Source organism: Fundulus heteroclitus, unplaced genomic scaffold, assembly GCF_011125445.2.
Source record: "Fundulus heteroclitus isolate FHET01 unplaced genomic scaffold, MU-UCD_Fhet_4.1 scaffold_37, whole genome shotgun sequence".
In the NCBI taxonomy this organism is placed as follows: domain Eukaryota; kingdom Metazoa; phylum Chordata; class Actinopteri; order Cyprinodontiformes; family Fundulidae; genus Fundulus; species Fundulus heteroclitus.
Window position 1 is genome coordinate 1798728 of NW_023396781.1, and position 60948 is coordinate 1859675.

The 60948-nt window shown below is 39.3% G+C and overlaps 1 protein-coding gene and 1 long non-coding RNA gene across 2 annotated transcripts; both read left to right on the forward strand.

Moving 5' to 3' along the window:
- The first annotated feature begins 8884 nt into the window (after positions 1-8884).
- Positions 8885-57036, forward strand: edaradd (EDAR-associated death domain). The gene is made up of 6 exons (XM_012852773.3): positions 8885-9110; positions 44810-44868; positions 45196-45238; positions 51435-51508; positions 55172-55220; positions 56189-57036. The coding sequence occupies exons 1-6, from the start codon at positions 9077-9079 to the stop codon at positions 56575-56577; spliced, it is 648 nt and encodes a 215-aa protein (XP_012708227.1). The 5' UTR covers positions 8885-9076; the 3' UTR covers positions 56578-57036.
- LOC110366916 lies at positions 47546-49251 on the forward strand. The gene is made up of 2 exons (XR_002427081.2): positions 47546-47892; positions 49153-49251. It is a non-coding gene; the product is annotated as an uncharacterized LOC110366916 (long non-coding RNA).
- Positions 57037-60948: the final 3912 nt, after the last annotated feature.

The window sequence follows — 60948 nt, forward strand, 5'->3', positions numbered from 1 at the left end:
AGGTTCAGGAGCTGCAGATCATAAAGCCAGCAAACAGTGGTACAAAGGTAAGCTGTGCTCAGACGGGCTCTGGCACCTGCTAGTTTAGTAACTGCTAACCGTTAGTGCTAACAACCACTCACGCATGTAATGTACTTTTAACTACCTGCTATGTGTTTCAAAGGTGTAGTTAGTAACGTTAACTGCCAACCCTCCCTAAACCCTTCGGGTTTCTCATGTATTTGAGCCTGCCAACCACCATGGCAGGCTGATGTGGTGTTGCGGTTGAAGGAAAGAAACAATGTAGGCTATAAAATAAAACCGTGCATCTTTAACTTACCAGAATGAAAATGCAGGGAACACACTCTCATTGACATCGGGATACTGTGGAAAGTTATGATCGGTAGTCTTACAGCCGCGATCCAAGCGAGCTGACGACTCTTCGTTATCTCTGACACTTGTTCTCCATGGTTGCGCCTCCAGGCAGGAAAGCGGTGGAAAGTTAACCCATTTTCTATGTTTTCCCCATGGCGATCATGTGTTGCGCTGTTACAGCCCACAATACAGCAACGGTTTACCATGGTTGAAATCAAGTTAAGGTGAAATTAATCAAATTAAAACACGGCTGAGAGGGAGTACAGTACGCGGTAGTCATAGGCAGTAGTCTGAGTAGCGGTAAAGGAGGCCATCAACATGGCGGCCACGCGAATAATTACGTCATGACGCCCAAGCCCTATATCCATCCGCACTACCGACACCGATGGTGACCACAGCCAAGTCGCGCCGGCTTCTCTCTGAAAGCTATTTGTATGACCAACCGACCCGCCCCTCTCCAGCTGTAATTGGCTAGCCTGTTGTCTTCAGTCGTTGATTTGATTGGTTGAATTGTTTGATTGACACATCAAAGATAGTACTAATAGAACGATGGCCACTCCGAGGTTAAAAAAGAAAAAAAAAGTACAGCTTCCGCCCAATGCCCGCCGCCCGCTCTAAAAAAAATAATTTTGGTCTCCAAAAGGGGGTGCACGCGCCCCCGCCTGTATCCGCCACTGTATACTTATACAATATATTTGCAGGATTTAAGAATTCAACATTTTTCCTGCATGGTGGTAAATTTAGAACCTCTCCCTTTATATATATATATATATATATATATATATATATATATATATATATATATATATATATATATATATATATATATATATAAAACTATAACTACATTTTACAAGTTTCTGTACCATAGAGATTCTGTTAAATTCTTTCCGTCTTTTACAACGGTTTTTGGCAATGATTTAGAAATTCTTTGTTACAATAAACATTTACGTTACAGTGGGTTTCTTTAATAAGATTGATAATAATACAAAAAAACAAATAGAAATTTAGTAGATTTTTTGAACGGGTTCTGCTTTGTTGAAACGTCTCTTTTCTTTTCTTCTCTGAGAGACTTATTCAGTCCAAAGACTTGCAGGTAAACACAGCCTTATGAGCAGTGGAGAACTAACCTGACTCCGCCAGATGGATTTGCTCTGCATATCCATCTGGAAACCTTCCGTTGAAGTAATTTTGGGAAGGGGAGGAAAATACTGGTTAGCTGATTGGCCTATGTTGGTGATAGACGGGCCAAATAAACCAATCAGATCAACGAAGCATATGACGTACTAACAGCGACGACCAAAACACAACTACAAGCTCTTGCTGAAACCAGTCGGGAGAAGAGCAAAAGCATCTTTTCCTGTGAGAAAAGCCTCCAGAGCATCACACCTCAACCCACCTCAAAGCCAACACTGATTGGACGTTTGTTTGGTGAACTGCTCCAAATTTTCTTTAACGGAAAGTAGCCAGACTGATCTGCGAGTGAAACCTTGAAAGCTTACAAGATCAGGATGGTCTCACAAGGCTATGTCTGTAAGACTTTAATCAATAAGTTTGTTTTATAACATACAACTTTCAATACAAACTGTAAATGCTTGCTATACATTATGAGCATCTTGTAAAAGCTTCTGTTAATAAACAGTGAGAAAGGGGTGTGGTTAAAATCTCTAGAGATTTCCATGAATACCTTGTCATGTTGAGTTTGTAGCCAAGCAACAAGCTGATGATGTCACACGTAGCATTAATATGCAACTTCTGTGCTTTTTTGTCTCTCTTGTTGTGTCTCTATCTTCTGTAACCCCAGTCGGTCGAGGCAGATGACCGTTCATACTGAGCCCGGTTCTGCCGGAGGTTTTCCTTCCCGTTAATGGGGAGTTTTTCTTCCCACTGTCGCTTCATGCTTGCTCAGTATGAGGGATTGCAGCAAAGCCAGTTCAGACGTGACAGAAAACGGCATCAATTCGGGACGTAACGGACTGCGTTACCCATGATGCAATGTGGTCAAAATGGCCACCAACTCATGTGGCCAAAATGGCCACCAACTCCCATCACGCAACACGGCAAAATGGCCGCCGATCAAGATAAGGTTGCTATGGTGATGGCTATAAAAGCCGATCACACACGACAATCTTCCTTCTTCCCTGGCTTTTAGCCAACCCGAGAAGACACACACAGCTGTTTCCGTTGGGGTGATCCCACGCCACGTGTTCGAGTTACTCGCTGGACCGAGATTTTTTCGACGCAACGGTTATTCCCTGCTTTACATAACAGGAGGTCGACTAAAATAAGTACTTTTAAATTCCCTCTGATCAAAAGACTGAGAGACGCCGTATCTCCCAGTGATCGAAGAGGACCCCGCTTTGTCTGGCCAACAAAGCGACTGTGAACCCGGAGGAAGAAACGAAGGAGTTTCTTCCCCGTCCCGCTGCAGCCTGCGGACAACTGCGCTCGTCAAGACGCGTCCAGAAAGCCACACTACTCGGAGCGCTCCGGACCAGCCCTGAGGCACCTCAAAGTAACGGGGTTTCCCCTTTTATTTCTGTCTCACCAACAGGGTGTTTAGAAGTGCCTGGGCAGGCGTTAGAACTTTGTAGGTGTTGGTTAATGCTTTTATTCCACGACGAAGTTGGAATTATTTTGCTGAACATTTTCTTTGTATGTGCATGCATTTTACAATTGATTTTGCTGTGTTGATTTGTGATTCATCAATAACCCCGCCGTGGGTTACTGCTTCATTTCTTTTCATCTTTTTCCCTGCTTTCCCCCCCTCTCTCTTTTCGCTTCTTCTTATCAATTTAATCTCTTTGTCCGAGCTCAAGTCGCGGGCTTTGCTTTAAACTTCCAGTTAGCTGCGCCCTCTCGAAGCGAGGCATTATCCCATCAGCGTAAGCGTGGTTACGTCATTAGGACCTCCCCTCATACGTCATCGTAGCAGCCATCTTGGGAGGGTGACGTGTATCTGAACTGTGAGTTAAGTTAAGATCTGCTAACCGCTCATTTTAATCCATTGTTTATTTTTGTTTTGTTTTTTATTATGTTAGTTTAGTAATGAGTAAGAATTCCAAAGTTGTTGAATCAGAGAATTACTGTAACAGGGAATTGCTTTTGGTTCAATAAAACCAACGACTGTGGAATAGACATTGTTTTGTGTTCAGTCCAATTCACAGTTGCCTGGGTATTCAGAATTCAGAGCTAACCTCCTTTGGAGTTAACATCTGATATTAATACAGAGACAATATCATTGGATGGTGATAAGGAATAAGGATTTAAACTCTAATTGCAGTTACATTGGGGTTCTCACAGCCTGCCGGATAAACCTCGTCGGTTAACAGTCCGACCTGATCATTTATTCCAGCATAAATGAGTTCATAACAGCAAATTAACTAATGCATTAGTGGTATAAATACTTACAAGCTTATAGCTAATATCACCACCATTTGAACTATATTTGTTATAGCGGAAATTTGAGTTGAATGATTTATTATTTAAATTATAATACCAAATTATAATTAATAATAATAATAATAAGCATATTCAACCAGCTTATGGCATAACAACACAGATACATTTGGACTCCAGACCAGTGATTCCCAACCGGGGGTTGATTCCCCAAATAAAAAGATAAAATAAAATATGCCAGGGATGTGTTTTGCTATTTAAGGACCCAAATGCAAAAATAAACCAAGCTTTTCTTAACCAAAAAGATAAAAAAAAAAAAATCACAATCAACATCTACATGAAACACGAGATCAGTGGTGTGCACCTGCATAAGCTCTGCCAGCGAGAGCGGAAGACAGGGGCGCAGACAAAGGTCACAAGAGAAGAATGCGCTGAAGCAGCTGCAATCATGGATAAATGGATAAAACGTCCTGATGCTCAGGATTCAGGAGAGGGTTCAGCAGAATCCAAGAACGGAAAAAAAGAGAGGCCAAATCTAAACCTCTGTGGTGCAGTGAAGACTATATTCTGCAGACCTGCCGCAGCCCCAGTGCTTTTTTTGTGGTGAGTTGCGAAGATAGAGTTTGTCCAGATCCAGGTTTTAACTTGAAGTTATCTTTACTTCAGACATGAACTTTACTAACCTGACTCCGCCAGATGGATTTGCTCTGCATATCCATCTGGAAACCTTCCGTTGAAGTAATTTTGGGAAGGGGAGGAAAATACTGGTTAGCTGATTGGCCTATGTTGGTGATAGACGGGCCAAATAAACCAATCAGATCAACGAAGCATATGACGTACTAACAGCAACGACCAAAACACAACTACAAGCTCTTGCTGAAACCAGTCGGGAGAAGAGCAAAAGCATCTTTTCCTCTGAGAAAAGCCTCCAGAGCAGTGTTTTGCTCTTCTTTCAGTGAAGAAATACTCTGTAATTCCGATAAAACTTGCTCGATAGCCACGCTAACGCTAGTTTCATTGGCTGAAGCCGCCATGTTCTTTAGACTGAACTGTCGCGCTTCTCGTTGCGTCACACCTCAACCCGCCTCAAAGCCAACGCTGATTGGACGTTTGTTTGGTGAACTGCTCCAAATTTTCTTTTAACGGAAAGTAGCCAGACTGATCTGCGAGTGAAACCTTGAAAGCTCGCGAGATCAGGATGGTCTCACGAGGCTAGCAGAGAACCCGCTCAGAGGAGCTTTTCATTTTTTATTTAGATTTTTTAGATTTTTACTGACATGCATCAGGAAAGTATTATTATTATTATTATTATTATTATTATTATTATTATTATTATTATTATTATTATTATTATAACAATAATTCCCTAGATATATATTTTTATAAATGCAATCCGATGTGCTTTTATGCTGCTTTTCTTCATCTGATACATAGAAATTCATGACCAACTGTATGGAGGACCAAGTCTTCCATATTTAAAAATAAATACAGAAATAAATAAATGCTCAATAATAAATAAGCATAAAATTAATTGCCACCAAATCAATAAATGTCATTAGAAATTAAATTATACAGTGAGACATAAATGTATATATTAGTGCTGTCAAACGATTAAAAATTTTAATCACGATTAATCACATAATGTCGATAGTTAACTCGAGATTAATCGCAAATTAATCGCATATTTTATCCTTTTATTTCTGAAAGTGTAATAGCCTGTTTGGGCATTTTAATGTGCAATTTAGCAATGAATGACACTAGTAAAATACATGCTTGTACAAAAAATATTTTTATTTTGTTATTTTTCAAGCACTTTTAAGAATTGGAATGAAAACATCCTGGTGCCAAATGTTAAACTCTGGACTATAATGGCTAAATGACTAATCATGACGCCCTGATGTTTACACAGTGTGTAAACAAATGTGTAAATAAATACCTGTTTTCATGGCGATATATATTTTTTGCCTCTTAAACAAAGATAGATGCATAAACATATAAATTAATAAAAATTGTACATTTCAATAAAGTCATAAGTTTTGTTCATTTCTTCACTCTCTCTCTCTCTCTCTCTCTCTCTCTCTCTCTCTCTCTCTCTCTCTCTCTCTCTCTCTCTCTCTCTCTCTCTCACACACACACACACACACTAGATGATTGTTGTTGGTGTGAAAGCTCAGAATTAGATATTCTGAGCTTTCACACCAACAACAATAACTTCTTTGAATATTTTTGCTTGCTGTTTCTATCCATATTCATAGAGTTTAAACCTGGAAAAAGGTTTTAAACCTCCAGGTCATTCCAGTCTTACACTTTGCTTGCAACTGGGCAGGAGCTTAGTACTCTGAAAGAGACTGTTTAGCAACTGTTTAGTAACTCCAGGTCCTTCGTTTGGCAACGTGATTCAGCCTTAGTTTGTCAAATACAGAGATAACAAATTAATAAGCATTAAATTACGGTTTATGGGTTGGTTTTCTGCAATTTTATCAACGTGTAAAAGCTCATCTTCAGAGCCAATCTCTGCTCAAAATGGTGATCTGTACCAAGTAATCTACTTTCAGCAGTTATCATCGGTTATTGCACCGTAAACTGCAGAAAATACGTGCAGAGTTGCTCTGTCTGCCTTTACTACCGTCGGCTCCTATGGTGAAGGGATATTTCAGCTGGATACACTCAAATGTAGTGCAGGCAGGCCACTTAATAACCCCTATTTCGTCACTTATTTAAGAGCCCAAATAAGCGATTTCACTTTCAGAAACCTGCCCAAAAAAACCGCAACCCGTGACTCATGAAATTTACAAGCGCTTTTGGAAAAAAGAAGCCCAAAGTCGCATGTGTCCGAGGGTAAAAGAAACTTCGCACTCACTGTTGGCAACAGTGAGCGCAGCGTGGGTCTGTCTTGCTACAGTTTTCTAGCACTCTTGAAACTACGGAAAGCGCCGAGGGTAAAAGAAACACAGTCCGGAGAGCGCGGCGGGGGGAAAAACATTAGGGAACGGTGTGTGTGTTGACGCGCGATTAACGGCGACAAAAAAATTGTCGGCGTTAAAATGGGTTTACGTTAACGCCGTTAATAACGCGTTTAACTGACAGCACTAGTATATATCTCTTTTAATTAGCTTCTTTATTTATTCGCCTTTGTAATAATTACCTTATTTATTTATTGTCCGTTATAAACTTTATTTATTAATTACTTGTGTTTTAAAGTATTTATTTATGAGCAAGTTATAATATTTTTGTCTGTTTTATTCTTCCTTTTTATTTTTTTACCCTATATATTTCTGTGATGCTATTTATTTCTGCTTGTCCTTTTTACATTTCTGTCTTCATTTCTGCCTCATTATACAAATGAGGAGGGCTGTGTCTTAAGCGCTCAACTTCTTCCTACATCTACATGGCTTTTCCCCGCACTAAAGCATTGTTTAGTAATGTCAAACTCAGCAGGCAGACGTTCAGTGTCCGACCTCTTGAGGGAAGCTGCTAATAATTAGAACGGCTAAGAATTAGAATGCTGTACGCAGGGTCCAAAATTAACACTCGCCAGATGCCAAATGCGAGTAAATTTCCCGTTTGGCGAGTGAATTTCAGAGGGCTAGCTGCCACATGGCGAGTAAATGTTTGTACCAAATAAATAAAAAATAACAAAAAAATAACGAAGCCCATCTGGGCTGCGGATGATCCGTTCACAGCTCTGTCCATCCAGAGCTCTGTCTAGACCCGCCTTCTGCGGAGCTGGTTCAGCTTCTTTCACATCTTATTTGTGCTGCAGGTAACAGAGCAGCAGAAAGAGCGATCAGAGTCATGATTTTTTTGAGCGGCTCCCAGATAAAGCCACCATTCAGAACCAGTCATGGCTGCATGCTGGATCAGAAAACGGTTCTGCTAACCAGATGCATTCTAAAATGCCAATTAGTCTGTTTATAAGTTTCGTTCTTATTTATCCTGCATTTTTTTTAACTACGTGCGCTGTGTCTGCTCCTCTCTCCTGCCTTCCCTCGGAGCCAGGGGCTTTTATCAGCGGCCAGCCTTCAAAACGTGAAATCACTACGTTTAATGTCCTTCCACTCGAAATCGGAGTCCCTCAATCAGATCAACCATGAGCTAGATCCCGCTGTCTCCGTGGAGCTTGAATGTCCAATATCCAACTTCAAACCAACTTCGCTGCGGTGCTGGATCATGCGTAAAGACGCAGCGTGAACCCCAAGTGTTGCAGCTGAGGGGAAAATGTTGGACCAGCTTGATGAAACTCCGCCTTATTCACAAATTAGACCAACATGGATAGAATAATGATAATCTGTAGTGTTTGTTTATTGCCTGGATGTGAATCTGATAATTCATATTGTGCCTTTTATAATCAACTACAATATTTTCTTATCAAGCGAGCTCTGCATAGGGCGTCTGTTTTGTAGAATAAATCATCCGCCGATGAGTTATTGATCTGGAAAAGCCGAATCTGAAACCACAGAAAAACATTTCAGATCCCAAATGTACAGCATTCTAATTCTTCCAGTCTATTAGCAACTTCCCTTAAGAGGTTGGACACTGAACGTCTGCCTGCTGAGTTTGACATTACTAAACAATGCTTCATGTCGGGGAAAAGCCATGTAGATTTGACCGACGCAGTAAAATGCTAACCAACCAATGGGAAGATATTGAGCCCTTAAGACACAACCCTCCTCATTTGCATAATGAGGCAGAAATGCATACAGAAATGTAAAAAGGACAGGCAGAAATAGCATCACAAAAATATATAGGGTAAAAAAATACAAAGGAAAAATAAAACAGACAAAAATATCATAACATGCACATAAATAAATACTTAAAAAATAAGTAATTAATAAATAAAGTTGAAGATTATAACGGACGATAAATAAATAAGGTAATTATTACAAAGGCGAATAAATAAAGAAGCTAATTAAAAGAGATATATACATTCATGTCTCACTGTATAATTTAATTTCTACCTACATTTATTAATTTGGTGGCAATTCATTTTATGCTTATTTATTTATTGAGCATTTATTTATTTCTGTATTTATTTTTAAATATGGAAGACTTGGTCCTCCATACAAAGGTAGGCTGGGTCCGTACCCCCAAAGTGAAGTGCTAAAATGACGAGGGTACTTGAAGGCAGCATCAATTGCGGTAACCTGTCTCCACAGAGGCGTCTCACCTCATTCTGGTGAGACGCCGCCGCTCGGCTGGCTCGGCTGCTTCCTCTGAGTTTCCAGCGAAGACTATCGGAGTGGTTCTGAGGCTTCATTCTAAGAAAGGAGTTTGATTCCTGTCTCGGTTATTTCTCTGCTTGGGAGACAGCCTTGCTTTAAAGATGAGCAGTTTGATGGCGTGTAAGGAGTCATTTGGTGAGTAGGCTACTCTTCCCTGCTTACACGCATTGTGTTGCTACCGAAGTTTTGTATTCCCGTGGTTAACCATAGTTACCTTTTTTTGGCACGAGTTGTCCTCACATGTATTTTCATTATCGTTTCCGTCTTCTTAAACGGCTGTATTAATTGTCACCCTAATAGCGTCGTCTCATTTATTAGTTATAATTTTGTCAATTTCTACTGTGGTTGGAAGCGAGACAATATGGATGGAAATTAGCAAGCAGTGTTTGACTCACTCCAACCAACAAAGTTTCCCCTCTGAATAAATTCCCTCCTTCAGAAAGTGGGAAAACCCACTGACCTTTGTCCATCTTTTACTAGTCTCAGATTAGATATCTGCTGAAACTGTTCCCTCAGGTTGACCTTCTTGCATCCTGCACAGTGGAAACGGATGTTCGCAGTCAAACCACACACTAGTGATGTAGTGTCCAGCCACATAGGAGGGTGAACAGAGAAACACCGAATGAGCTGTCATCCTGTGGGCGAGCAGACACCACCTGCCACACAATTACTACCTGTTTCATTAGCTTAAGCAAAAGGATTTAGATAGTATTTCTCAGCAGAATTTGAACTTGTGAAAGAGCACTAATAACCTCCTCCTTATTTCAAATCTATAATTTATAAGCGCCCAACTTTTCTGTATGTTCACCATCCACATGCTGTTCTCTTTTGGCTCAGCATGACTTTCTTCTTCACACTTTAGACCGTAGCTGTCACCATATAACCTGACAACAGCCACATGGATGTCGCTCCGCCTAGCTCCACTCACATCCATCTGGAACACCTCCACAGGAATTGCCTTTATTGAAGGCTGGGCCTTATCAAAAATCCTTGCATATGATTGGATAAGCCACTTGGCTGTCATCTTTATCGACGTGCTATTTCAACCACTCACACCGAAGCTAACCCGTGACGCTGATGAGAGCGACGCAGTAAAACAAAACTTTTTTCTTTTTTTTTTTTTTATGTGTTTGCGGCTCTAGTGGCACGTGTTTTATTGACAGTGAGCTGACAGAAAGAGGGGGAAAGACAGGCGGCAAAGCGCCGCAGGTTGGAGTAGATCCCGGGCCGACCTTGTTAAGGACTAAAGGCCTCCTAATATGGTTCCCGCTAACCGCTCCGCGGCGCGTCCGCGTCTGCAGCCAAACGCGCCCCAGGACGTGCCCCGGAAAACAAAACTTGCCAAATCCGGTCGGGAGAAGGGCGAAAACATGGTTTCCACCAACAAAAGCCTCCAGAGCTGTTTTCTGATGTTCTTTTAATGAAACAATATTAGGTAGATTGGACAACACGGAACAAATAGCAGCATCAATGTTAACGCTTGCTTCCTCCATGCGAGCCGCCATTGTTATCTGAATCAAAACAGTCTCACGTCACGGTCGCTTCTCCACTACGTCACATCTATGAAACTCCAGCCCTGCGTCCTGATTGGCTGGACAATAAAATTGGTTGGAGAAATCACTTTCAATGGGCGAGGTCCCAGATGGATGTGAGTGAAGCTAGGCGGAGCGAAATCCATATGGCTAGAGTCAGGTTAGTCACCATAGCCTTTCTCTAGTGACTGTGAGATGAGGCCTCGTGAGGCATTGAACCACTTGAGCCATTTGCTACAGCAAAGGCTTCATTTCTTGCAGCCTTGTTTGCATAACCTGACTCTTGCAAGATCGATGTCGTTCTGCCGAGCTCCAAACGGCTCCACACATCCATCTGGATGTTTCAATACCACATAAAATGGACGAGCCAATCAGTATCGCCAGACGGGAGGCGATGTATCAGAGAAGCGACTGTTTTGGATTTAGACAACAATGGCAGTGAGGAAGCAAGCGGTAACATTGATGCAGCTATTTTATCAATGCTGTCCAATTTACCAAATATTAATTATTTAAAAGAACTTTAAATTTCCTGCTTTTAACAACAGAAGTTGTTGTCTTTGAACCAGAGTCCTCAAAAAATAAACTTCTTAATCACTTAATCTGGATGGCATTAACTTGGCCTCTGGTAATAAAGTAAAAAATCTTGGTGTTATTTTTGACCAAGACATGTCATTTAAATCCCATATTAAACAGGTTTCCAGAGTTTCCTTTTTTCACCTCAGGAATATCGCCAAAATTAGAAACATTCTATCCAGGAGTGATGCTAAAAAACTAGTCCATGCATTTGTTACTTCAAGGCTGGACTATTGTAATTCTTTACTATCAGGAAGTCCACAAAATGCAGTTCAAAGCCTTCAGCTGATCCAAAATGCTGCAGTAAGAGTTCTGATGAAAATCAACCAGAGGGATCATATTTCTCCTGTTTTAGCTTCCCTTCATTGGCTTCCTGTTAAATCAAGAATAGAATTTAAAATTCTCCTTCTAACGTATAAAGCCCTTAATAATCAAGCTCCACCATATATCAGAGCTCTGATTACCCCGTATGTTCCTAACAGAGCACTTCGCTCTCAGACCGCAGGTCTGCTGGTGGTTCCTAGAGTCTCTAAAAGTAGAATGGGAGGCAGATCCTTTAGCTATCAGGCTCCTCTCCTGTGGAACCAACTCCCAGTTTTGGTCCGTCAGGCAGACACCCTATCTATTTTTAAGACTAATCTTAAAACTTTCCTTTTTGACAAAGCTTATAGTCAGAGTGGCTCATGTTACCCTGAGCTACCTCTATAGTTATGCTGCTATAGGTGGCCAACTCCGGTCCTCGAGAGCTGGTGTCCTGAAACTTTTAGAGGTTTCCCTGGCCCCACACACCTGAATCAAATAGCACAATTAGCTCCTAAGTATGCAGTCAGGTTCTTCAGAGTCCTGCTAATTAACTGATTATTTGACTCAGGCGTGTCAGAGCAGGGACACAACTAAAGGTTGCAGGACACCGGCTCTCGAGGTTATGCCCCAAATAAAACTTTTGCTGCATCTGCTTCTTGGTGTCATGACGTTACAGAATGTCTACTGGGAATGATGCTTTAATTGAAATTCACCAGAAGTCAGTTCTTACAAAGTACTTTTATTCATTTTTATTAGCTTTTTAATTCCCTAAATCAGAGCATGTAAAGATTTTCTAGTTTTATCATCCTCTAATTACCTAGTCTTGTCAAAAGAACTGTTAATCTAATGTTCTACAGCACTGTGCAGTTTGTTGAGATCTGTTCTGGATCAGCCACAAAGCAAAGAAACCGACCTTTCCTATATCAGAATCATCTTTTTTTAGCCATGACTGTGTGCACAATCAAGGCATTTGACACAATCAAAGGGTGGAATCTCAGACTAATCATCTTGCTTGACCTATAGTGGCAACCTGCAGGACCAGGGGGCTGATGACTATCTCCAGCACTCAATGGGCGACAGGCAGGGACGCAAGGTACATCCTGAACAGGTCCCCAGTCACAGGGCTAAATTGTAACAGTTTTATTAACTTCCAAAAAGTTAAATAATGCCTTTTTCTTACTCGTGCGTTGTGATAATTAATTGTTGTGCAATACTGGGCAAAGCAGAGACTGATTATTGGAATGTGTGATCCGTGTAAAATCTAAATGTTTGACGTCATCATAGTGTTGGTTATGTGTCCCGCTTTTTCTCTCACAAGCATCCCACGTTTGGTCATTTGAGATCTGGCCAATCTATGTGAAAGAGCTACAGAACTGAGGCACTTGTACCCATGGCCTCTGTGTAACCAGAAAATTACAGTTTTCGTTAGTTTTAAATCACTTCTCTGTTGTCTTCAGTATTTCAGTTGTGTGGTTCCCCTTTTTATTGTTATACAACATTTTATTTAAAAGCCACTTAAGATCACCCTATGGATAAACATGGTACTAAATAAAATAATAAAAATACTAATAGCATAGCAAATACTTTGAACTTGCATTCACTTGGATAGATATGAAGTGACACATTTAAGAAAGGACAAGGTTGTGGTTGGCCTTGTAGGTTCATATAGGCCCGTTTACACTACACTTTTTTTTAACCAAGCCGAGACCGGTCCGAGCTCGGTAACCGAGATAACTCTCGTGTGTAAATGGTAAGCAGACTGAACAGAACCGCGCTAGACATAACCGGACCGCGCTAAATGCAGACCAGTTCCTGGGAATGTCTCGGCCTGTTTTTTTTTTTTTTTTTGTTTGTTTTTTTTTTTTTATCTCGGTTATCTGATAACGAAGAGCGCAGACCGCGTCATCCCAGTCAGCTGTCCGCGGTTTTTCCGGCGTGTCCCGATTCACACTCCATTCAGACAAATTTCAGACATTCATAATAATACTAGCTTCCCTACCGTGCCACACGATTTCCAGTGATGATTCTGCTTAGCAGTGTGATGAAGCTCAGCGTCTGTCGTTGTGACCGGTGTCGGTAAATCCTTATTAGACGTTCGTTTGTCTCATCCACTTCCCAAAAGCAGACTCTTTCAAGTAAATTCACCAATGGTTGCCTTCTTCCCCTGACTCTCCGCAAACACCAAAATATCACAATATCAAGCATAACATTCTGAATGTTACGGACGCCGTCGTTTTGTTTTGCTTGGTTCCGCCTTCAATCCCAGAGAGCAGCAGTACCACAGATCATCACTAGGAGGCGAGGAGCAACCAAGGAACCGGGATAGTGTGGTGTGTAAACGGTCGGCTCGGCTTGGTTAACTGATCCAAGCTCGGACTGGTCTCGGCATGGATCGGCTTAACAAGGGTAGTGTAAATGGGGCTTAGGATTGATTTATATTGAATGCGATAGGGAGCCAGAGGAGTAAATGCACAGGTGTAAAGTAGATGATGTAATGATGCAAGCTGCTGTCCTTTGTACTAGTTGCAGTTTATGGAGGGTTTTCTGGAGGACAGGAAGGGAAGGGAGTTGAAACTGTAAAGTTGAAAGGTTAGTGGAGTGTGAACCAGTTTGGCAAAGAACTTGCTTGATGCTGCAAAGATGAAAGTAAGTTAACTATGTGATGTTATGGATGTGGAAATTGAAGGAGAGGATGGAGAGGGCTGTCCAGGAAGATGCCAAGGCTCTGAAGCTGAAAGGTGGGAGAGATGCAGGAATTGTCAATGGATATTTTAAAACTGCCAGATTTGGTCAAAGTTGACTTTGCACAATAAGTGTGGTACACAACGTGGGATGATTTTCACTACCCCAGGAATATATGGGCTAACTAGAAATAATGTTTAGTCAAACTGATTATTTTTGCTTTAGCCCTTTGTTGGTTAACAGCTGTTTGCAGTCTAATATGATCCTTGCGTGTTTAAAAAAAAAAAAAAAAAAAAAAAAAAAAACTCCCTCAAGAATCACTGAGCTGAAAACTATGAGCTCTAGAGTAAATGCTGTGTTTTGAACATCTATTTTTGCACCAAAGCTGAGTGAAACCACAGCTGCACAGCCAAATCCGATGAAGCTCTGACGCATTCACACCTTTAGAAGCTCAGGCTTGCAGCTCTCTGTGGAATCATGGAGATGATCAACTCTCATCTCTATAGATGTAGACTGAGTATTTTGTTTAATGTATTTTAGTAAACCTTGTTTTGTTTAGCATGTAGGTCACGGTTCATGTTAGGTATTGTTTTACAGTTTTTAGGTCATCCATCAAGTTAGATCTAGCATATGGGATGCTGCTTGTCAAGACTTAATGCAATCTGCTTGGTTTCCTTACATAGGAAACTTTTTGACCAATCTGTCTGGATGAATTGATTGAATTTGACATTGTAAAGTGCCTTGAGATGACGTGTTATGAATTGCCGCTATATAAAGAAAATTGAATTGAAACTTCTGACTTTGCCTGTTGCCAACAACAGCCTGATTACATCATGGTTCCTGTTTCTCTATCTTTGTGTCTTAGCCTGTGCAATATCACCACAGGACTGCTTTTTCTGCTGCAGACACCTTACCTGTTTATAATCTTGTCTCAAACTTGTAATGTCTCATTTGTTGCATTTGAGTTTACAAAGTTTGTGGCAGTTTTGACTTTGCCTTTGGTTATTTATTTGGTTTAGAGGATAAGAGGCTAGAGTAGGGACAGTTGATATTGCCAAAATCTCAGTCTTACCCTGTTTCTTTCTATATTTTTCATTATTTATATAGATTTCTGAAATACAAATTTATGTTAAAAAAGAAAACTGTTTGATATTATCCTTTATTTGGAATACTTCCCAAGTATGAAGAAAACCTTTCTGGAAGTCCCTAAGGAGATGAGAGGCATGGGATTGCCCAGTTTTATCCACTTACTGTGAAGCGAATGGTAGCAAACTGATGCACTGTGTTGTTTATTAGGAGAGAACCACATGGGGCTAGACAGCAGTCCATCAATCTCTCTCATTTCATTGTTCAGCTCAACAGTACCTGTCAGCTAAAAGACCCAAAATGCAAATCCAGTAGTCAAACATTTTCTGGAAATGTGGTTACGGCTAAGAAAACACTTCCATTTCAAAAAAGATATGTTTGCTTTGTACGATCTCGAATGGACACAGAGTTCCAAGTGTTGCAACTTGCTTAAGTTGGTCTAATCTTTCTTAGGGATTTTAGTCAATAACATGTCAATTGTATAATTCAAATGGCTACAAAAATGTAAAATATTCTAAATGATCAGTTTTCAGGTTTTCTAAAAATCTGGAATTATACCAGGATGCACTTCAAGCTTTCACAACTACTTATTTTTCAAGTTTGTATAAAGTTGCACATACAGATTGCATCCTGGCTGGAATTAAGTGAAAGAAATCAAATTGTGATGAAAATTAAAGGGTCAAAAACTTATATAAATAACTAATAAAAATACTCATACAAATTGAAAATTAGGAAATTAGTTGAAAAAATTATGTGCTTATAAAAACATTTCAAATACATAAAACATAAATAGTAAATATGTAAAATACATTTTTATCAAATAAGTTGTAAAAGGTAAATAAAGGGCAAAAAATTACAGCCTTTAAATCTGTGAATGAATCTGAAAATTACTTCAACAGCCTTCCTTTAGTTATGGTAGAACCAGAAGCATCCCTCCATTTACATGACAAATGAACAACAGTCACAACATTTCATTTTCTGAGAAACCATGCTCTTTCTATATGTTCATCCATTAATGAGACACTTGGGCCTGTCTCATCTTTATACATCTGAAAACTGCTTCAAAAACCATCATAAGCGTTGGATATTTGGTTTCTAGGTGACGCCTTAACTTTAAAGGCTTCAGTGCTTCATTCAATAGCAACTGTCCACACTTCACACATTGTGCTCTGGGCTCTTTATCGTTACCTCCATTAACAAAGCCAAACTTAATAAATTCAGGATTGTACTTGCGCAAATGTTTAGTCTTCTTTGAACGGGAAAGGTCATCGTTTTCGTCATCGTTCTTCTCCATTTTCAGGCCTGGCAGTTCTTCTTCTTCTTCCATTTATCAAAGCTTGTGGAAAAAAAAGACTGACGCATTACCGCCACCAAACAGTGGGCTCTGTTATAATCAAGTTTCTCCAGTTACTGTTATATAGACTTGCGATCCCACGGCCCACATGTAAAAAAAAAAAAAAAACTGGGAGCTTCTTGCTGACCTCTAGGTGGCGCTGGCAGCCCAACTGTGGGCCGGGGCCCCATCATTAAGAATGGCTGGTCTAGACCATAGAGTCTCCTTACATGCCGATTACCTTTTGCTTTTTCTTTCAGACCCAGAGACATCCATGCCCCCTGTGTTAGACCTGCTCGAAAAGTTTGGACAAATATCTTGTTATAAACTGAACTTTATTAAAAGTGAATTATTCCCTATTAATAGTGCAGCTACAGCCTGCCTGCTCACTAGTTTACCATTCAGGATTTCACTGCAAGGATTTAAGTACCTTGGGATCCATGTGACTAAGAATTTCTCACAACTTTTTTTAAATCAATTTCACTCCCTTACTTGACCAGCTACTCAGGATTTACAGCGCTGGTTCATGCTGCCAAATTCTTTAGCAGGCAGGATCAGCTGTATCAAGATGAATGTGTCGCCAAAATTCTTGTACCTGTTTCAGTGCATACCAATATTTATCCCAAAACTTTTTTTAGGACACTTGATGCTTCAGTATCTCAGTTTCTATGGAACAAGAAAAATCCTACGATACGCAAAAGTATTCTACAGAAAAGTAAAGAAGTGGGAGGGCTTGCTCCACCAAATTTCTTATCTTATGATTGGCCTGTTAATATTCGCACAATGTTATTTTGGTGCAATGCCAACTGTGAGATTCCCAAATGGTTACCAATAGAGGAGTTCTCATGTAGCTCTGCCTCTTTGAACTCTGGCATAGCATATGTATTACAATGCCTATTATGGCTTGTTTGGCTTCAGGCGGTTTCATCATTACACGCAAACATTTCTGTGCGGATATGTAAATTTGGCTTTGTTCGGCTTCGTGTGAATGTGGCCTTTGTTAGTCTGAAGTGTTACAGCTAATCTCAGCCTTATAAACAGTGCATTTGCATAGTGGATCAACAAGTTTAAGTGTGAGAATCCAAAGCTGCTTAGTCACATGCAAAAAAGGCCCATCGGTCTATCAACTGATCATAAGCACTCTGATGGTAACTTATTGTTGCTCACAATAACAGCATTGTAAGAGGGGGACAATTGGACCCGTAGGTCACCACCCAGCAACCTTTGCCCTAATGTGTCTTGGGGTTTGAAAGCCACTGGGACATCATGTTTAAAAAAAATAATTTGTGTTTCTCGGAAACTCCTGCAACATATGGGATGGCTACTGGGTTGGTCCTTGCATATGATCCTTGCACAAAAGGCGGTTTTCTAAATCATTACATTTAGATTCAGAATGTCAAGCTCCCTTTCTGGGAAAACCTTAATTTGCATGGATACAGAATCCTAACACTAAAATCCCCAGACCCCTTTGATTCCTCAAGTCCACACCAATGCTCAGAAGCTTGACTGATATTTACCTTCATTTTGCTCCTTTTTTAGTGCTTGAATCAGAGAAATGTAATGCTGAGAAGAAGCCATTTCTCAGCGCTTTCAAGGAACTACTGTGATCTGGCAACGCTCCGTATAAATGTGACTTCAACCTACTACTCCTATTGGTGCAGAATCGTTGGCATTGTCACCAGAAGTAAATATTTATATATTTTGGACCTGTCAAAATTTATAAAACAATTATTTATACACTCACCGGCCACTTTATTAGGTACACCTGTCCAACTGCTCGTTAACACTTAATTTCTAAGCAGCCAATCACATGGCGGCAACTCAGTGCATTTAGGCATGTAGACATGGTCAAGAGAATCTCCTGCAGTTCAAACCGAGCATCAGTATTGGACAATAGAAGATTGGAAAAACGTTGCCTGGTCTGATGAGTCTCGATTTCTGCTGCGACAGTCGGATGGTAGGGTCAGAATTTGGCGTCTACAACATGAAAGCATGGATCCATCCTGCCTTGTATCAACGGTTCAGGCTGGTGGTGGTGTTGTCATGGTGTGGGGAATATTTTCTTGGCACTTGGCACAACAAAAGTCACAAGACATTTGTTGTATAACAAGACCCTCCGCAGAGTTAGAGCAGCATATTTTTCATCATTAATTGAAGAGAATAAAAATAATCCTAGATTTCTCTTTAGTACAGTTGCCAAACTTACCCAGAGCCACAGCTCTGTTGATCCATCCATTCCCTTAGCTCTTAGTAGTAATGATTTTATGGGATTCTTCATAAATAAAATTGATGCAATTAAAAATAAAATAATTGGCATCCTCCCAAACATGATTACCTCGTCCTCAGTGAGGCAGCATTGGAGGAATCTTTAGAATCTGTGCAGTGTTTGAACTGTTTAGAAGCAGTAGAGCTTTCTGAGCTATCTAAAATTTTAGCTTCATCTAAACCTTCTACCTGTATGTTAGACCCAATCCCAACCAAGTTGTTTAAGGAGATATTCCCTTTGATCAGTGGCACTATTTTAGACATGATTAATCTATCCTTAGTAAATGGATATGTACCACAGGTTTTGAAAGTAGCTGTTATTAAACCTTTACTTAAGAAACCTTCTCTTGATCAAGATGAGTTAGTAAATTACAGACCTATATCTAATCTTCTTTTCTTATCTAAAATTCTTGAGAAAGTAGTTGCTAATCAACTTTGTGAACATTTACAAAGTAATGACCTACTTGAGGAGTTTCAGTCAGGCTTCAGAGCTCATCATAGCACTGAAACAGCTCTGGTGAAGGTCACCAATGATATTCTCATGGCCTCAGATAATGGACTTGTGTCTATACTTGTCCTGTTAGATCTCAGTGCTGCGTTTGATACAGGTGATCACAATATTCTCCTACAAAGACTTGAACATACTGTAGGGATTAAGGGGAAAGCATTAGGCTGGTTTAAATCTTATCTGTCAGACAGATTCCAATTTGTTCATGTTAATAATAAATCTTCCTCAAACTCTAGGGTCACCTGTGGAGTACCACAGGGTTCAGTCCTTGGACCAATTCTCTTTACTATATATATGCTTCCGATTGGCAAAATTATCAGACAGCATGGGATTAATTTCCACTGTTATGCTGATGATACTCAGCTATATTTATCCATAAATCCTGATGAATCCAATCAATTACTTCGACTGCAGTCATGTCTTGATGACATCAAAAGCTGGATGACTTTAAATTTCCTGCATCTAAATTCTGACAAGACCGAAGTTTTAATCTTTGGGCCAGAGTCCTCAAAAAATAAACTTCTTAACCAATCACTTAATCTGGGTGGCATTAATCTGGCCTCTGGTAATAAAGTAAAAAATCTTGGTGTTATTTTTGACCAAGACATGTCATTTAAATCCCATATTAAACAGGTTTCCAGAGTTTCCTTTTTTCACCTCCGGAATATCGCCAAAATTAGAAACATTCTGTCCAGGAGTGATGCTGAAAAACTGGTCCATGCATTTGTTACTTCAAGACTGGACTATTGTAATTCTTTACTATCAGGAAGTCCACAAAATGCAGTTCAAAGCCTTCAGCTGATCCAAAATGCTGCAGCAAGAGTTCTGATGAAAATCAACAAGAGGGATCATATTTCTCCAATTTTAGCTTCCCTTCATTGGCTTCCTGTTAAATCAAGAATAGAATTTAAAATTCTTCTTCTAACGTATAAAGCCCTTAATAATCAAGCTCCATCATATATCAGAGCTCTGATTACCCCGTATGTTCCTAACAGAGCACTTCGCTCTCAGACCGCAGGTCTGCTGGTGGTTCCTAGAGTCTCTAAAAGTAGAATGGGAGGCAGATCCTTTAGCTATCAGGCTCCTCTCCTGTGGAACCAACTCCCAGTTTTGGTCCGTGAGGCAGACACCCTGTCTACTTTTAAGACTAGGCTTAAAACTTTTCTTTTTGACAAAAATTATAACTAGTGACTCATGTTACTCTCAGCTACCTTTATAGTTTTACTGCTATAGGCTTAGGTTACTGGAGTATATCAGGATCTAATTTTCTCACTATATTGAGTTCTACTGTTCTTCAATTATGCATTATGTGTTGTCATTTCTGCTTTAACTTTCTGTTCTCTCTCTTTTCTCTTCATAGTAGGTACACCTGGTCTGGCGTTCTGTTAACTGTGACATCATCCAGAGAAGACGGCTCACCCGCTACTACCATCTAATGTAGAACAGATTACTAGATCAATGTGTGCTTCTGTGCTTTTTTGTTTCTCTTGTTGTGTCTCTGTTCTGTCTTCTGTAACCCCAGTCGGTCGAGGCAGATGACCGTTCATACTGAGCCCGGTTCTGCCGGAGGTTTTTCCTTCCCGTTAATGGGTGGTTTTTCTTCCCACTGTCGCTTCATGCTTGCTCAGTATGAGGGATTGCAGCAAAGCCATGTACAATGCAGATGACTCTTCCTGTGGCTCTACGGTTCCCCAGGAGTGAATGCTGCTTGTCGGGACTTTGATGCAATCAACTGGTTTCCTTATAATGGACATTTTTGACCAATCTGTATAATCTGACCCAATCTGTATAATATGATTGAACTTGACTTTGTAGTGCCTTGAGATGACATGTTTCATGATTTGGCGCTATATAAATAAAATTGAATTGAATTGAACTCTTTGGGCCCCTTGGTACCAATTGAGCATCGTTGCAATGCCACAGCCTACCTGAGTATTGTTGCTGACCATGTCCATCCCTTTATGACCATAATGTACCCAACTTCTGATGGCTACTTTCAGCAGGATAATGCGCCATGTCATAAAGCTGGAATCATCTCAGACTGGTTTCTTGAACATGACAATGAGTTTGCTGTACTCAAATGGCCTCCACAGTCACCAGATCTCAATCCAATAGAGCATCTTTGGGATGTGGTGGAACGGGAGATTCGCATAATGGATGTGCAGCCGACAAATCTGCGGCAACTGTGTGATGCCATCATGTCAATATGGACCAAACTCCCTGAGGAATGCTTCCAGCACCTTGTTGAATCTATGCCACGAAGAATTGAGGCAGTTCTGAAGGCAAAAGGGGTCCAACCCGTTACTAGCATGGGGTACCTAATAAAGTGGCCGGTGAGTGTATATCATATATTTATTTTTCAGTAAAATCAATACTTTATTCTGCACCACTTAAGACTGTGGATGTATTATTTTTGAAAAATTAATCACTTTTGATGAAAAGGTTGTAGCTATGACCTTTTTAACAGCAATACCTGTTGCTTAACTAATGGCTCAAATTTTCATTCTTTAGTGGTAGTAAAACCGCTTTCTTTTGAAGGTATAGTGGACAATCTTCTTTTGGCTTCAAGTTCCGGGGGGATCATGTTATCTATTGGTTGTACCACATGCCAATCATTGTGACGTGCTCACTTAATGCCAATCTGTATGCTCTTTCCTTGCTAGTTTCCTCTGGCTGCACATGCAGACTTCTAGTGTTTATGTATCCGTAAGTTTCGGTTTCAGCCATTCATTGTAGCTCCACTGCTCTCACCATACACTTCGAAAATGGCTGAGAGTCACAAGAAGCAAACTTCTTACAAGTTTATGAGAAGAAGAGGAAGGCCTCAGAAGAAAGAGGTAAGACAAGAGTTTCTTTGGAAGATTCTTTCAAGCAATTCCCTGAGGCGTGGATAAGCAGGTAAGATGTCTTGCGCATGAGCAGTTATTGAAAAAGGACTTGGACGTTTTATACCTACATTTTTGGAAAATTGTCCACTTTTAAGAATTGGTTTAAAGAAAAACTTGGATTTCCTTTAAATATATTGATCACTCACTCCTGGACAAGGAGTAGGGTTCTACTTCACTTTGTTTATGATATGTAAGAAATAGTGTTCATGGGTTAAGCCAAGAAACCCACACACAAAGCCAGAGTTCTGGAGGGCAACTGGCTGGTAGTCCTGATGAGGGCAAAGAGTTCTGGAGGCAACCGAGAGGCTGTCTTGATGAAGAGCAGATGATTGCCAAGGACGCCAGCGGACCCAGAGGAGCAGCTTTTGACTGCAGTGCCAGGAAAGCTTGGAACTGGTACTTGAGTGGAGGATCTTCTAGGACGGTAATGGGTAACCAGGCTTTCAGCAGATGCTACCTGAGAAAGAAGACAAGGAGAACATGGAACAACTTGGAGCTTGGATCTGGTCAGGTACTACTGAGTGAGGAAATGCTCTGACGCCTTCCTCCTGTCTCCAGCCACTTTAAATGCTCCTCTTGATTGCCGTGGATGGAAAACACCTGTGCCCGGGGTCCACCTACTGCACCCTACTTCTACACACACACACACACACACACACACACACACACACACACACACACACACACACACACACACACACACACACACACACCACATTTCCACAACACAGAACTGCATACCTGACAGCGGTGGGCTCTGCTACACTCTGGAGATGTGTGGATAGTGGTGATGATGAAGATAATGTAGAGAATGACTGATCCAGGGCAATAGAGATCATAAATACACAGTGATAAATTAATTTGTCAACACATTAGTCAAGGCAGTTTATCGTGATATGCATATAGCATACAGTGCTATGGCAATAACAGCAAATTTGTGAACGATCCTTAATGTGAATGAAAACAACATGGGGTGTGCTGTATTTTAATGTAGTTTGCAAACAAAAGTACAGAACTCCTGATGCATAATTTAAAGATAACCTAAATTATGACCAGCAGAGAACTATAAACTGGGAGATTACTAAAATAAAATCCTGGAGATATTCAGTGAGAACCTTTTAGCATCCTCCCTCCATAAAGCTCCATCCTTATGTCATGTTCCATTAAAATGTTCTCTTTCTTTACCTCTGCTGTTTTCTGGGTAGATTTCCATCTGCTTTTGTCTAATGAACACTGCTTCTTGCTCATTTAGTATACTCTGGTGTACTAGATGAGCTAACATTCTCTTCTATATCTTAGTTTTTTTTTTAATCTTTCTTTATATCTGTCATGGTTTTTAGGTGTTTGGCTCACATGCAGAACACAATCGGGAGACAAGAGCAGTTTAAAGATGTTTATTTCAGGCTTGGAGATTCACTGAGTGAGCGGCCGACAGTGATCGAGACGCCGGGATTGAAACACTGTGGGAGAAAAAGAACAGGTTAAGCAAGGCAGATGTGGGAATCTAACCGTAAGGTGGGTGCGCTTACCGCCAGGCACAGATAACCTAGCCGGGGGGAGTGCAGCGGTTGTACGGGTTCAGTGGAACTCTTCTCTAGGAGGAATTAGGTGACCGAGTGACAGGTGAGCCGGCAGGTGGAACGGAGGCGGGGAGCCCGAGCAGCACCCCAGCAGGAAGCGGGGAGCAGAGAACAGCCGAAGGAACCAGGGTGAATCCAGGGAAGGGAACTCTTGTCTGGCTTGGTAATACCAAAGGGGCTCGAGGGGAATGCCAGAGCAAAATCTGAGGGAAGTGGATCCAGGAACTTGACTTGAAGCTTCAGCACTCGGAAGAGCGTCTGGAGAATAATCCAGAACACAAGGCGATCTGTGAGAAAACAGGAGACACGAGTTAGCGCTGGAACAAGAAACCGTCGAGAGACAGTGGCCACGAAAGTGTACCACAACGGTTTAACACTCTGGCGTCCTTCAGCTGACTGCAACCCACTCTTAAGCTCCAGGCGCAGGTGCGCACCATGCCCACCTGTCAACTATGATCACCTGTTAGAGGGAAAGAGAAGAGAGCAGGCAATGCTGACAGGAAACTACAGCACAGCCTGCAGAATCCTGACAATATCATATTTTGTCATACTTCTTGATAATGGGTATTGTAATTTTAAAATGTGAGAAGCTAAAGCTAGATTGCTTATAGTTCAGCTCATATTATAATAATAATAATTGAACTTTATTCATCTCAGAATGGAGAAATTCAATTCAATTTTATTTATATATCGCCAAATCATGAAACATGTCATCTCAAGGCACTTTACAAAATCAAGTTCAATCATATTATATTATACAGATTGGGTCAGATTATACAGATTGGTCAAAAAATGTCCTATATAAGGAAACCAGTTGATTGCATCAAAGTCCCGACAAGCAGCATTCACTCCTGGGGAACCGTAGAGCCACAGGGAGAGTCGTCTGCATTGTACATGGCTTTGCTGCAATCCCTCATACTGAGCAAGCATGAAGCGACAGTGGGAAGAAAAACTCCCCATTAACGGGAAGGAAAACCTCCGGCAGAACCGGGCTCAGTATGAACGGTCATCTGCCTCGACCGACTGGGGTTACGGAAGACAGAGCAGAGACACAACAAGAGAGACAAAAAAAGCACAGAAGCACACATTGATCTAGTAATCTGTTCTACATTAGATGGTAGTAGCGGGTGAGCCGTCTTGTCTGGATGATGTCACAGTTAACAGAACGCCAGACCAGGTGTACCTACTATGAAGAAAGAGAGAGAGAGCAAAAAGTTAAAAGCTGAAATGACGACAGTCATTTCAATGTAATACAATGCAAAACTGGAGAACAGTAGACTGAAGAACAGTAGAAATCAGTAGAGTGAGAAAATTAGACCCTGATGTCCTCCAGCAGCCTAGGCCTATCACAGCACAACTATAGAGATAGCTCAGGGTATGAGCCACTCTAACTATAAGCTTTGTCAAAAAGGAAAGTTTTAACATTAGTCTTAAAAATAGATAGGGTGTCTGCCTCACGGACCAAAACTGGGAGTTGGTTCCACAGGAGAGGAGCCTGATAGCTAAAGGATCTGCCTCCCATTCTACTTTTAGAGACTCTAGGAACCACCAGCAGACCTGCAGTCTGAGAGTGAAGTGCTCTGTTACGAACATACGGGGTAATCAGAGCTCTGATATATGATGGAGCTTGATTATTAAGGGCTTTATACGTTAGAAGGAGAATTTTAAATTCTATTCTTGATTTAACAGGAAGCCAATGAAGGGAAGCTAAAATTGGAGAAATATGATCCCTCTGGTTGATTTTCATCAGAACTCTTGCCGCAGCATTTTGAATCAGCTGAAGACTTCGAACTACATTTTGTGGACTTCCTGATAGTAAAGAATTACAATAGTCCAGCCTTGAAGTAACAAATGCATGGACTAGTTTTTCAGCATCACTCCTGGACAGAATGTTTCTAATTTTGGCGATATTCCGGAGGTGAAAAAAGGAAACTCTGAAAAACTGTTTAATATGGGATTTAAATGACATGTCTTGGTCGAAAACAACACCAAGATTTTTAACTTTATTACCAGAGGCCAAGTTAATGCCATCCAGATTAAGTGATTGATTAAGAACTTTATTTTTTGAAGACTCTGGCCCAAAGATTACAACTTCTGTCTTGTCAGAATTTAAATGCAGGAAATTTAAAGTCATCCAGCTTTTGATGTCATCAAGACATGACTGCAGTCGAAGTAACTGATTGGATTCATCAGGATTTATGGATAAATATAGCTGAGTGTCATCAGCATAACAGTGGAAATGAATCCCATGCTGTCTGATAATTTTGCCAATCGGAAGCATATATATAGTAAATAGAATTGGTCCAAGGACTGAACCCTGTGGTACTCCACAAGTGACCCTAGAGTTTGAGGAAGATTTATTATTAACATGAACAAACTGCAATCTGTCCGACAGATAAGATTTAAACCAGCCTAATGCTTTTCCCTTAATCCCTACAGTATGCTCAAGTCTTTGTAGGAAAATATTGTGATCAACTGTATCAAATGCAGCACTAAGATCTAACAGGACAAGTATTGACACAAGTCCATTATCTGAGGCCATGAGAATATCATTGGTGACCTTCACCAGAGCTGTTTCAGTGCTATGATGAGCTCTGAAGCCTGACTGAAACTCCTCAAGTAGGTCATTACTTTGTAAATGTTCACATAGTTGATTAGCAACTACTTTCTCAAGAATTTTAGATAAGAAAAGAAGATTAGATATAGGTCTGTAATTTACTAACTCGTCTTGATCAAGAGATGGTTTCTTAAGTAAAGGTTTAATAACAGCTACTTTAAAAGCCTGTGGTACATATCCATTTACCAAGGATAGATTAATCATGTCTAAAATAGGACCACTGATCAGAGGGAATACCTCCTTAAACAACTTGGTTGGGATTGGGTCTAACATAAAGGTAGAAGGTTTAGATGAAGCTAAGATTTTAGATAGCTCAGAAAGCTCTACTGCTTTTAAACAGTTCAGACACTGCGCAGGTTCTAAGGATTCCTCCAATGCTGCCTCACTTACTGAGGACGAGCTAATCATGTTTGGGAGGATGCCAATTATTTTATTTTTAATGGAATCAATTTTATTTATGAAGAATCCCATAAAATCATTACTGCTAAGAGCTAAGGGAATGGATGGATCAACAGAGCTGTGGCTCTGGGTAAGTTTGGCAACTGTACTGAAGAGAAATCTAGGATTATTCTTATTCTCCTCAATTAATGATGAAAAATATGCTGCTCTAACTCTGCGAAGGGTCTTGTTATACAACAATAGACTGTTCTTCCAGTCCAGAAATTCACTTCTGCATCCTAACCCATCCCCTTGGGAAGCAGTGGGCTGCCACTGTGCGGCGACTGGGGAGCAATTGGGGGTTAAGGGTCTTGCTCAGGGACCCAGAATGGCAGCTTGTGGCAGTTGAACTTAGAACCTCTGGGACCGAAGCTCTGTGCTCTTACCACTAGGCCACCACTCCCCACTCCCCACCACTATATTTCAGTTGAGTTCAAGTAATAAAAATGAAAACTAGATATAGAAAAACGGATATGGTTGTTCTGCTGCTTCTCCAACCACAGAAGCAGCAGAACAACTCCACCCTGGCCGCGGTTTCTCTTGATACTGTTTCTTGTATATTGCCCCCTGTTCATTCATGTCCTCCTATTAGCTTCTCTCAGATGCCTGGAGTTTTACTATCTCACACGTTCATCCCATTTGTAAACTCTCATCTGCTTCACATGTTGTTTGCAGAATCCTTAGTATTTAATTCTGCCAGTTCACTTACTGTTTGTCAGTTCGTCTCATGTTTCTCTGCTTTTCTGTTTTTCTTGTGTTCTCTGTTGGATTCCTCACCATTAAGTTTTCTGAGTTTTGTTAAAGCTCCCTTTGACTCAGGTCCATCTGCGTGACTGTTGATTTCTGAACTTGGTTCTATATCTCAGTTATGTGTTTACACTATTTTGAATATTGGTTTAGGTTTAACCATACATATTGTGATTTATTCTTATTTGTTAAAGCAAAACCAATAGCCTATTCAATATCACTGTCGGTAGCATAAACAAATTGTTTGTAATGTTAGTAATGTGCTGTTTTTTTTGTCATAAACTCCCGGTATTCTATGCAGTTAGATGTAAAAATGTTTATATTGAAAAACTGACCCAGGTCTATCTTCAGGCTGTACATACCTTCTAGCTCTTAATCACATAGAGGTGTTAGTTTTATACAATGATGCCCCAATGAAACAGGTTAATGTAATCTCTTTATTATCTTTGTTCTGATTTCTCTCAAGGAATTCTTCAGCACATTTCGTTAATGGTCAATGTTTAGTTGTGAAAAAGCATGACTAAAGGAAATGGAAACCCAGCTTGGTTGATTTTGAGTATTTTAAAGGAAAAGGGAAGCTAAAATACCAAGACTGCTAGCTGTAGTCTCAGAAACTGACCAGAGGGTACAGTGTCAGTGAGCTTTTTTTTTTTTTTTTTTTTTTTTTGCAAAGGATGTAATGGGACAGTTGTCTGATAATTATTATTACAAGTTATCTGACTGGATATTTATTACCTAATCTCTCCAACAGAATGTACAGCATCTAAAACAAATCACCACATCACGGCATTTTAGAGACTTATAATAAAATCTTTCTGTCAAACAGGTGACATGTGGCACACTACAGAGGACACGTAAAAGGAAATCCCTGCATTATAAACAAAACGAGTGGTCAAATTCTGAATACCAGCCTACACCCTGCTTCACTAATTTATTAGGGTTCGCCGCAAAGGCGAACGGCTATTGTTAGCAAGCTAGTGCCGTTTATTGGATAATTCTGCATCAAAAAGGGAATTGGCACACCTTTCGTTTCCCAGCTACTTTTCGCGCTACATGGCTGCAAAGGTTGAACCTTTCTTGTTAAACTCCTCCTACATTTTTTGTGCGATCCGTGCAAAACTCCATATATAACCGTGTAATGGACAAATTAAAAAAATGTTGGGGGCGGATTTTTCAATTTTGACTTTTTTGAATAGTAATGCCAAAATAAAGGATTGTTAGCAAGCTAGTGTAATGTAATTGCTGATTATTCTAAAACCATAACAGATTTTAACATGTCCTGCATAACCCATACTCCACCATTTTGCACATGTGTCCCGCGTTTGAGGATCGTCAATCACTAGGGGGCGCTGTGATGTCAAGAAATCTACTAAGCACGAATGGCTGATCGGATTTTTACAAAACCTTCTTCATCCCCTTCCAGTCATAGCCCTAAACTAAAGCATTAAATATGGTAATGATTGAAGCAAGTGGGTGGGGCCTATTTCCAAAAGTGTGAAAAAAAAACCTTGAAAACTTCTAAAAATGACCAAAAATCTATTTTGTGATTTAACGATCTTGGATTTTCAGGATTTATTCCTTGAATAAGGTGTAACAATTCTCTCACTGCATGTATTGAGGTTTTTAAAAGTCCCACACTCTGAATTTTTAAAAGTTTGTAAAATGGAGAAATCAATGTATTTTCCACAAATATTGTTCAATCCCCCCCCCAAAAAATGGTCTCTATTTGTAAAGCACATGCAGACTAAACATAGATTTCAGTTTGGTGAAAATACAGACGATTTTGACTTATTTAGAAGACATTGCAATTCACGTGTGCAAGACTATAAAGTTACATTTTTTTTCTCTGAAACACTTTTTTCAATGGGCATTTAAAAAATCACGTAGTTAGATAAAGCACTCTTTGAGATCCATGAATAGTTTCAGAATTTTAGGGCAAACCGTTCATTTTTAACGAATTTATGAAGTTTATGATCTGTCCACAGCTCTCACCATCCTGAGCTCTGACTCTTCAGAGCTGTGAACAGGGCGGCCATTTTGCCCATATTTGGGCACATCACAGGAAGTGACGTCACATCCCGTGCTGTTTCTAAGCGGAGCAAAAACTTGAAGAGGGAGGAATTGGAATTTGAAATCAGGAAAGCTCAAATTAATAAAGTATTGTAGAAGTGTTTTTTGATATTGAAAAGGCATATGATGTGTTGTAGAAAGAAGGTTTATTAATTAAAATTATAAAGATGGGTATTACAGGTAGGATGTATTGGTGGATCGAAGATTTTCTAACTAAAAGACAAATAAAAGTTCAAATAGGTAATTATCATTCTGAGAAATATATTGTTGAAAATGGTACTCCACAGGGAAGTATAATAAGTAATTTTATTATTTTCGATAATGATAGATTATGTGTTTCAAAATATAGATAATAAAATGGGTTTTTCTCTTTTTGATGATGATGGAGCTATGTGGAAGAGAGGAAGGAATTTGGAATTTATTACTAAAAAGATGCAAGAAGCTATTTTTAAAGTTGAAGAATGGTCTTTTAAATGGGGATTTAAATTCTCAGTGGACAAGACTAAAACAATGTTCTTTTCAAGGAAGAAAATTAATGTTATATTAAAATTATATAATCAAGAAATGGAGTGAAACAATTTATATTTTTAGGGGTTTGGTTTGACGAAAGAATAACATGGAATATATACATTCAAAGAGTCTTAGACAAATGCAAGAAGTAATAAATATTATGACATGTTTAATTGGTAGGGAGTGAGGAGCAGATAGAATAGCACTAAAGAATATATATACAGTATTAATTAGATCAGTGATCATGAAAGTATTGTTTATAATTCAGCAGCAGAGACAAATCTACTTAAATTAGATCGGATTCAGTATCAAGCATTGAGATTATGTACAGGAGCAATTAAAACTACTCCAACAGCAGCATTATTAGTAGAAATTGGAGAAATGCCACTTGCATTTAGAAGAGAGCAATTAACATTAAATTATTGGGCTAACTAAAAAGGTCATAGAAAGGATCATCCAACTCTGCAGGTAATAAAACCCTGGTGGGAAAAAGAAGTAAAAGATATTAGAAGTTTTCGTTGGACTGTGCAGGAAAAAATAACTAACTTGCCAATAATTCAAAATAGATCAGATTAGTATAAGTCAAACAGTTCCATTATCAGTTATACAACCATGGATACTTCCAGATGATAGGGTAGGTTTTACTTTGTTGAAAAGAAGAAAGGATAAGGAATTTATATTAAAACTCTTATATAGTACAGGAATATATTAATAAATATTATACTAATGTAAAAATGTATACAGATGCCTCTAAAAATATAACTAATCAAATAGGAGTAGCCTTTATCGTACTAGAATTTAATGTTAAAATTAGGAAAAGAATAAGTGATGGACTTTCAGTTTATACAGGAGGAATTATTGCAATATTAATAGCTGTTTAATGGGTTGAAGAAGTTAAGCCACTAAGATCAGTCATATGTTCAGATTGTAGTTCATCCTTAGTTAGTTTGCAGTATAATCACTTAGAAAGCAGGCCAGATATTTTAATAGAAATTCAACAGACTATATAGAAAAAATATGATGGGTTTAATTATAAATTTTGTATGGAATTAAAGGAAATGAACAAGTAGATAAGGCAGCAAAAGAAGCTAGAGTCATCTCTAACCAGGCCCACCACCGTTGTGTCGTCTGCAAACTTCACGATGTGATTGGTGGTGAACCTGGGGACACAGTCGTGTGTCATCAGGGTGAACAGCAGGGGGCTCAGGACACAGCCCTGAAGAAAAGCGCTTGCTGAGGGTGATGACATCAGAGGTATTCTGTCCGACCCGAACCAACTGAGGTCTGTTGGTTAGGAAGTCTATCAGGCAGTTGCGAAGAGGTGTGCTGAAGCCCAGATGTTCCAGTTTTTCCACCACATGCTGTAGGATAATGGTGTTGAACGCTGAACTGAAGTCCAGGAACATGCTCAAGGGGGTGGGGCGTGGGTGGGCTCGGAACCCGTTATTAACTGCTTGCAGTTCTAGTTTGAGTTGTCCTTTATGGCCATGGTCATTGTTCAAGTTCCATTAAATCGATTTAACTTCATTTTTGGATGATCATCTTTATATGCAGCTTGTTCACCTTGCTGGTGGTGGCTTATTGAGAGATAGATGTCAATTTATTGGAGTTATTCAATTGTATGAATGGAGTATTCAATTTAAATTTTATTTATATAGCACCAGTTCACAACACATGTCATCTAAAGGCACTTTACAAAGTCAAATTTAATCAAATCATACAGGTTGGTCAAAAAGTTTCCTATCTAGTCTTGACAAGCGGCATTCACTTGTCTGCATTGTTGATGGCTTTGCAGCAATCTCTCATACTGAGCATGCATTAAGCGACAGTGGAGAGGAAAACTCCCCTTTAACAGGGGGGAAAACCTCCAGCAGAACCAGAACCAGGCTCAGTGTGAACGCTCATCTGCCTCGACTGACTGGGGGTTACAGAAGACAGAGTAGAGACACAGAAAGCACAGAAGCTCACATTGATACAGGAATCCTTTCTATGTTATATGGTAATAGCGGACGATCTATCTCCTCTGGTTGATGTCACAGCTAACAGAACGCCAGACTTGGTGTACCTACTATGAAGAAAAAAATGACAGAACAAAAAGTTAAAAGTTGAAATAACCACAAACAATGCAAATCGAAGAACAGTAGGAGAACTCAGCAGAGTGAGGAAAAATAGACCCTGATGTCATTCCGCAGCCTGAGCCTCTAACTCAGTATAAAGTACATTGTTTACAAATTCCAATCATGTGAGTGTGTGTGATAATGGCATGATACTGTTGGAGCATGTCTAAGTGCTACATGAAAACTAACAATAAACTCTTTCAGATCTTAGTTTCAATATGTGATCTACAGGAGTCTTACACGTAGCTGAAATGCTTTAAAACAGAAGGGCTGGAACGGATTTGACCCTCCTCTGTTACCCCTCTGATCCATCTTGGAAGGTAATCACAGAGCCGTAATGGTCATTAGATGCATGGGTAAGACAGGAACACATAACCAGGGCAGTCAAACTTTTTTACAATAGCAGGCCACACACTATCAGGTAGGAGGGTGCACTTATGCCGGTGCCCGAGCCCCGGTGGGGAGAATTTTGAAAAATACAGTCTCCCTGATGTATTTTGGAAGCTTTGAAGACAGGTGGTTATTTAAACAATAGTCAGAGTGCATGTTTCAAATTGAATAAAAGGCAAAAAATGTGAATGATCAATTTTTCAAAAACCTTTGTTTTTTTATTATTATTCCTAAAACATTATTTTTTTCACATGATGTTATCATGTTTTAACAAGGTAAGGTAATCTCCATTTGCATAAAATTAGTTTTAATTTGAATTAGTAGCACCACATAAAACAGATCAAATTAGGTGAGGTCTATTCATCTTATTATTATTATTATTATTATTATTATTATTATTATTATTATTATTATTATTTACAGTTCTGTTCTAAAAACAATCGCAACATTTCTTCACGAACAAAGTTGAATTTTTATGATAAAAATACAGGGTTGGAATTTGAAATTGAATTTACATGTTGAATTTATTTCAGTCAAATCGCTCTTTCGAAATCTCTTATCTCAGTTTAATTTCACTTGCACTCATCACACACACGATATAACTTATCATCGGCGAGGATTCTAGAGACAAACACAAAATGCATCCCCTGAAAAACTTTGATAATTTGCTGCTGTAATATTATATGTAATATAGATTTTTCAGAATAAAAAGCTAACAGATGTGCATAATCAAAAAATATCAGAAATACAATTATAGAGCATTCAGTATTGTAAGAAAGCCCACACTGTTTCTGGATAAATACATTACTGTATGAGTTAAGTTCTATTCCATTTCCCCCCTAAATTTGAAATGTCCCGTGCTCATGAATGCACCATAGCTTTCTGACGGTTGTGAAGGCATCACACTGGTCTATGAACGCGGTGCTGTGTAGATGCACCTTTGATCTTCCGCTTAAGACAAAGCTTTGCAGTTTCAAAACTCACCTAGGCTCTCACGGTTTATTGTTGTGTGTGAATGACAAGAGACCACAACAATAAATCAACCGTACCTCGGATAAAAACTTTGGATTTAATGTTTTTTCATAACACCCATAGCCCTGCGACAGACTGGCGACCTGTCCAGGGTGAACCCCGCCTCTCGCCCGGTGAACGCCGGAGATAGGCACCAGCAACCCCCGCGACCCCATGAGGGATTAAGCGGATCAGAAAATGGATGGATGGATGGATAACACCTGTAATTTTGTAAACAAATCTGCCAAATAACATTTTTTTTTCCCACAAGAGGTTTAATAAAACGTTTTGATATCATTAATTTAAGAACAAGTAACTGCGTTGGTCACATTTTAATCCGTTTTCTTCGTCGATATTCAGTTGTACAGAGCGAGGTGCGCTCCCGCGACAAGGGATGCACTTTTCGGCATAACACCGGTCTGTGTTTTCATCGGAAAAGTACCATCTCGGTTGGAACAAGGAACCCAATCACTCGTTAATGTTGCTCTCAGTGGAGACAAATGCAAAGGTGATTTTTGGGATGTATAATCGGGGAAATGTAGGCGGCGGCAAGAGTTGCTATAGACGGCGATTTGCCGCCGTTGACCAGTTACTTTTGACTGCCCTGCATAACAAGACCTGGGTTGTCGGCAACAAAGTCAGCAGCATTATTCCTTTACACACCCTAAGTTACGAAACACCTGTTCATGTCCATAGAATAAAAGAAGTAAAAAAAAACACATTTAGAAATAAAATACATCTACAGTAAAACGAATAGAATAAGAGCAATTAAAATAATGCAAAATACAAAACAGCTGAACTGGAACAAAAAGCCAAGATAAAAAGATGAGTATTTAAAGAAAAGTTAAAATCTTTCAATGTATTAGCCAACTTTAAATTGGGTGGAACATCGTTCCAAAGTTTGGGAGCTACAACAGAGACAGTGCTGTTTCCTCAGCGCACAAGACAAGCCCGCGAAGCATCAAAACGCAGCAGGTTATCTGACCTCAGAGTTCTGCCGGGAACATTGTGTTGTGTGAGCTCTGATAGGTGAGGAGGTGGCTGACCATTTAAACATTTCAAATCCAAAAGTAAAATATTAAACATCCTAAAGCATACAGGCAGCTATTTCAGGCAGAACAATATGGCAGTAATGGGCTTATGTTGCCTTTTACCAGTCAGCAGTTGCATAGCCAAGTTTGGACCAGCTGCTGATGACGACAAAGATAACTTTCTATCCCATTATCAAGAGATGTGCAGTACTCTAGTCTAGAATTAATAAATTAGTGAATCACCCTTTCTAGGGCAGCTTACGCTTGCTACCACTGCAGTCTTATTTAAGTAAAGTAAATTAAGCTCCATGATTTAATGTCCTTTAAACAGTCTAACCCCATAATTCCACATCCAATACTCCTGTACATGTACAGGAGTACATTCCAGACCATGAAAAGCAAAGCTTACTACGTCTGCAGATACCCTGTCTAGCTCTGGCCCGAAGTTTCTTGGTGCTCGGGGAGAGCATGTGCAATCAACGTCATTACAAGCAGAATGCAATTCTATTAGGAGGATAACCACGTTTCAAATTAAATGTTGAAATGACAAATTTGCTTCATTTGGTGCAAAAAGAGTGCTTTGCGTCCAATGTTTAAATAAAATGGTTCATTTTAATATTTAAATTTTAATTGAATTTGTGGTATACTATTTAACTATTGAATGTAAGCAGGTGTCAGATTGGATAAATAAGCACAAATATTTTTTCATGTCTCTGCAAGTCTTGTGCTACCACACCTTTATAACTCACTGTGATTAAAAGGACCAAGCCACTTCAAAACACTACTTAACATTTTTAATTCTTTCTAAGGAACACATATATATCTATATATATATATACACAAGTTTCCTTTTTTAAACTCACCGGGGGAAAAAAAGAATAGTAAAAGAAAGTCTTTTTAAATGCTTTCAGGAAGTATACATCTAAAGCCACAGTATTATCAGTCCTCTCTCTATGCAGATGTGAGAAACAGACATAGCTCGAGGCTCTTAACAAGTACCTGCTTGTTTTTTACTCTGAGTTTTTATATATGAGATCTATTTTGATCAGGTGACATGTGACTAAAGAGATGGTATGAATATAAATACACCGACTGACGGACACACTTCCTACCCACCACCAAATATGTAGCATGCTGCACATACTGCAGACTTTGTACAAATAAGTGTGTGTGTGTGTGTGTGTGTGTGTGTGTTTGACTTGTATCTGAGCAAGAACATTTTTTTTTTACTAATTTTACTAGTAAAGTTAGGACCTTTTGTTGGTTCTCACTCTTTTTCTGGGCTAGGTTAGGTTTAGCACTAGGGTGTCCGTTAGGTTCGGGTCATGGTTAGGGCATAGAAAAACTTGAAAATGAATGGAAGTCTATGGAAGTTAAGGCACAGTTCTCACTTTGTATTTTAAACAAGGGTGTGTGTGTGTGTGTGTGTGTGTGTGTGTCTGTGTGTGTGTCTGTGTGTAGCTCCTCTCAGTCTAGACACTGCCATGGTATGGGTCAGGTATTGACATGCCATTCACCTCCATTCATGTATGCAAACAAGCTTATGTCAAGCAAGGGCCCACTTGGCTGCTCTTTCATAGCAGACTTGGGTGGCCAAAACAGAGAAAAGCTGGGTTCACCTGCATGGAATTATGGCCCCTGAGTAAAGAATTATGATGTGGTTTGTATTTCATCTCTTGAACTTTATCCAGAGCATGCAGGTACATGCTCTTGCATTCCCAGGAAAGCTGAAACAATGCTCCAGTGATCTTGGTTTCAACATACATTTGATAACCGGGTGTCCTTAACTAAAAGCAAAGGATTGGCATGTAAGCGCAGCCTGAATAAGTTTAAGTTGTTTAGTTTGAACTATTGAAATAATTTTTTTTTTGTAACAAATTAAGACTATGATTAGTAAATGTTACCAGCATGTTTTTGTTCTATGCTGAGCTTTGAAATCCAAATCACCCTGTTGATTAGAAAGGACATTTTTTTGATTTGTGACAACCTCTTTTTCCAGTTTAATGAAAAGCAAGTTCATCAAAGCCAGGCTTTATCTAACCTGGGTTCTGTCATAGCTTGCCTGACATTAGTAAAACATTGTGTTGACGCTTCTGCTCAGAATACAATGACAAAACTAGACGGAGAAGCGGACTATTAACCATTTCACAGCTGGAAAGATCAGGCTACATTCATAAAGATTATGAAGAGGTGTGAGGAGAGTAAAAATTGCTATGATTACAGTGTTTCCCGCAGGAATTTGCTTATATTTGCGGTGAGTTGGGGGGGGGCGACAAGTTTTGCACGCAGGGGGGGTGTATCCATGTGTGTTTTTCCCTGCCATTCACTATATGCACGCAAAAGCAACAACAAAGAACCACGTGTTACCGTCAAATAAACATGCAAGCATATCGAGTTAGGGTTTTTTGTTGTTTTTTTTTGGAATCTTGGCGAGGCAGCCGCCTCGCCAAGATAGCGCTGCGGGAAACCCTGGATTAGGACAACAGAAAGAATTTCAGGAACAATACAAGTTGTGCAGATCAAGCCTCCTGTTTTAGCCAAAAAACAGTTATCTGACAACACAAATACTTAATTCCAGTTCTGTCTGTATATCTTTCAAATCCTTCCACACACAATAATAAATACATTAAAAAAGATTTGTCTAGTCTATAAATACATATTCAGAGTTCTAATCAGGAAATCAGCAAAAGTTAAAATGTCAAACTTTGCTAATTGATTTCCCCCTATGGGGTGATAAAGTTGATCTTATCTACATATTAATACTTTTCTGATTGTCAAAGAGGGCTGCACAGTGGCGCAATGGGTAGCACTGTTGACAAGAAGGTTCTGGGTTCCAATCCAACCCTGGGTCTTTCTCCCTGCATGGAGTTTGCATGTTCTCCCTGTTCTCTCCGAGCACTCCGGCTTCCTCCCACAGTCCAAACACGACTGTTAGGTTACTTGGCCTCTCTAAATTCTCCTTAGGTGTGTGTTTGTCCTGTCTGTCTCTGTGTTGCCCTGTGATAGACTGGCGACCTGTCCCGGGTGTATCCCGCCTCTCGTCCATTGACAGCTGGAGATAGACACCAGCACCCCTTGCGACCCCAATAGGGATAAGCGTGTTGGATGGATGATTATCAAAGAAGTTTATGTGCTTATTTCCTCCACTGTTTAAGTGGATCAGCCAATGGTATGACGTTCTCCAGTCTTTTGTTTGCGAAGCCAGGCCGGCCGCATATGCATGTACATGCAGATGAACAGCTGCCACTCTGGGCATCCCTCGCCATAAAATGCTACCACCGTGTTTACCTGCAGATGATCAGGATCTGTTATTACTACACAAAAAAACAACGGTCTCTGGCAAAGAAGTTGTCAGACAAGGAAAGAGAAAACGAGAATTAACGTTGGCCTCGCATTTCCAAGGTAGAAAGCATTTTGGAGAGCAAAAGCAGCTCTAGTTTGACTTGGAGGTAGCATTGCTCCTCTGGCATGAAGTCAAAAGTTTGGTTTTGCTGGTGTTATAGTCTTGTTAGATTTGTGTTGCTATGTTGATTGGATTTATTATGTTACAATTGTGGCATGTGGGTTAATTGTTTGAGTTTGACCAACAGTGGGCCAGGCATTACTGTTATGTAAGGCGAGTAGCCAGTAGCCCAGTTATCACAGTTAGCATTGTTTAATACAGCCCAGCGGGCTTGTCAGCTGCCCACAAGGATCCTTGTGTACATTCAGGCCATTCTTTTTTGACAAAAAATTTAAAATTTAATCAGATAACTGGTCTGGGGTTTGATTTATAAAACATTGCATGGAATCCATACTAAAAGTGTACATGCCCCCCCCCCCCCCACCCCCTCCAAAAAAAAAAAAAGAAAACAGGATGAGCCAAAAGAAAATCAGATATATAAAGCCATGCACATGCACACCAGCATGCAGGTTTCCTTTACAGATTACAGCTGCACCTGAACATTCACGTACCAGGTTCTGCCTCATGTTCTGCCCTCTACACATCCGGATTCAGCCAAAAAACGTAGAAAAATTTTCACAGTGAGAAGTTTATTAAATTTGTAAATGAGATGTAAACACAGATGGTGTCCATATTGAAAGAACCCACTAAAAATAAGACAGTGCTCAGCAGCACACCTAGGGGTGAAATTTTGCTTATTGCTCCTTTTAAGGCCTAAGGTGGTTTGTGAATAGTCTTTATCTTACAGAGGTAAAATTATTAGAAAAATCTTATTTCTGGAAATTCTCAGATTTTTCCTAAAATGACGTCACCATCAGCTACTTTTAGTCTTAGGATTCTTTAATACGTGCACTGACCTTTTAAACTAAAGAGTTTTTATTTTTACACTGTTACCATGAGTCACCAATATCCCATGAATCTATATCAGTGTGAGACAAGGAGCTTGTGTGCCAGTATTTGGATTCCTCTTCCAACCGCTGCATATGTAGCATTAGGTTAAAAGGATTTTTCAATGAGTAGTCGACTGATGTTCGTTTGATTAAAGCATCGACAGCTACAATATAGTAGTTTAGTTAAAGACCCATTTATAAAACATTGTGTAAAAAAATAAAAACCTGAGACGGACCTTCTTTCATTCACTGGTGTTATATTTTTCAGAAACACATAGTTTGCTAATATAGATTAGGCTTTTCTAAGAGTTTTGGAAGGAATGAGAGTACATGAGGATCAGAAAAACAATGGTGCCATAACTTTGTACACCCATCACACTATTGCAAATCAGATTTTTCTTTTCAATCTTATTGGAAGACAGGAAAAGAATGCACCCACATCACCGTCCCACACATTTAACACGTTAGCATAAACAAGTTGATTACCATGTCAGGCAGGCTATGACAGATTTTTTTGACATGTTGAAAAATTCTGCCATGGGTGCAGCAGCTCATGCATTTTAATACTGAGGCACACATGAGATTATAGGAAACAGTATTTGCCCCGACTTCCTGTCCTGCACTGGAGAATTGGCCACAAAAATGCTTTATGAACTCTTATTGCAGTTAAATAATTGAATTAGGATTTTGCTTTCATGTGATGTATATGTTTAAGGTGCCACGGGTAAACTCTTCAGTCTTTGTCAACAACGTTAGTTGTTTCTCTCTTGAAGTAATGATGATGAAAGTAGTGTGGAAGCGAAAAGCATCATTGTCAACGTTTCCTACATGTGGGTTTGTCTTGAGAGGATGTGACAGTGGGGATTTACCTTTCTTTCCTTGTATAGAAGTACTCTTGCTGTCACTTCCCGACATCTTTACCATGAAATATGTGTAAGATTCCAAATTTAGAAATCAAACACAGGTATAAATTATAAATATTTCCATTTTTATTTACCAGTATTAGGTAAAAGCATTTTGCGTACAAGATGTTTAACCTAGTGTTGCGACACAATAAAAAATCTAATTATATGCTTTGTAATTAAGTGATTTATTACATTTCTATTAAGTAGCTGTATTTTACACAATAAGCAAAGTTTTTAAATTCTAATAAATGATGTTAGTGACTGACTCAATAGATGTCACAGCTAATATAATTCTTATAATACACAGTAAATATAATCTTAATTTTGTGAAATGTAGCCATAAAGATTGAAATGCAAACCATTTTACTGTTATTAAACCAGCAGTTTACACTTCATTCTCCTCTAAATCATGCAACTAGTGGGAGAAACGGTTCAATATTTCCATAATTTACAGAACAGTGTTTGTCATTTTGTGCTATACTTGGAAGACTTTAACCTCTCTGAGTCCATTTCTTTTGGATTAAAAGCATGGTGACAGCTAGGCTTATTTGGAGGGGGCTGCTAAATAGTTTGCACTCGGACGGCTATTTTTTTAAAACTAATTTAACACATGTGAAAAACTATCTTAATTATTTAATTCAGGAGAAATGCCTCGGTGTGTCATAAGCCTGTATGTAAAACTGAGCCCTAACAACCCAAGGCTCCAGAGGGTGGTAATGATATAAAACAAAGAAATTATATAACAGATGAACCAATTTAAAAAGATTTTAATGTTACAGTGCAAGAAATAAACGAATACAAGGCCTAATAACAGGGAACGTAGATGGTAAACCAAGGCAAGGATCTGACTGAGATTAACTGACAAAGGGATGTACATAAAACGAAGCTGTGATGACTAGAACCATACTAGCAACAGAAATCCAGTTAAAAAAAGTGAAATGATCTAGAAGTATCTAACTTGGATATGGACAAAGAGCATCAGTTCCTCCTTAATAGGCCGTGGGCCAGAATCTGTAGGATGACTTTTCGTATGAACTGTCAGGGGGCAACTTTCTTCCACTTGGACAAGTTGCTACACATAGCAGTGATCTCAAAACACCAATGTTCCCACGTTTTAACTTGCACATTAATAAGTTGTAGCCGATTAAAAAATCTAAACTGTGGCGCTCCGGTCCAAGAGGTCACGTGATTCGATTTTTGCTGCTCAGCCAATCAGATCTGTATTGTCAGCTGAGCGCGTTCAACCAGTTCATCATGGCTGCGCCCGTAAAGGGTTGTAAACATTTGTTTCCAGACAAAGAAAGCCCAATAATAGCATTTTCTGGCGCTAGTTGGCAAAGATCTTTATGGCAAATAAAAATAAATAGCCCAGACCATCCATCCTTCATTTTCTAACACGCTTATCCCTGCTGGGTTCATGAGGGGTGCCGGTGTCTATCTCCAGCTGTCAATGGGTGAGAGGCGGGGTACAACCTGGACAGGTCGCCAGTCCATCACAGGGCAGAAATAGTCCAGACTTTTGCCCATTTTACTGTGATATCACCAAGACCTGCTGCGCTAGGATAGCACAGGTGTCAGGTGTCGTTGTGCCAAACAACTTATCCCTGCGAGAATCTGGATCCCCTGCGTCAGGAGAGTGTTTGAAATCAATAAAAGTTTTAACCTCCAGCTTTGTGAAGTCTAAATATTTTTAAACATCACATTCTAATAAAATTAAATTTATTTTTTTAAACTTCTAATACATTGTTCTATTTTTAAAAGCGACAAATCTCGTTTTCTTAATATAGTTAATATCTCTATATGGTTCTTGGTTGAATTAAAATCTTATTAAATCTGATCATTTTAGCTGTACCTTTTATTCAGTGTTCATTTGATCACACGTGATCAAATGAACACTAGCTACCAAAAAAGAAATGTACTAGCTACCAAAAATGAAAAGGAAAAAAGAGCACCAGCAGACAGCTGTGATGGACTCAGGAAGGTGGATTTTTGGTTTCAGCAGACAGACATGCGACAATCTAAAAAAAACATAAAGCTAATATTTTCGTGACACATCTGGAAATGACCACAGAGCCGTTTTCTTTCTCATAACGTGTTATATTGAGTGATCAATCGAGTTTTAACCGACATAGCAATCCCTGATGATCGCACTAACAAGTGTTACATTTTCGTTTTTTCACACTAACTGAATGATAATGTAACGACACCATTGCTATATTTCATTAAGAAAAGTAAAACATCTTCATTTCCACGCCTAATAGGTTGGAAATAAGGCGGAGTTGACTGGATTCACTCTTCCAGCTGCACTCCCGATGCAGGGGATCCAAATTCTCGCAGGCATAAGTTGTTTGGCACAACGACACCTGACACCTGTGCTATCCTAGCGCAGCAGGTCTTGGTGATATCACAGTAAAATGGGCAAAAGTCAGGACTATTTCTGCCCTGTGATGGACTGGCGACCTGTCCAGGTTGTACCCCGCCTCTCACCCATTGACAGCTGGAGATAGACACCGGCACCCCTCATGAACCCAGCAGGGATAAGCGTGTTAGAAAATGAAGGATGGATGGTCTGGGCTATTTATTTTTATTTGCCATAAAGATCTTTGCCAACTAGCGCCAGAAAATGCTATTATTGGGCTTTCTTTGTCTGGAAACAAATGTTTACAACCCTTTACGGGCGCAGCCATGATGAACTGGTTGAACGCGCTCAGCTGACAATACAGCGATCTGATTGGCTGAACAGCAAAAATCGAATCACGTGACCTCTTGGACCGGAGCGCCACAGTTTAGATTTTTTATCAGCAATAACTTATTAATGTGCAAGTTAAAACGTGGGAACATTGGTGTTTTGAGATCACTGCTATGTGTAGCAACTTGTCCAAGTGGAAGAAAGTTGCCCCCTGACGGTTCATATGAAAGTTCTTAAGGAGACGTCCTACAGATTCTGGCCCACGGACTATAATTAACACCTTTAGCACAGGAAGCAAACGATTATGGCCAGAGTTGGGTGGAGGAGCCAAACTTTGTATTTGAGTAAGATTGACATTAAATATTTTTTAAAAACATACATAGTATGAGAATATTAAGTTTTTTTATTTAAAAAGATTAATGCATGAACCTCAGGAGCATTTATCAAAAGTCTGCTCCCTACAATATATTTCTTTTCCTTTTTCCATTGAGATCAACACGTAATGTCTCTAATCAAGCATCCAAAGCATATTTGATTACACTGACTCACTTCATGATCTCCCGTTGCCGTTTCACATCCAGTTTATTACACTGATTTATTCCAGAATAGCATTCCTTGGTACCTATACCTGGTTTGCTTGCTGGTATAACATTTGCAGTTGTTGTCTTCCTCAGTGTATCCTGTAGCCATGCTTACAGTTCACATTTTTGCACCTTCTCTCTCCTCTCGCTGTCTTTTATCCATAAAGCTTCGTCATGATTCTGCCTGCCTCATCTATACTATTACTTTGTAAATTAATTTTTATTCTCAAAGGAGAGTGGTGGCAAAAATGCTCACCTATTAATATGCATCCCTAATTAAAAATCCCTTTTTAAAGCAATAAAATTAGAACATATTAGTGGAAATACTTCAGTCGATGTTTTTTATTACACCACGCACAGGCCAAAAGTAAAACACTGCTTTTACTAAATAGATTTACAGATGCTATTAACAGATGCAATTTAACAACAATGAAACCAAGACTAGACAAATCCGAACACAGAGAAAAACCATATTGCTTGTTGGGTCTGCATGAACTGAGACATAACTTTGTCTTAACCCTTCAAAAAAAATTAATTTAACATTATTAAAATAGCTAGCAGGATTTTCACTTATCACAAAAAATAACAGTCCCAGTGCTGAATGGACTGTATGATTGTGCTACAGATTATCATCAACTCCAAACATTTCTAAACCCTGGTCATAAAATCTTTAGCTAAAAACATTTGCAGGTTCTGTGATTTTATGAATATGTAACGTGTTGTACATTTTAATATTGCTTTCCCTGACTTAACTGATTTTAACTTTAGGGTTTTTGCTATGTCTGCACTTGGAAAACTGTAAAGAGAAAACACTTGATAACTTAATCCTAATTCTAGGTTTCTGAGTACATGAACTTTTTCTGGCTCATTGACTGTAACTCAAGAAAGGCTAAGGCTGGTCTTTATTTTGGAGACCTTTGGATACAATGACTTTACAGTGACGTAGAGTGATGAAGGCCCACGTTTCCCCTTCCAGGTATTTTCTGGTGCTGAAAGGTTCCTTTGTACTGCTCCCCAATACATTCCCAAATGTCGCTGGTAAAATTCCTTTTTGTTGGCATTTTTGTGCTGAACAGTATTTTCATTGTTTTGTAAAATTAATGGAAATTTTGAATTAGCTTTTTTAGCACAAACCCCCCCCCCCCCTTTTGTAGGTTGAATACATGTAGCTTAAAGTGGAAGTGATTTTACAATTTAACAGCGTAACAAGGAACAAAATGATATGTTACTCAAATTGGTGCTGTTCAGTCATCAGGACTGGAAATTAAATGTTTCTGGGTTTTTGAAAATTTCCCAGGGTTTTTGAAAAATGGATTGCAAGAGTATTGTTTGTTTTATTTTTGCTTTGCATCTCTTGCATTTCCATTTAAATCCAAGGCATTGGGTGGGTTAGGCAAATTAGGTCTGCTGACGTGCGTAACCACTCATCTCTACAATAATTACTGTTTGTTTAATTTGACTGCCCTTAGAACTACATCATACACAAAAGCAGGGTATGTTCCTGCAGGTTGTGGTTTTCCTGTGTTTTGAGCAACTAATACTATAGTTGCTCAAAACACATTTGACATTTTGTAGGAAGTTTTTGAAATGACCAGAAGCTTAAATCAACATCTTAGTATTGATGCTTCTCATCTTTTTTGTTCCAGGCAGAACCATTTCTGAACCTGTTGAGGACACGGACACTACCAGCTTTGTGGCACAGTTTGTAAGGAATATTTTCTTCTCCTCTCTTCCAGCCATAAGTTGTAATTTGATCCCTGTCCAGTTTGTTCTGTGATGATAATGCATTGTTCTTAGTTGGAAAGCCTTGCAAAGTCTTGCATTAATCTGCTAAGAAATGTACCAGAATGGAACACACTGTGCTGTGATTGCCAGCGCCAAAGGGCTCATCTCAGAGCAAGTTACGACAGGCAACTTGTATCTTTGCATAAAACAGTGATTTTGTTTGACAGTGGCAGAGGCAGGGCTTTTCTTTCTTAATATGCTTTGTTCACATTTAAAGTTGTCATGTTTGTCCTTGTCTCTCCTACAGTCCTTGGAGGCCAATTATCCTGTCCAAGTCACTGATCCTCATGGTAAATAAAAAGTCTTACAAATTTGGTACACTGTAAATAGCATGTGTGGATTGTGTCAACCAACAATTATACTTTAAATGTAAGCTAAATAAAGTATTTATTAGCTAAGAAATGAGTGTTGGGTAATACATTCTTGGAAATAAAACTAGTTGTACAAAGGGAGCCTACTTTGTAAATTCAGCTTATTTCCAGATCAGAAGTTCCAGTCAGACACGTCGATTTTATTTTTTCAGTTAAATGTTGTATTCACTCAAAAAATTGAAATATATATTTGTTGATGTATTTGCTTTGGTTATACATTTATTTATGGATTTCTATATATGTGAGAGGTAAATATAAAGCAGATGCTGTAAACAACATGGCTGAATGTTAAAACACTAAGCACTACTATTTCCTTTTTCCCCTGCCTCCAAAAGTAACTTGTGTGGCCCCAGAGTTCAGGACCCAGAGTGATCTCTGTTTAGGGAATCAGCTGGAATTTCACAGAGCAGATTGCATCTTACCATCATCTTAGATTTCCCACCTAAAACACCTGAAACTCAAAGCTAGTTTTTAAGTCAAAAGTAAATTGTGATCATTGCAAAAACAGAACAAATGTTATGACTGATAACCAACAGAAAATGAAGGTCCTTGATGCTTGCATGGGATATGGTCCTTGATGCTGCTTTGACTCGATTTTTCTTTCACACTCCTTTTTGTATAAGGGTTATGGAACATAAACATGCAGCAAACACTTTTACAATGGGCAACATTTCTATTGAACAAACCACACTAACAGCATCTGATGAGCTGCTGACGCTCGAAGGCCCACTGAACCTTTTCCAACCTGTTCCATTCAGTAGCATTGCCGCTTGTGATGAATGGATCCAATTCTAAAGGACAGAATCCTGCATTCCGGATGTTTGTTTACTTTAAAGTTGAATAAAGGCTGGTTTAAGCTTGACAGACGTACGTTACGCTTGGAAATGAGACGTGCGGACACAACAGCTGCATCATTTATGCTAGTGATGTTACATGATGTGCCGAGGCTTCGAGGCGTGTGTCGAGTAATGGAGGGGGCGTTTCCGTAAAGCGCGTATCGAGGCTTGCTTCATTTAGGGGAGGAGCCGAAAACGATGACGTCCGAAGCCTCACTGCCCGGCTGTACCACGTGACTGCTTCAGGAAGTGGCTCAGATTTTGCCAGATGACCGGTTCATTCAGAACCGGTCATGGCTGCACGCTGGATCATAAAACAGTTCTGCTAACCAGATGCAGTTTAAAACGCCACTTAGTCTGTTTATATGTTTCGTTTTTATTAATTCTGCATTTTTTAACTACATGCACCGTATTTCTGTGCCTCAGCGCTTGCTTCCCCCCCCCCCCCTTTCCCTCGGAGCAGGTGCTTTTATCACCGTTCACCATTCAAAATGTGAATCACTACGTTTAATGTCCTCACATCAGTAGCAACGTGTGCCAGTTAAAGTCAATAGGAGAGTTAGTAGCTGTGCTTCATTCTCTTTTGTTTTTAACAACATAGAATCAGTGGCGCTTCGGTGGGCTGCTGCCTCGCGCTTTAATTCAGGTGTGCACTTTTAAGGGTCATTTTAAAGAACTTGTAATATCAGGGGCTTCATCTCAGACCTGTCAGTACCCCTGTTCCCTCTACAGGAGCCCTTTACAGTATTTAGTTATGCATTGTCCACGCAGCTCACCAACGGGGGTAAAATCCGCCCACCGCAACGCCCAGAGTGCACTGACGAGAGCAATAGAAATTTGTCTGGTCAGCGCGGCGACTGACTGAGAAACCTGTCGCTGTGAAAGGTGATGGAAATGTTATAAACTGTAACAGTCTAGAAGTGCATTGAGCTGAAAGGAGGGAGACGTCAGCAGCTGGATCGTGCGTAAAGACGCAGCGTGAACCTCTGTGTGCTTCAGTGTTGCTGCTGAGGGGAAATTGTTGACCATAACCCCCGTCTCTTCCTCCCCCCCCCGTCCCCAAAATTAGCATAATCTCACTCTTAACTTTTGATCAAAGTTGAGAGGTCTGATTATTACACACCATGCCATATCACATGACACTACTGTTTTGGAAATAATTACACACAGAGAATACATTCAAACAATATTTTATTATACACATATGTGTATACATAATTTATGTAGACAAATGATTTCGTCCTACACTTTTTGTGAAGTCATTCCCAAGAGCCATAATAGACAAAAAAATTAATGCATCACACGTGTTAAGATACAGCTGGCTGTGATTATACACCTGGCCAGTAGGTGGTGTCGTGTGCACATGAAGCTCCAAGAAATGAACCCTTTCTCGAACCAGTTGGCTCAAGTGGTTCAATGCCTCATGAGGCTTCATCTCACCATCACTAATTTATGCTCCGTGGCCACCCCTGGCGATGTCCTGGCCACCCCACCGGCCAGTGTAAATGGTAGTAGCGTCAGTTTAGCATTTCATCCCATTATGCACAGCCAGCAACACCGCTGCTCTTCTTGACTTTCTTGCGCACCGTAGCTCACCCTGCTGCTCCCCCTCCCCCGCACGCCCGCCCTCCCCCTCCCTTCTAGCCGCTGCTGCGTTCTCGGACAACTACGGCTCAGCGCGTGCCCGCCTTCAACGGTGATAAAAGGAATTCATAGAGAAAGCAAATACGACTAACGGTAAGTAAATACGTCAAATCATTTGTTTGTAAAACAACTGTATCAGCTCCTCTTACAGCGGCTTTTGGTGTCTTTTTGACAAGTTTTCAAAGAGTTACGTAGCTACCGCTGTTAGCTGGTGCTTCTGTATGATTTGTCAATTTCCAGACAACGAAGGGAAAGTCCACAGACATATGTTCTTATTTTAAGAAGAAAATAACAGTAGAAGGAGATAAAAAGATGACAGGAGAGCCACAGAGAACGAGTGAGGAGGAGGAGAAAGAGGAGGTGATAGAGGAGAGGAACAGAGAGTAGCATGATAGATAGATAGATAGATAGATAGATAGATAGATAGATAGATAGGGCTTTGTTGATCTCACAGTGGAGAAATTCACTTGTCACACGTCAGCTTAATAAACAAAAGAATGTGCCAAAGGAGGAAAAGGTGCATAAGGTATATACAGTGTGTCCACATATGTACAGTGTATCAAAAAACAAAAAATAAAGTAACAGTACAAGGAAAATAAAGCAGATATTTAGGATGACTTATGTACACTCGGGTGACTTGTATACAAATTAAATGACGTACATTAGGTTCTACCAGGTAAGAACAACAGTGAGGTAATGAGATAACTATATAGCTGAAGTCGTTTATTAAACAGGATTATTTAACTGTATTGTTGCACAGCTTATTGCACAGTGTGTTAAATAGAATTGCACAGTAGTTATTGCACATAGGACACAGAGCCAGCATTAGTAGATGACGGTGATGAGGAAAAACATCAGACAGCAGCAGATCAGGAACAGTCAGCACCATTGATCACAAAAGCATGGCAGGACTCAGCGAAAGCAGGTGTTCCTGGACCGACAGGTGAAGTGGCCATATTAATGAAATGAATTGTTTAGAAAGTAATATCCTTGGAAGAAATGTATGTTTTGTTAAGTGTATTTGTTTTTTATTGTGACGGACTCACTTTTTTATATATATATATATATATATATATATATATATATATATATATATATATATATATATATATATATATATATATATATATATATATATATATATATAAATAAATAAATAAATAAATAAATAAATAAATAAATAAATAAATAAATAAATAAATTTGTTTTATTTGTCTGACTCGAAATGCCTATAGGCCATTAATACAGCTAGAAATGATCATTACTATGGGGAGGCTGGTATTATTATTATTTATTGTTACTGTCATCATTTTAATGTCAGAATAATGGACTTTCGCTCCTGTTTCATTATAGATATATCCCAGTCAAGACTAGAACGGCCCAGGCAGCCACAACTAAAAATCTTCCCTCGAACCTGTCATGGAGACAGAAGAAGATGCTTTTCTAAAGACTGGTACAACACATATAAATGGGTTGAACTGAGTCTGGTAACCAGAGTTGGATACCTTGGATCTTTGCTGGGAAGTTATTTTTTTAAAAGTAATTATTTTGTTTCAGACCAAGTAAAGGTATAAATGTTTCTTACACATACAGTGTAACCTTGTAGTCAAAATATGACTGTTGTTCCCTGTTTTCCCTGAAATTCCTGTTACATGAAATATGTGCTTCTTCCTATAATGTTTTGTCCTTGCTTTCCAAAAGCTTTCAAATATGACTTAGTCAATTATACAATGAGGCTAACAATGTGCAAGATAAATAAATGATTTACTTGTGTATTTAATAGTTCATATGTAAGAAAGGTAAATCCATAACCTGTTAAATATTTCATACGCAAGCATTGTAACAGTAAAAGTGTCTTGGTTACTGCAAGACTTACGAAAATTACTTTTTTATTGGTTCATGCCACAGTTTGATGTTTTTTTGTGACTGTCTGTTTTTTGAACTTTAAATAAAGTACATTTGTATGAACAAGTATTTGAGTCGATTATTTTATGTATACAGGCATTTTACCATCAGCTATTTTCTAAACCTACTTATTCCTGTTAAGTCTTAGCAAGAAGGGGTTGGGTTGTGTACTGTATATAGTATAGTATATATGTTTGTAAAGGGGTTTCTATTGGCCACCCCTCGCTAGCTTTGTGCCCCATGTTGGCCACCCCGGTAAAAATAGTCTGGCTACGCCCCTGCTCCGATGCCAAGCGTACTTCACCCCACTACACCTTAGAGTACACAGTTGTTTCCAACATTTAAAAGCCCCTTCCTTTCTTCCAAGAGTGATGGCAATTTCTGTCCAGGAATTGTTAACAATGTTGATCACGGTGATCTTTATGGGCCGAATCATAAGATGCCTATATTTACGAACCTCTGGCAGAAGGAGCTGTTGCTCATCTACCATGTTTTTTACTATAAAATAAACCTGGTGATTTTACAGTAAATATCTGACTTATATTCCTCTAAATATAGTTCATGATGTAATTCTCAAATTAGCATATGGATTATCTCATTGCCTAGCATCTGTTTTATATATAAGCTTATAGAAAACTTTAATATTTGAGCTGGGTGCTGGTGAAGATTCTCAGTCATCCAGGTCATGGTCATTCCAAAAAAGTTAAAAAACAAAACAACTGGACTTTGTTTTTTAACTTTTTTTGGTATGACCATGACCTGGATGACTGAGAATCTTCCCCAACTCCCCATTACTAAGGGGGTGGGGGGGGGGGGGTGTACCTTTTTCGGTTCCATTTACATGTTATCTAAGCCATTACAAGGCCTTTGTTGGGCAGTACTATACAGCTTGGAACTCCACACTACTCCAGACATTTTGAATTGAGAAAGCTTTCTGGATGGGAAGCGAAACGTCTTCAAACTTCAGATAAAAGTCCAGTTGTTTTGTTTTTAAATTTTTTTGGATTGACTTGAGCTGGGTGTTATGATTTTTATGGTAAATATATTTTCCAAAAAGTCCTAATTAAAAAGCACCTAATTAGAAGGCACCAAAATTTTTGGACTTTCGATCAGCCAATCAAGTCTGTGAAAAAAAACAACCTGACCCTAGGTGCAGGCTGTGCAAATAGGCAAGAAATGCATGGAACGCCATAACCAAGTGGCTGGTATAGTGTACAGAAACATCTGTGTAGAATAACTGGAGACCCCCAGGTCAAAATGGGAGTCACCTCCCAAGGTGGTGGAAAATGGCAGAGCTAAGATCCTGTGAAACAGACAAAATGGTAATGGTTAACCAACCAGACATTGTGATCACTGATAAGCAGCAGAGGACAGCCGTTGTGATTGATGTGGCCATACAGAGTGATGGAAACATCAGGAAAAATGAGTGTGAGAAACTGGAGACGTACCAAGGGCTCAGGGAAGAACTAGAAAGAGCCTGGAAGGTGAAGACAACAATAGTGCCCGAGCTGGGGAAAAGGAGAGCCACCCACCCTGCTCAGGAGTATGAGGGATGAGTGAGAAAGCAGTTTTATACCGCTATAATTAGGAGAAGATGAGTTTCTAAAAGAGGTCCTAACCAATTAAAGTTAACATATTATCTGCTGTAGTGACCACTGTTTACGTGCGATATGACCTGTTTACTGTGACGGAATAAAAATCTTAGCCTGTGTGTAATGTTTGTCTGGCAGATGCTGTGACACTACATCTTAGCTCCATGCCCTCTGGATACGTGCACCCCTCTTCAAAAGACAAGATCAGACAGGTCAGTAGAACTATGGTGTATTTTATCTAAGCTGTATTTGTCTAATTTGCTAGGCAACACCTGTTACTATTAGAAATGCTATCTTTAAGTTATGTGTGATAACGCTGGAGTTTAACACAAAAACAAATGTATTAGAAAATATCAATTTAGAAGGAAAGAAATTTGATACAGGAGATGGATGTAAACTGAAAATGGCTAAATATTAAATGTCCGTAGGAAACAAACATATTCTAATATTATTTAATACAGCAATATTATTGTATTACATAATCTGTAATTTCAGTACTGTTTGAGCGGTAAATATGAATGGGTGTAAGGAAAAACGTTGCTTTGGCAGTAAGATTAAATGAGGCATTGGTCCTTTGTTTATGTTGATATAATAAAGTAAGGCATGATGCCAAGAGATGTACTTTACAGTTCCCTTTAGGAAAGTTGCTTGGTCAGTGTTGTTTGACTAGCTGCTTTAACAAATGCATTATGCAGTCTCAATGTGATTTAGGGCTGAAACCAATGATTAGTTTGATAATCAATTAGTCGGTCAATTATTTTTATTATTAATAAATGAATTGGACAAAAAAGGTTTCATTTCCACTTATTTTTTCCAAAAAAAAAGAGCATTTGAACTCAGTGCAAATAAGCGCACAAAGAAGTTGCTACTTAGGTGTAATTTTGCTTCAAATAAAGATGTTTCGGTTGACTAGATTGTTACTCAATCATTTAATAGTCAAAGTTGTCTATATAAACAGTGATTTTAACACAAGAGAAGTGAAGCTGTAAAGCTGGGGTGTGAATGTGGTTTGGTTGAACCTCACCTATTTGCTAGTGCACCTAAGCGGGAAATTGGGCGCAGCATTGCAACCAGTGCAAAAACACCACTTCTGACTATCAAATAAACCACCAGTCCATTTCATAGACTAGGCACAAGCTGCATTTGTCCTTGAACATATTTTTCTTCCAAGAACGTTTATTCTATAAATTTCTCTAATTGTTCTTACATTTTTGAGGGTGTCCTTTAGGGATGCTAATGTCTCGTTTTTCTGTAAATGTTTTTCATTTGGGTCTGCCTCTTATCATTCTGAGTATCTTACCAAAATTTCATTATGGTTACTTAACAACAGTAAAGACACTGGATTCTTAAAAATTTAGGTTAAAGTCCTGCTCCTCTCTCCCAAACAGTACTTTCACTCAGACTTTGTCAGCAAATTAAAACTTAACGTTTAATCAAGAAATTATTACCATCAGAATGATATTGTATTCTGATTGAGAGGGCTGGTTTATGATCCATAATCCGATCAGCGTCCATCTGATCACTTGTCCCGATTAACTCATGAACCTACTGCGCATGGGGGATGGGGCTGTGAACATTTTACTTTCTTTCCTTTTTAATCCAAACATATATTTTAATCCAATCAGGGAAAGTTGCTCACGTAAACTAGGTCCTGTCATTAACCAGCTAACAAGCTAACAGCCACATTACAAACTACCAGACTGACGTTAAGGGGGAACCCCAAAGCACAACTTGGCTGCGCAGGACTCCGCTCACAGCCTGCGAGCCAAGCGCTGTCGGGGTTTCCTCACTTTAAAACGCCACATGTGTAGAATATTGTAATGACTTGCCCTGCTGTTGAGCTCTCTTCACCCTAATCAATGACTCCATGTTGTTTCAGCTCCTGTATCACTGTGGTGTACTGGATCAACAAGTTTAACGGAGACAATTAAAACTGGTTGTTCACATGCAAAAGAGGACTATCAACTGATCATTAGTGTTCTGATGGCCCCTTATTGTTCCCGGAGGCCTGAGTCATGCTTGCAACTACAACATTGTATCAGGGGGACAATCGGACCCGAGGCCTCCACTCCTGTTTAACGATGGGTGGTTTCTTTTTACAAAAATGGCTTCCTTTACTCCCATTTCAAACCACTGTTCCTCTCTATCCAGGATGAGGACATTTTCATCCCTGAAAGGGTGAACACTGGCCTGTGGATGAGTGTAAACTGATGATGTTGCTCTTCTGTACTGGGCCATCCTTTTGGCCACTGGTCAGAGCTGAAGGATGCAGAGGCTACAAGTGAATAAGTCAAAATTCGGTTCTGGGATGTATGAATCCACACAGTTCATTAAACCATTTCCCAGTATTCTACAAAAATGTCTGAATAGAGTTGAGTGGAATCTCTATGACATGGGGGGTTAAGTGCCTCATTTAGATTTAAAAAGATCACACAAAATGAGTTGCTCTCAGACGTCCCTCAAAACAGGGAGGGCCTGTGGAACAACAATAACGAGGAACTCAGACTATACCATTGCAGTTCCACTTGTATAGACCACACCTGAATGATTAAAATGTAAAAAAGAAGCATATGCAATGACATCTGACTGGGGCTCCCAGATATCTTTAAACTGCAGCATTTACAAAAGTGTATATAAAATACGAACTCACCAACAAATGCCAAAATGTCTTTTACATAAATGAAAACAAGAAGACAAACAAGGTTCATTTTATGAACATGGTATTTCCAGAGATGAAAAGTGTATATTTGGACTAATTAGGATTGTCAATTTTCTAACCCAAAGAGCACACCTACTGCATTTTCCTCACCAGTTCCTTGCACACAGCTCACAGCTCAGGTTAAAGAGGAATTAAACACTGTGCAAACAGGTTGTGTTTTTTTTTCACTGTGCAGCTGTGAGCTTCTCTAATAACAGAGCAGGAGCTCAGAGGATAGAAAGACAGCTTCCATTAATGTGTGGTATGCAGGTCTTTCAGAGGGAGCTTTGATGGTAAAATGCTTTAAGAAAAAAAAGAAGTTAAAAAGAAGTTATCTGAAAGTTGTGAAGAAAGTCTGATTGTTCATAAATGTGTATTGATGAGATATTTCCATGTCCCTGGGGACATGGAAGCAGAGCCTTGATGTGCTATAAGTGCACTGCTGGGTTTGTGTCTTAACATGTTTTCCTGTAGGAGCCATGACACCCCTCCTAATGGGGGGGAGGGGGGGAAGAGAAGAGAGAGAGAACACTTGGTGTAGTCACTCTAAAAACTGTAACCAATTACTGCTTTTCCCACCGAAGAGCAGGCATTTGTCAATGTTTTGTTCCTGCTCTCAGCCCCTTTTTCCCTCAAGTTCTGGGGTATCACCTTATCTATTGGAAGTTCCACATGCTAATCATTCTTATGTGCTCATGTATCTAATCTTCTTTTCTTATCTAAAGAAAGTAGTTGCTAATCAAGTATGTGGACATTTACAAAGGAATTACCTATTCAAAGAGTTTCAGTCTGGCTTCAGAGCTCATTATGGCACCAAAACAGCTCTGATGAAGGTCACTAATGATATTCTCATGGCCTCAGATAATGGACTTGTGCCTATACTTGTCCTGTTAGATCTAAGTGCTGCATTTGATGCAGTTGATCACAATATTCTCATAGGAAGAGTTGAACATTCTGTAAGGATTAAGGGAAAAGGGCATTTCTTTCGTTGGATTGAAAAAAAATAATTTGGTCCTCCTGTAATCCATTTATCCTTAAAATATGTAATTATCCAAAGTAATAACTACCCCTTTTTCAGGGATGAGAGTGAATTCTGTGTTTTTTCCCCATATTGGAGATGAGAGGTTGGAATGATCTGTTTATTGGAATTAATACGACTAATGTTTTATGCTTGTAGCCAGTTGAAGATGTGGAAGATGGCACTTGCCCAGCATCTACTTCACCAGGTAAAGTTATTATTAATAACAGTATGGTAATTGCATAATCAGTTCTGCATGAAAACTGCATGTTATGCTGAACTGTTTATTTCACATTACAATTCACAAGAATGAAACTGCTCCAGTAATTTTACTATTTAGTTTTTTTTAAGTATCAGAATTCCAGGAAACTCGTCTGTTCCTAACCAACTTTATTTTGATTCAGTTTTTATCGAACAAAAACAACTGTAATGTGAAAATCTATGTCCACCCTATGATATGTAATGATAGAACCACTTCTCTGAAAAAAAAACAATTAACAAAGTCTCCTCTTTTTTTAACTGCTGAATGTTTTGAGGTTCCCCTTAGGAATGAATAAGAATCTATCTGTCCATTTGATGTACCCACTTTATTCTGCTCAGACTTTAAGTTGGGCTTAAAATCTGCCCAAAAACACCATTACAAAAGATTTTAGTGTCAAAATGAAGATGGTATTTAAACAACAGGAGCTAGATATTTAATGTAGACAAAAAAAGTTTCCACGTTATTGCACAACAAAAATATAGGCATTTTTCATCCTGCATTCTTCAGAGCAGCCAACTATATACTCCTCTGCTTTTATGGAGACATCCCGGTGGTTGACGATCAATTCATCTCTTGAAACCATAGCCTTAAAATAATACCTATGGAAACTGTTAGGCTTGATTTAGTTTTTTTTTTTTTTTTAGGAGCTTCGCTTGGATTTAAGTGAATAAATATGAAACCACTGTGGACTATGTCATGCATGTCTGATTGTATTTTGAAAGTTGTATTTGCAAGATCCAAAGATCTATGGAGAACTATGTAATTTTGTCCTTTGAAAACCTCGGAGTGAAAAAGAGTTAGATTTTTTTTCCTGTGATGATAAAACGATTTACACATTAGTTAACTTGTTAGATCAGACTGTGGTGCATCTAATCACTAATATTAGCTCCTCCTTTTGTCCCCTTTGTGTTCAGACTGCCCCAAACAACTGCAGATACTCACCAGTCCCTGTGAAAAATGCTGTTGCCCAGCACCCCCACCAAAGATCAGTGACCTCATGAATGACAAAGACCTGCTGGACATACTGCGATTGAAATTGGATCCAAACCACTGCACCATCAAAAACTGGAAGAATTTTGCAAGCCGCTGGGGAATGAGCTACGACGAGCTCACACTGCTGGAGCATCGGACCCAGGGCTCCTTGTCTCACAGCCCCACTCAGGAGTTCCTGTTGCGCTACAACCAGAAAACGGTCACTGAGCTTACTGAACTGTGCCGCATTTATCAGCGCATTGATGTGCTGCGGCTGCTGCAAAGCTGGATAGAGAAGGACTGGCCGTCACGCTGGCAGCAGACTCACTAATAAGTTCAAAAATGTCTATTTTATTTTTCTGCCAGGGTGTATATGTTTAATATTTCTTTTTTATATTTTTCGATCCAAGCTACAACATTTTTTTTTATGTAAATATTTAGTAAATTTGCTTTTGGAAGGAGAAGAGATGGTGAGCAGAAACTGTAAAGAATGTCATTCTTCTACTTGATAAAACTGACTATAATAAATACAAGAAACCATGATCCTAAATCCTTCCCCAACAAAGGTATAGAGCTAAAAAAAACTACGTACTTAAACGGGCCATTTATTCTTGACATGGTCTACAGTGTAATGGTGTCAGCCCTTCTTTAGAGCTGCTTGATGTTTCACATCTCATCCAATATAATGTATGAACAAAATATTATGCAGTACATCATAAGCATTGCACAGAAGCGCTAAAAATTGTGATGTAAATGAATATAATAATAAATGAGCTGCTGCGAATACTTGTTCTCTATCGCTGGCACAGCACCTCTCTTCCTTTCTGTGAAACATGCTTGGAGCAGTTCAAAACACAAGCTTTCACAGTTTAAATGTCATATCAATGTTCTAATTGTGTACATGCATTGGTTAGTATTTTCACGTCACAGCAAAATGTCCTGTAATTCATAATAATAATCATCATCTTTATTGTCAATGCAACGCACATTACAATGAAATTTGTCTCTGCATTTAACCCATTTCCTTGGGGAGCAGTGGGCTGCCACTGCGGTGGCATTCTGTCAGCTATGACATCATCCAAGGGAGACAGATCATTCGCTTATTTACATATAACATGGAAAGGATTCCTAGATCAATGTGTGCTTCTGTGCTTTGTGTCTCTAGTGTACCTATTATGAAGAGAAAAATTACAGAACTAAAAGTTGAAATAACAAACAATGCAAATTGGAGAACAGTAGAAATGAGTAGATTGAGAAAAATAGACCCCAATGTCCTCCAGCAGCCTAAGCCTATAGCAGCATAACTATAGAGGTAGCTCAGGGTAACATGAGCCACTCTAACTATAAGCTTTGTCAAAAAGGAACGTTTTAAGATTAGTCTTAAAAGTAGACGGGGTGTCTGCCTCACGGACCAAAACTGGGAGTTGGTTCCACAGGAGAGGAGCCTGATAGCTAAAGGATCTGCCTCCCATTCTACTTTTAGAGACTCTAGGAACCACCAGCAGACCTGCAGTCTGAGAGCGAAGTGCTCTGTTAGGAACATACGGGGTAATCAGAGCTCTGATATATGATGGAGCTTGTTTATTAAGGGCTTTATACGTTAGAAGGAGAATTTTAAATTCTATTCTTGATTTAACAGGAAGCCAATGAAGGGAAGCTAAAATAGGAGAAATATGATCCCTCTTGTTGATTTTCATCAGAACTCTTGCCGCAGCATTTTGGATCAGCTGAAGGCTTTGAACTGCATTTTGTGGACTTCCTGATAGTAAATAATTACAATAGTCCAGCCTTGAAGTAACAAATGCATGGACTAGTTTTTCAGCATCACTCCTGGACACAATGTTTCTAATTTTGGTGATATTCCTGAGGTGAAAAAAGGAAACTCTGGAAACCTGTTTAATATGGGATTTAAATAACATGTCTTGGTAAAATATAACACCAAGATTTTTTTACGTTATTACCAGAGGCCAAGTTAATGCCATCCAGATTAAGTGATTAAGAAGTTTATTTTTTGAGAACTCTGGTCCAAAGCTAAAATTTTAGATAACTCAGAAAGCTCTACTGTGTCTGAACAGTTCAAACATGATCAGGTTTAAAAGATTCCTCCAACGTTGCCTCACTGAGGATGAGGTAATCATGTTTTGGAAGATGCCAATGATTTTATTTTTAATAGAATCAATTGTATTTATGAAGAATCCCATAAAGTCATTACTGCTGAGAGCTAAAGAAATGGATTGATCAACGGAGCAATGACCCTGGGTAAGTTTGGCAATTGTACTAAAGAGAAATCTAGGATTATTTTTATTCTCCTTTTAATAATGATGAAAAATATGCTGCTCTAAATCTGCGAAGGGTCTTTTTATACAACAATAGACTTTTTCTAGATTAGGTAGGATTTCTCCAGATGTGTAGTGCACCATTTTCGCTCCAATTTACAAACATTGTGCTTCAAAGAATGCAGCTCTAAATTGAACCATGGAACCCGTTTCCTGTGAATAATTACTTTCTTTTTCAAGGGAGCTATGTGTGTAATGTAAAATGCAACGAGGAAGTGACTGTCAGCAGAAATGTCAATTTGTGAATGGGAAGAAACAACATTGCTGCCATCTGCTGGGCCTTTCTGTGATACTGAGGAAATTTGCGGACATTGAAATGTGGAGATTCTTAACTTATAATACAACCTAAATGAAAACACAACAGGGAATTGAAGCACATTTATTTGCCATACTTTCAATTTTTATACACGTTACTTATCTTTAAGTTAAACATTTACATATTGTTTTGTTGACATTTTCTTTTAATTTCTTATATTTCCTCATGTGGCTCTCTGGTATTTAATAACGATTTATACAGATTTGTTGCAGACTTTGCATCCTTTAAGACCTTTTTGGAAGGGGTGTATTTATGGGCTGGGCCAGTGTGGTTTATTTTACATGACAGCACAGCACAAACAGTGCTGTTGTCTAATGATAGTCTATTCTGTGTGACAATCTTTCTTAACATACTAAACACCCTTTCAGAACTGGCATTGTTGTGCGAAATGCATAGTAAAGCCTATGGCAGCTCACTGAACCTCCACCTACCAGGCCCCAGAATCTGTCAATTTTGTCTTTTTGTGGAAGTTGCCTGCTATCTGTCACCTGGTAGTCAATGAGTTCCTCGCTCAGCCTATCTTCACTTAATCTCAACTGAGGGAACAGGGCCCTTAGCCATTCCATTGTAAAGTAAAACAAATATTTGACTGAACATAGTAGATCTAAGCCTCACAATATATCATTAATCAATTAATTCTATCAATGTGGAACTGACTCAGCCATCTACCTGTCCCTGGAGTAATGTTGAGGCGATAAGCAGGGTCCAGCACTTCAAGTTCCTCAGGAGTGGATAGTCGACAGGAAAGGAGAACATCTTCTGAAGCATGGCTTCATAGAATCTTTAGATTTACAACAGCATATGAATAAAAACACCATAAGAGTGAAAAAAACAATACAGCCTATACTCTCATGCTGTTAAAAGATGACATAATTATATAACTACTGGGTAATATACTTACTGAAGATTTTCTTCTGAGCTTTTCATGAAAGCCTTTGTGCTCCAATGAAGAGCTCTTCATCAGCCACCTGATGTCATTCTCCATACTCCACCTCCCTGAGGGGCACACCCACGATGACCCTGGCTGGTATGAGATACCCCAGGATCAGCCGACACATTTCCTCTTAAAGTCTATGAATTTGTACTCCCTCTGACTGAAGAAAATATTATTGGTGACAAGAAAAATAACAGTGAAATAAAAATACTATAATAAGCACAAATATATGTAATTATACATCCCTACTATTCACTTATTTATTCAATTTCATCGATACCCACTTGAAAGGCAATATTAAATTCAGACAAAGGTTTGAAGGCAGCACTCAGAAACTTGAAGTAGGTTTGCACAATAGGGTCACGCAGATGGCCTGCCAGATCACACATTTTGTCTATTGCAGCAACTTCAGGAAACGAACAAAGCTGCTGAGAGGCTGAGGTCGGGCCGTTCCTTGTCTGTCGCGCTCATTGAAAAAAGTATCCGCTGAGATCCAGTGGTGCTGATGTGTAAACTTTATTAACGAAAATAAATAAACAAACAACGTAGAACAACGTATCCAAAATACAATTTCACAAACGTTAATCACAGCGATCTGTATGGCGGTCAACAAAAAATTCAGCGGCCCACTCACACACTCTCTCCCAGTGACACTCCAAGAGGTGAGTAATATGCCCAATTACCAATCTCCGCCCACATTTTGTCGATCCATACCTCCACAAACAAACAACCAAACAAAACCAAAACCAATACAGCTCTAAACCCAGACAAATCAACATCAAATTATTTTTTCATTTATGGCTCCTACATTGTCACTCCTCTCCACCTCCTCGTGACTGTTAAAGTAGGTCTACAATACATAGGGACACATGTATTGTGTCCCTATGTACCGTCATTGCCGATATTGATTGGCTCACGGACTTCCTGTTTGCGGTAAGGCGTATTGTGTCACTTCCTGTTGTTGCTGTGTGAACGACGGAGCTTTGCTCCAGGCTCTCTCGCTTTTTATCTTTAAACCTCTTTGCTGTAACATCTGTTTCCAAACATAAGCACTTTTAAAACATTGTCTGTGGCTGCTCATCATGTTTGGGAACTCCTCGTGTTTCACACGGTTTG

Coding starts and splice junctions, on each gene's coding strand:
- edaradd (XM_012852773.3), top strand. CDS start 9,077: ATGAGCAGTTTGATGGCGTGTAAGGAGTCATTTG. Junction 51,509..55,171: donor CAAAAGACAAGATCAGACAG/GTCAGTAGAACT, acceptor TTATGCTTGTAG/CCAGTTGAAGATGTGGAAGA. Junction 55,221..56,188: donor CCCAGCATCTACTTCACCAG/GTAAAGTTATTA, acceptor CTTTGTGTTCAG/ACTGCCCCAAACAACTGCAG.